Genomic DNA, 72,089 nt, shown 5'->3' on the forward strand with positions numbered 1-72,089 from the left:
GTTTCTGTGGAACCCTGCTGTGCGATGCAGCCCATACCATGACTGAAACAGAACTGCACCACCCAGGTAATTACTCTCATATCTTGCTTCTCTGGTCAGGATTCTGGTGGTCTGCTTTGTGCCCCTCACGGGCTTATTTCGGGACACATTAGCGCATTAATGTTTTCTAGGAAAAACTTATCATCCTCCAACTGGAAGACCCAAGAGTATATTGGTGTAAGTATTCTCCTACGGAAATATGTACGTGGAAGATGATAACCTCACTCTTCTCGGAAAAGCTCATTTTCTTTTCAAAATTTTCTTGGCGTGCATTCAAATTTAACCGTAAATGTTCTTTATGCATTTGTATGATTCAAGTAGTTTTAGGAGAATTTTTCAAGAAAATATTCTTCTAAAAAAATTCTAAATGTATCATTCTCATGTTTTCAGAGGACTGGTGAGCAGACGCAAATGAGGAGTGTGGATTTTGGCATCATGGATCTAAATTATGTTAATATCATAAATCGTAAATACCTAGAAGTAGGCTAGGAACATTGAAAGATTTCATTCCCTTTAAAGTATTTGTTGGTCTATGATATAATGCCGTTTTGCTGAAAACCCTAAAAATAACCGTAGAACATCGTTTAAAAGTTCTACAGGCATTGCAAAATGAAAGGAATACATTGATGAACTGACATTTCATGCAACAGTAACAATTTAAAAAAATTAAAATTGCACTGGTAACAATTAACTGACCACAAAAGTACGCCGGGATGGGCTGCTCTCGGGGAAAAGGGTCGAGGATTATCCCCACAAGGAAAGGTCATTAAGGGGAGGGAGCGACTACCTGGTCAGTCCCGAGCCGAAAAAAAAACTCCGTACGGGGCGAAAAAGAAAATCTCAAACCCTTCGTACAGCCAAAAGCAACTTCCCGCGAGGGAGCTCGGCGCGAAAAGGTTAATACACACAGTATTCCTACCAATAATGGTATTTAAGGACACAAAAGTTGATAAGACAAAAAATTATGATAACATCATGCATTACATATACTTGGGAACATTTAGAACACATAATATCATTACGACAGGGCCAAACAACTCCGAAATGCATATAACATCACCTAGAAGATGGTATACTTGCTATCACACCAAGAGAGTAATCCTGATTAATGAGAGACCACTTGCATGATTTTACTATAAGGTGGTGATTTGTAACTATGCATTTTTAATGAGAACCATAAACAACAAAACACACTAGAAAGTCGCGCAGTATTCTCCACCATAAATATGGATATGATCAAGAAGCCTACTTATAGGGTTCTTGGATATGATACACGAATAAGAAGTCAGTGACGACGGCATGAAAACAGAAGATTATCAACTAATATCTCCATATGAACACAAAAAAGACGGATTCGGCAGCACCTCAATATCTTTTTTTGCTAATAAGTCGGATACATTGAGTCCTCTTGTTTAAAGACAAAATTAACACAGGTATATAATTACGTTAACATGTTTACCCACGAAAACTACTTAAATCGACTTGAAGGAAGTACTGCACAAACGGAAATGTCTAATTATGAGAACACTATCTTCTATAACGCACACAAAAAACAGATTTTGGTCTTCTCCGGAATACACAAAGCTACATCAAACTCCCTTTCATTAAGTAATCGAACCGTCGCGTCGCTTCACATCATACCCATACATATAGGCAATATAGATTAGCTAATCACACCACGAAAATAATCTTTGTACGAGATTAATTGTATACTATATAATTGTATCACTATGAGGTTCTTACATGAAATTGTGCATTTTAAGAGCACCATCATCATACAAAACACACTACCAAATGCACATCACTCTCCGCCAAAAATATGGATATTATACACGAATACGAATTCAGAGGGAGGGCCTAACAGTAAAAAAAATTCCAATAATTTTCTCAACTTACTTGACAGGAAACAAAGGATCCAGCAGCAACTGTAAACCTATTTTGCAAATAAGCAGGATAACGTTTTAGCTTAAAGTCAACAACAACACATTCATGTAGGTACTTATATAGCTTAACCACTACCATCTTTACAAACAAAGAACTACTAACCTTGACTAAAAAGATTCCCGGAATCAAAATAAATCCAAAAGGAATGCTTAATAATGAGAGTACCACCTCTCAAAGCAAACAAAATAGGGAGTTTATTAATTTCCGTCATAAACACAATTTCCCAACATGCTCCCTCTCACGAACTAATCGATCGGCCACTCGACTCGACGATATCGACTCAAAAGTCGAATCGAAAACGCATCGACACAACGATATTAGAATTCCCATGGTGGTCATTTCAGAATGGATATACATTGCAGCCTCAAAACAAACTAAAGATAGCCATGGTGCTAACATCTGATATTACCAATATTATTATTGAATCTGCGGTTATTTCAACAATTATTAGTTTCATGAATTTCAAGGCCTTAGCTGGTTAGCTACCTGAAAGCAATACGACCTATGCATTTGATGGAGACTATGATCACAAAATCCCAGAATGAAACTACTTTCATTTGGATGATAAGTGAAACACTGAGGAATACTCAAGGCAAGGTCCATAAAAGTCAGCTATTAATAAATCACCTCAAATATATATCACGATGTAACAGCATGGATAGAGAATATTATCAACAATTTTCACCATAGACTTTATATTACTATATAAGTGAGTATTTACGATTTTCATTATCATTTGACACGGTCACATCATCCGTGAAATAACCATGTTAACGTAAGACCACGTATACAAGGTTGGTTTAGAATCGCGGTTTTATAGTTGCTTTTTCTTCTGCTGAGAGCATAACAAGGCCAAAGTTTGAAGACTACTTGCATCAAATGGTCACTTCATTTGAAATTCACGAATATTCCTTTGATTTACTGTAGATTATCAAATTTTTTGTTACGATTATGTATATAGAAGACAAGAAAGGAATTTAAGCCAAATTTCAGCTCCCATACATTACTTAACTCCCTTTTGTTGGCAAAACGATTCCAGAATTTATTTATTTTGAAGTTCAAAAATGTTTTTTTTTTCAAAATAGCCATGTCAGGACTCAAGCAATAAACCTCAATAATATATCAGTTTAAATTAATGCAAATGGAAGAATTCTTCATTTTTCGAAGGCCCATTGTATACGTAGACTTCTCATGGTGAGATACACACTTAAAGCCCTGAGTCTAAACTAATCTTTGCTTGATTGGGCTGTTATAAGCTAGGGTGTCAATGAGCATTTATGTATTTTATGTCTATCTGTTGTACTGTGATTTTTAGGTGATATTTAAAAGTGTGCTTTTTATAGCCCCTTTTTATGGTATACGTATCCCTATTTTATATCGGACAAGCTAAGCAAAGACTGGTTTAGATTCCAGGTTTGTAGCTGCAATTCTTCCCACTATCAAACCTTGTATACCATCGAAAAGTGATGAATTCTTACATTCTGAACGTAAACTGATATAATATTGAGTTTATTTGCATAGACTCCGAAATACCTATTTAGAAAACCCTTTCTGCGTACTAAAGAAATTTGGAAATTATGTTTGTCACTGAAACTGCCGATATGGCGCTTAAATTCCACTTTGACGCAAGCATCATATCACTAAGTGAAATTGTCATGTATTGTCCGGGAAAGAGGCTAATATTTAAAGGAGGATATTCAGCCTCTTGTAGATGTGTCTCTAGTGGTAAAAACCGCAACTAAGTATCCTTCTAAATAAGTAGGGGAGAGTGGGGCAAAACCGACCAGGCGGGTCAAACCCACCCCTTTAATATTTCCTAGTAGGTGATGATTTCCAGCGGCAAAACTATGAACTAGTTGAGGAGGCCGCCATTTCGAGCAGATCGAGCTTGGTTTCGTTGGCATGCTTGACGATGTTGGGGTTATGTAGAGTTCTAAAGTTTTAACCCGTTTATTTTACAACTTTAATGTCATAATTATTTTGATTTGAGAAGTGTAACCACAATCTGGTTTACCGAATGTGAGTACATGTGTTTATTTACTGTATTAACTTATATTTTAACGTACGAGTAGCTTAGCTAATGATTTTGGATAACCTCAAATTGCCATAATTGTTTTACTGTGTACCTAGGGGCAAAACCGATATTTCAACTTATCAGCTGTGCTTCACTATACCTAATAAAATAATAGAACCCAATTTATTAAGTCCTAGCTGTACCCATTGCAGCTTTGCCCGCATTATTGAGTTTTTAAACTGCGATATTACATTTCACCCAGACTAATCATGCCACCTCCACAAGAAAAGGAAAGAGTTAAAAAGATAGGGGGAAGAAAACCTAGAAATACAGCCATACTTACATCGTCACCTTATAAATTAGAGCTGGAGGAAGACGAGAAAAAAAGGAGGAAAAGAATATAAAAAAGAAAGAATGAGAGCTAAAAACAAAGGAACAGTGGCGAATAAAAATTAAAAAGGTCCTAAAAGAAAGCTTGCTTTCCAAGCTACAGCCCCCCAAATATACAAAGTGAAGTCGAAGAAAATGAAAACCAATGCTTTCGAAGATGAGGAAGAATGTGAAGAAGAGGAGGCGGCATGCATATCTTTTAATGAATTATATTCAAGATCTAAAGTGAGGGAGGGGTGGATTCAGTGTTTGAACTGTAAAGGATGGGCTCATTAGGCGTGCGCAAATTGTGAAGAAGAAGATGACAATTTCATATGTGACTTTTGTTCCTAAAATGTAAATCTAAACTCACACAGTGTTAATTTCTAATTATTCATTAACAAATATTGCTGTAAATTGTAAAAACAGTTTTGTGATATAAATTCCCAAAAATAGCATTATAAACTTTTTTAATGTAAAACATATGGGTGTCGGTTTTGCCCCTCTTGTGGGGCAAAACAGTCATTTTGTCAGTGTTGGAAAAAAAATTCATATAAATTTAAACTGTATCAGTAAAGAATAATGCATCAGTATTTTATTTCTTTAAATAGTAAACATTGCAATTACGCTAATTTTGTGTAAATATTTGTACCAGAAAGCCAAATTTCTCATGAAAAAGCTTAGCAGGTCGGTTTTGCCCCACTCTCCCCTACACTATTTTTTCCATATGTCTCATATTATAAAGTGGTGTTTACGTGTCAATGAGTAAGAGAATTGTTATGTATTTTGTGTTTAAGCTGTTGCAATGTAACTTATTTTTAAGTTGATTTATGAGTTGTTTGCTTTTTTAATTTTTTCGTTGAGCATTGCAATGTATTTTCATACATCATCGCAATGAATGTAGTTTACATGTGGGAATTTGAAATCTGTGTCAATGCTGATCAGTGACAATTGTTTATACGCAATTCCTTTCCGGACCTATATTTATCTCTGGTTGTAATCTATGGAGTTCTCTCTCCTTACCTATAAAAATTCCCCTTCCATAATCATTTTCAAATAGGGTAGTTTCCTTCATCAAAGAAAACGAAAGGCATTGATTGCGATTCGTTACCCACCATTGGTGTATTCATAATACAGAAATTATTTGGTTTTTGAAATACCGGTTTAGACGAATGGCAAGGGTAAAATTTTATCCTCATTTGAAAAAGGCCAGATTGGCGCCCATGCGATTCCACTCCACGTGACGTCACAGGGACCTAGTTTCTACACGACAGGATAGGAGTTATGCATCGTCTGAGGTTACCAATGCATGCATGAGGCACAGAGCTCAGGGAAACATGTCTTAATAATCACCTATCAAAACCGTCTGAGGTCGGGAAGTTTTCTTCATTTGATAAGGTATTAATAAACCTTTCTTAAGCCAAGCGCTACCAGCCAGCAAGGTGCTCAGCTACCCACTAGCATCCTGCATCCTACCAGCGCTCAGAGCCTCAATCAAGGTCACCTCACAAGGCGGGAGGGGGAACCAGAAATGCCATGCACGGACTTTTTCCCTTCATTCCTACTTATGCGTTGCGTTTTCGCGCGCTTGAAAATTTTCACTTTTCATTGAATCGCGAAAAATAGATATCGTCATTTAAAAATCTAAAAGCGTGAAATATGTACTCCAGGAGTAATAATCTTTCGATTTAGGCAATAAAAAATGATAGGAAACCACCCTATTTCCAGTAGGCCCTTATATCTATTTTATTTATTATTTATCATGTCTTTATATATAATCTAGAAAAAATGTCTAATTTTTCTCCATTACCCAATTTTTACTGTACTACTATCCAACTCTTTTTTTTTATTTTCTAGACAGAAATGGATGGATGCATTTGTTTTTGAAAAACCCATGGCATAAAGAAACTTCATGCCTTCATTCAAATTTGCCAATCGTTTAATGTTCTGTCTATAGGGGACCTAACCAATCTTAAGTAAGAATACACCATTTGCCATGCAATTCACAGTTTTTACATTTTATACACTTCTTCAAGCCATAAAATAATGATATTAGGCTGTGAATGAAAACATTTGTATTAAAAATGATTATAAAACTATACCTAACTACTAAATAGAGTTTTATTCTCTTACTTTATTTATAACAGGAGGTGTTCAATTTCCCTTCTGGAGCTTGTTGGAGAATAAATATTCTTAACTCTCTTGATGCATATGATTGGCACATGTTTTCTATGGGAGTGGTTGCCAGCTTCCCCTGTTCTACTATTATCTTATAACGGTCCTCCTCTCTGAGATTGAGATATGGATTAAAGGTAAGAGTATTATCAGTACTATTAGCAAAGAGACAACATAAAAGGGCCCAATTCCATTGCATACAAGGTTGACTGATGTTGTCATTTGAGGAGCATTGTAAACTGTTCACAGAAATGTCTGCAGCATGGAAATGACTGCTGAGTGTTCCATTCACTCATGATATTTGTAACAGAATAAACTCCAAATTACCTGTGCACAAATTTTGAGTTTTTGATGGACAGAATTTCAACAAATCTAACATGAAATTGTTTTCTACAGTAGAGCTTAATGCAACTTTAACATGTAATTAACCTAATGCAATTTTTTTCCTTCCTATAAGCAAATCAGGACATGCTCACAAAAACATTTCCATCATCAAGTTTTAGTTCCCATTACAAATGAAATACACATGAATTTTAATGAGGAGAAATTCCCTTGGACTGCTGCAAATTAAACCATTGCTGGCTGACAGTGCAGATCACAATGCATATTCCTAGAACAATTCTACCAAAGCTCATGGTACTAGGTGTTAAGCCTCCATTGTTTATCAAGGATGGCAACACGCGGGAGAAGAGACATTAATGAACCCGCAACCAGTTGAGAGCCTCATGAAATCCTTTTCTTCTTAAAAACGAAATCAATGTCACCCACAAATAATTCTTTCAACCTAATATTCGTAACTGTAACAGATATTCCCACAGAACACTGCAGATATTGTCCCAAAAAGTGCCATGGTAAGCGAGAGATGCATTATTTCAAACATTATAATTTAAATTCTGTGCACCATAGGATGAATTTACTGGATAAGGATTTCTTTCTGGGGGGGCACAAGCAAGGCCGTATCCAGGATTTTCTTTCTTTCTTTATCCTAATTTATACATAGATATCTTCCATAAAAAAAACTTGATGCTATTTTTATAATTAATTATTCAGCTTCTACATATAAGCTATTTGTAACACACATAAAAATTAATGTATGCAATTCGAATACTGCCACCATCATTAGAAAAACCAAATTCACTAAAATTCCTTCGTGTAACATCTAATTAACCAGAAGATGCAAAAAAGTCACTTCCAATACCTTGGGGAAGTTATTGGAAGTCATTGGATTTATAGTCAAAAGAAATGATATTAGACTGCAATTCTTAAGTTGTTTATATAAACTAAGACCTAAAAGATTATTACTTTTAATTGAGGCTTTGAAGGCTACTTGTTTACTCAACATAAGATCTTAAGATAAATTAATTACCACAATCGGAGGAATTCCTGCTATTGAAATCAATCCTGATATGAATATAATTGATTTATTGTTGTTCTGAGTTATTCAAATTGTAGATATATTGTTTAACTTCCAATACCTTGGATAAGGTATTGGAAGTGGTAATTGAATTGTTCAAGAACGGTTAAACATAAGTTGGTACCTTCAAAAGCAATGTAAAGCTGAATATCTGGGCAAATCGCACTTAGCCCATGTGCCATGTAATGTGGAAATATATTGCACATCGGCCATGGAACTCACTTACCCCAAGCACGGGGAAAGTGTGATCCCTTAAGAAGGCTTTAAGAAATAAATTATAAAATTACCACTTTACAGAGAGAGGAATGTAAATCCAAAACTCTTTTTTGGTTATCAATGCATACATTTTACAATGAATCTGAGAATTTTAACAAGCCTAGAAAAATTTCCTAAAGTAGTTTAAAGTTGCTGTATGCTATCTAGGGTCAGTCAGCAGGCTACCTTAGCCAGTTTTAATTGGTGATTGTTAAGACATGTTTCCCTGAGCTCTGTGCCTCATGCATGCATTTGTAACCTCAGCACTTACCACACCTTAATAGGGTGGTTTCCTATTATTTTTTTATTGCCTAAATCGAAAGATTATTACTCCTGGAGTACATATTTCACGCTTTTAGATTTTTAAATGATGATATCTATTTTTCGCGATTAAATGAAAAGTGAAAAATTTCATGCGCTGGAAAACGAGACGCATAAGTAGGAATGATGGGAAAAATTCGTGCGGCGCATCTCAGGTTCCCCCTCTCGCCTTTGAGGTGACCTTGATCGAGGCTCTGAGTGCTGATAGGACGCAGGATGCTAGCCGGTAGCTGAGTACCTTGCTGAATGGTAGCGCTTGGCTTAAAAAAGGTTTATTAATACCTTATCAATCGAAGAAAACTTTCCAACCTTAGCCAGTTTTAATAGGTGATTATTAAGATATGTTTCCCTGAGCTCTGTGCCTCATGCATGCATTGGTAACCTCAGACGATGAATAACTCCTATCCTCTCGTGTAGAAACTAGGTCCCTGTGACGTCACCTGGAATGGAATCGCCTGGGTGCCAATCTGGACTTTTTCAATAGAGGATAAAATTTGACCCTTGCCATTCGTCTAAACTGGTATTTGAAAAATCAAATAATTTGTGTATTATGAATACACTAATGGTGGGTAACGAATCGCAATCAATGCCTTTCGTTTTCTTTGATGAAGGAAACTACCCCATCATGTAAAAAATATTATTTACCATAAAATAATTTGAATAAAGGTTTTTGTAATCAAGCACATAAAAAATTTATAAACCACTGACATAGATAATTTTAGCAAATAATATTGTTATCAAATCACTCAAATATCATACAAATACAAAAAACCAAGTACTATATAATATTTTAACATAACAACCTACAAGTGCACTAAATAGCCATGGTGTGTTAAATCATTTTTCTTAATATGCTTTAGAAATTTTAATCTTTTTGTTGAAATATTTTATTGGATACTTTTTGAGTAGCTAAATTTACTTTTTAGTACTTGTATACTTATACATTTCTCTCATCTCTTAATATTTAATACGACGACGATGACGAAACTGGCAAATGAACTTTGAAAACGTCCGCAAATATGATTCTATAAATGGCCTAAACTTCAAGAGTTCAAATTTAAATCCAAACAGGAGGTTTTAAGTAAGAGAAAGATATCGAAAACACATACCAAAAAATTATTCGTATCTATTGATATCCTTAATTGGTAGGTCATAGTTGAATTCCAATAACCCACTAATTTTTTGATAGGATTGGATTTTAAACACATATTTGTACGAAGTCTGCAGTCCTCACCACTGAATAACCAAAATCGGAAACACTACGTGGGAAACTGTACTTATTTCACTATTCCATCGATCATTGGCGAGGTCCTTTAATATCATTTAATATTGCTAATGAACTAATTTAATGCCCCATTAACTTTTGTATCCTAAACAAAAACCCTGATAATAAATTTTGTATCCTATGCTTTATAATGAATTTTGCATGTACTAATTTGATGAAGACATATATCTTAATACCTTGCCCGTCGAGGCTTGGTCAAATACACCATTAAGTTACTTTTTCACGTTATTATCTTAATCTGTTGAACCAACAAATGCAAACATCTTACTAAAGTTTTCAATCTCGTCGATATGAACGCGAAACTATTAAGGCTTGCCTACACAGTAAACTAACACGAACAAGTTAATATCTACTTACTTGAATGATTTCACATTATTTGTAAGTTACACTACAATTCCAATTAAAAATAAGATGCACTCACCCTTAAGTAATTAATACATGAAAAATTTCTTAGTTCTGCGTCCGATTTATGACAAACATTTCTGAAGTCATTGAATTCGATGAGCTTTTCCAAGCACAGTGGACATAAAGAGCCAGGCAGGCCATCTCCCACAGCAACCTAAGGAATCAATGAAAACATATGCCATAGACTTTGGACCTATCATAGAAAATAAGTTCATACAACGGAATAAAAAAAGAACTAAGGACATAAATAAAATGTAACCCGTCACTTACTTTAATTCGACTTTATCATATAAGGCATCCTCGACAGTTATCTCGCTTGAAACAATTGAGGTAAATACATGGTAATAATAATCGTATTTCTTCATGCAGAGTCTGCACAGGGTACTCTCGGAATGATTTCATGAAGACTCCGAGAAATCATACTCGTGCTTTCACTGCATTAACTCATTCATTCTTTAAATCAGTTCATTCCAACAAATCATCCACGTATCACTCAGTGATTTCAAAATTCCTAATACATTAAGATCATTTCCATGACGTACACCAATGCAAAAACATTAGACTTATCAAAGAAAAGGGTGTAATAAGCTCACATTTAAATAGGACCTCAAAAAGAAATGACATAGCAGCAGGATAAACAGCAAATATTTTAAAAGAATTTCAAGCTTATTGACAAGAACCCTACATAAGGACGATTGTCTTTGTGCGCTCCGATCGTCATTTGCCCAAAATTAGTGTATTGCCGATATTTTTTGCAGCTGAATTATTCTGTTTTAAAATCAAAGAGTAGGTAAGAGGCAAAAAAATACATCGAGAACATATTCCTCAAAATTCTTCACGTTCATTTATGTGTGTTATGAGTTGGTCATTGGTAAATTCAAATGTATCACTTTTATGACTGAATGAATTGTAAACACTTAGTTATACCAAAATAAAAAGCGACTTCGGTCGTCACCATTCAGGTACCAACTGCATGTTAATTAATGCATCATCAGGATTCGGAAACACTATGAGGGAAATTGGACTTTTTTCACTGCTCCGTCGATCATTGGCGAGGTCCTGTCATAACATTCAATATTGTTAACGAACGAATGTAATGATACATTAAGTTTTGATCTCTAATAAGAAGTGCTTTTCAGTTATTTTTTCATGTAATAAATTGATGAAGTCACTAAGCATTAAGGCCTGTTTACAAGATGCATTAACAGGTATGAGTTAATGTACGTTTTCATGAATGATTTTTGTGGACCAGAACGGTAAATGTACGAATGCATGAACCAAATTAGAACAAGTTCTCTTTTCTGTGCATGCATTCGCACAAGTTGGGTGGTTACACGGTGTATTTTGGCGTTCATTCTCGTGTTCATACATTTAAACATTAACCCGTACGTGTTAATGTGCCGTGCAAACAAATGCATTGCCCGTCGTATACTTCGTTATCGTATACACAATTAATTACATTTCCAAGTTATTGCTATAATCTGTTGAAACCACAAGTACAAACATTTATTAAAAATTTCATTCCAGTCTATATGAACTTTAAACTATTAAGGCCGGGCTACACGTTAAGTTAACACGAACAAGTTAATATCTGGTTACGTGAATGAGTTCACGTTATTTGAAAGTTATACGAGGCTTCCAATGAAAAAAAATAAGATGCACTCACCCTGAGGTACTTTCTACACGAAAAATTTCTCAGTTCTCCGACCGATTTCTGACAAATATTTATGAAATCATTGAATTCGATGAGCCTTTTCAAGCACAGTGGGCTGGCAGGCAGGTCATCTCCAACAACAACCTACGAAAGGAATGAAACATATGCAAGAGATCAGACTTGCTGTGGAAAACATGCCCATAAAACGGAATAAAACAATAACTAAGGAGATCAGTAAAATGTAAACCCTCACTTACTTGTAAGTCAACAAAATCGCCTACGGCACCATTTACAGTTATCTGGCTTCCTGCAATTGAAAAGAATATGTTGTAACAATAATCATTTTTCTTCATGCAAAGTCTGCACGGAGTACCCTCAGAATTCCTTTCTGAAGACTCAAATTCCCAGTGATAATACTCATGTTTTCACAGCAATAACTCATTCTATCTGTAAAACCAGTTCACTCCTCAAACAAACCATCCACACAGCACTCAGTTATTTGCAAATTTCTAATACATTACGTTCATTTCTATGACTTACGCCAGCGCAAAAACTTCAGAATAATCAAGGAAAAGTGCATAAAAAGCTCACATTTACATTGGACCTAAAAAATAAATCGCTTTTCGACAGAAAAGACAGCAAATATTTTACACGTACACCATGCTCATTGACTTCCTAACTCTGACCATGGTAGCAAGATTTAGTTTACCTACCGGACTTCATTTGCATTTTACACCGCTACAGGATTGCACATGCAACAGGCCTAAAATCGAAAAAAGAAATATTTCCCACAATAAGTGATATATTATGCTACTCAATTACATTGTTTGAAAAAAAAAATATTTTTAACCTTTTTTAATTCTACATTTAAGAATTTTGAACTCTTTCTCATATTTAAAGGCTGTAGATGTACTGTGACCTGTGGACGCCGAAGTTGGGCTTAAACTTCGTTTCTTGCCAAGTCATTGATTAACTTTTAACCTAACATTTTTACACTACAATCAATCGAAAATTTGACGAATTTATAATGAAATGGTCCTTTATTTTTTGAAATAGAAATAAATTACTCTTCAAACACGAATGTTTGGCCTGCTCCATAGGTGCGCTCTTGGCGGATAAAATGGTAACTAGAAAACATCGGTTCTATACAGAGGTTGATTGTATAGTCATATAATAACAAGTTAACATTGTGGATTAATCTTGTCGTGGATGTTTGTCCGAAGAATTTACAGTCGTGTGATAAATTGTTGAAAATTTTCTCAATCCATGCTATTGAGTCGTGATATATCTTTCCATCGATTGATCATGTGTTGGCTCTTGTGTTCCTTTCGTTGAGCTTTCTAATGTATTTCATTTTCACTCATCATCTTAGTGAATGTAGTTTCCTTGTTAGATTATGTGATCTATGTCAATGCTGAGTAGATAATTTCTTTGACGATAAACCTGATTGAAAGAGCGAATGAGATTTTGAATCGACAACATGAGTCGCACCATCGGGATTTTCACTGAATCTTCAGATGGGAATCCAGAAATAGACCTTTGCAGACTTTGTAGGGAGAAGCATAATTGTTATTACAGCATATTCACTTCGAATGTAGCATGCAAAATAACTGTGAAGGATGCCCTACACGATTTAGTTGGTTTACAAGTAAGTAGCACATTAAATTTTATCGATTTTCTTTACAATGGTGCTTACTCCATTTTATGTTTTAATCCCAAACTCTATTGATGTGTAACTTGTTTATTAACATCTCAGGTTGCTGTGGGAGATGGACTGCCCACTACCATGTGTCCACTGTGTTTGAAGAAACTTACGGAATTCAGTGTTTTCAAAAAGATTTGCTTAGAATCAAACACCATTCTGAGAAAAAGTTTGCCGACAAGTTGCTTCAAGGTGAGTACTTATCGTAATTTCTTATTTGAAGACTGGTGTAGTTTAAGTATTACAGAGTTAAAGGTGAAACTCTTTGGTTTACGTCGACAGCAGTAGGAATCAACAAAGATGCATTTTGCGAAACGGTTTACGGAAAAGTGTAACAAGTCCAATTTCTCGTAAATGGTTTTTCCCTACCCGTCAATCCTAGGCAAGGTCCTATTAATGTTGCAGTTGGTGTTACAGTTGCGACGATTGAAGACATTTTGTCTTCTGGTAAAATTAAGTGTGTGCTAAACTACTAGGAAAGTAAAGCATTCAAATTCAATATTTATCAACTCAAAAAGGCAATCTACCCACTGTGCTATACCACGCTACCTTATTAAGTATATGATTAGGTAATCGGAGCATGTTAAAGTGAACAAAAAATCCCTGACGAATTGCTGCTAAAGATTGAAGTGTCAGAGACCCATAAATTGGTTTGTCAATGCGTTGTCAAATAAAGTCACATGTGCACGTAAACATATTATCTTTCTTTAGCTCCGAGTCTCTTCCTTACCTTTAACTATGACCTCATGAGGCTATGGTTATGTATAACTAAAAATATCTTTGCGAAGTTTCTGAAATTGATTGTTTATTTTCAAGTCATCTTGTATGAATAGATGGTGGTTACAATGAAGGCAAGATTGGCAAAGTATTAGAAATTTATTTAAGTGTGGAAAAATTAACACAGAAAACATTTTCGTCAAAAATGTAAAATTAGAAAGCAAATTAGGAATTTGGATGTGGTATATCTTTTCTGTATTTGTTAAGTTTATTTTTATTTAGTTTACTATTTTCCAATATTGGAATATAATTTTTATATTTGCATCAACTTTGATTATTTAAATCACAGCATATTTTGCTAGAACCATTTCTGTTAGTGCCCTTTTTAAAATTATTTGCATTTGTACTTATAAAAACATAATTGCTGTGTGATTGGTTTCGCATGTTTTAAGAATAATAATAACAGGGTAATTTAAAAAACCATTTCATGAAATAGTTTTGGAAGAGAAGATGATTTTGAGGTCTGTTTTCTTTCTGCATAAATATCACACCCTGTATTCTCTTCCAGAATTTATATTTGAGTATTAACAAGAGGTAAGAGAACATAACAAATACATTGAAAACATGCTCCACTTGTTTTTTTCCATGATTCTACTGTTGAGAAAAGAATAAATAGTTATTTTGGCCTTTTAACAGCTACTACTACAAAAATGATAGTTGCATAAGCAAATTGAGTGCAAGAATAAGAAACTTGATTAACTGCAAAAAAAATTAATCTTCAGTCTCTCATTTGATTTCTCATGATTTGAAAAAGTGGAAAAATGATACATCTGAATAATCTCCATTCTCTGTCGTGTATTTTGCTGTGAAGGGGCAGCTTCCATGGTCCCCAAGATATTTATAAAGGACCCTGTGAGAACTTGGAATGTCAGGGATCTTCCTGTTAATTTTTTTTTCAGGTTGCGCTGTAGCTTTTCCGTATTTGATAAACAGGCATGCAGAGACCAAGCTATTTTTATATAATAGCAGAGGCAATACGTGTAACATTCTTCTCCGTAATGCTTTGAGTATCCCATGTTTGTGTTTTAAAGAGATAAAGGTTTATCCCTGTTACTTTTTCCTCAGAGTTTTGAAGGAGGAGGGTCAGATGATGAGTCGGAGCCTTGTGTGGAGACTAAGGACTTTATTCAAGATGTCATTGAAAACACTTCAGAGTTCGCATGCTCAGCCCAAGTGACTGAAGTGTACATTCCTGTGCCAGACTGCTTATTGCCCAGGGACGATAAGTTGGTAAGTTATAATCTCACTCAAAGTGAAAACTGAGTCTAATCACCTTCAGTTTTACAAATTTCTCGGTTGTATGAGGAATGGGGGTGTGTCTGTTATAACTTTAAGTATTTTGTGGGAAGTCACTGGCGTAATGCAATCTTCAGATGTTCTTTCTAGTAGTGACACATGAGGTAGGAAGTGGAACCATGCAAATGTTTTTTCATGCGAGTCAATAGCAGTTGTACAGCATTGATAATCTGTTGACAGAAATGTCTCTTACCCCATGGAGTGTAATTTTAGATAACATTGTCAAATCTCTGTTCAAGCCATTAGTGGTGGCTCTAACAAGGCTGTCTCTTGATTGCCCTCTATTTGTTCAAGCCATCATCCTCCATTATTTCAACTGAGGAACCATCATAAACTATTGAGAATCCATTTTATAAGCCTAGGTGAAGAAATGATAAAGACAATTCAATGTACAGTGGAACCTCGATGTATCGTTCCCACTGTTGTGCCCTTACTGTAAGTGGCCAATACTCTCATTCTAACCATGTGATGTTGGTGGCATAGCGCTCCCCTCCCTATTTGGACATTGATGTTCTAGAGTTTTTTCTGTGAGTCGCAAGAATCTCATGAGTATTTTGGCCAGCTGGAGTGGTCTCAATTAAAAGAGGCCTTTTCATTATCAAACGAGGTTATTATTGTTTTGCGTTTATTGAGTGACGCCCATTATTCTCTTCTAGTTTCATGTGAAAGATGAGAGTGAAGACCCTCTGAGTGAAGGGAACTCTCCTGTTCTTGACACGTCACATCCAGCTGGAATCTCAAGTGATGCCTCAGATGCATTGGCCACTGATGACCTGGTGAGTGTACTTTTGCCAAGTGTAATTTAACTTTTCTATGACACAGTGTCATTCCTTCATGCATCATTAATTTATGCCTCTCAGCAGAAACGTATTGCATGTTGCCTTGCCTGTTCAGTCATGAACAACAACAGAAAAGCTTTCATGTTTGAATCATTTTAATTAAATTTAATGAACTCATTTGGTGTATTTTGCCAAACTGGTTGCTCAACTTTGCTCACTGAGCAAGTAAGCTATCTGTCATCTCGGCACTAAGCAGTCATTTGTTATGTGATCATACAAACACAGTTTCACTTCAGTTTACCATGGAGCGTAAGGGGGGATAGTAGGAATTGAGAGTTAAACTGAGAACTATTGACTTAGGTACAGTGAAACAGATTGACCGTGACATCATGATGTAGCTACTAGCGAGATTCAACTACATAACTCGCATTCCTTATGAGAGATTGATGTTCAGGGGAATGAAATTGTTGCATATTTGGATTTTATGATGAATGTGAAGAGTAATTCACTGTGGGGACGAGGGACATGTTAGACCTTCTTTATCATTTTCGAATTGAGTGTTGGACATCGGCAATGCAGGTTGATAGCCAAAAGATATCAATTTTTAGTGATGTTAACACTTTCAATGCTGACCATGTAAAACTCAAAATCATCATCCTGTGCAGCTTATGTTTTTCCCCCTCCTGTCAACTGCACAGCGGGATAGACCTGTGATGCAGGTTGCACAAGGTCGGCTTTTTCCCCGTGCAATGGTTTTCTTCATTTTTTCCGCACGATGTGTCCAAAAAAGTACAAGGAAAATGTATTTGTAATGTTGTAATTGTATTGCCATTGGTATTTTGCCACTGCCATAGAAATTTTGTGGTTCAGATGGATGTACACCCATGCCTCCTATAGCACAATTTTGATGTAGTGCAAGTTCGTTCCTTGGGGAAACATCGAAATGCAGTGTAGCCTAATCAAAAAACTTTATCACTCTCATGATAACACATGAACTTGCGCTCATTACACATAAAAGTGCTATCATTTTACGCATTTTAATGTTATTGCTTGCCTCAAATCTTCTTTGTTTAAATATTAATTGAAATCCATTGCTGTGCAATGGGTAAAAGCATTACTTGTCATTGGGTCTAGATAGTCGGCCTACCGAAGTAATTTATCTCCTCGCCTTAACAGAATGACAATAGTTAATTTAGGTCATTAATTATGCATGAGCTAGTGCAAATGAGTTGTTTTTAAGCAATACGGTATGAGATGTAATTTTTGCCATCATAGATTATCAGGCGATTTACTTCCAGGTAGAGGATCTATGCTAAAGCCTTCGTGGTCATCGGTATTCACGCGGGAGAAATGGAGTAGTGGCCGAGTTGTGTATGAATAGTATCAGCACATAAAGGGTGTGCTTTAGTTTCAAACACATTGGCATCATTCCCTCCCAGCAGTGGTAGGCCCTTTGTGTCACAGGAATACAATGCAGTAGTAGGTGGTTTTGATAGAGCCATACAGAGGGAAAACCAAGAGAACAATGGCCAAAAATAAGAATGGGTGTAGAAAAATCAATAAGTTATCAAGAAAAACCATTAACCTTGAAGAGAAAATGAAAGAGGTCCGTTGCTTTGAAAATAGAGGTCATCAAAGCAATATTGCATGGAAGTTTAAAATCACGATTATCTCTTTACTGTTGTGCAGCTCTAAATTTTGAAGCAACCATTTATAAATATGTTCCGTACTTAGCATCTGATGCATTGTTTCCTTACCTCTGTATTTGTATTCTCAGCTGTGAGTAGATCATTCTGTTTTGTAGAATGCTCCCTGTGCCTTCACTATTCCAATGTCTATTTCTTTCTTGCTTCATCCATCACTGGTTGCTAGACTTTCTGTGGCTTTTCAATGAACTGGTTACTCTGCTTTGTGTAGCTTAGCATATAAGTCTGTCTGTAAGGTTATGAAACATGAAAATCGCATATTATTGAAGCCATGGTAAGTAGTTGATTCATACTTTAAAGTGGTGACGTTATCATTTGCTTTTTATATTTTATCATGGATATATTCCTTTTCCACCTGAAACAACTTCACACGTTTAAAAGCACTGTCTTATACCTTTTGAGCAAATAAGTTGTAAATGGTTCAGTTATTTCCGGGAAAACTAATTATGTTCTACTTAAATTGTATTGCAAATTTTTATTTAGTTCAAGGATGTAAAGATACCTCAAGAAAACACCGCTTATAAGGAGGGATAGGAATTTTTTGTTGGTTTGAGAGGGAGAAAAGCACTACTTTGAAATTGGAAATTCGGTTCTTTCAAGTAGACATTTTGGTGTTTTCTCAAAAAATTACAAGTTCCAATGTATACTTATATAAGTTTTTATTTCAAACCTAGAAAAGGGTCAGTACCACAGTTTAACCAAATATATCTCGGTTACGAGACACTTCCCTTATAGCTGTGTTATGACTGCAGACAATCACCTCAGTGGCGGAACCGGGAAAGCTGATCTAAGTTGAAAAGTAAGCTATAATACCTGTCGGTAGTGAAATGGGGAATGTGACATGTATAAAAATTGCATGCTGTTTAGTGTGGTTAGTAAGCATTAATTGTTTCTTGTATGTAAATTTCAATCTAAATTACTTCTTTTACAAATTCCACTGGATCTAGAACAACATAAGTAACATTGTAGAGTCAAATCAAGCCACCAGGATAACTGAGAGTCAATGCCACTCAACATTTGGCATACTTACACTACATGATCTACTAGAATTTGTTTGTTTCAACATTCAAAGTATACTTCAATAAAAAGTTCTAGTTTCTCTTGAGCTAAACGATGACGCCTATCACTCAACACTCTTGTGTATGTAGAAAAGAACCGTTCACAGTCGACATTTACTCAAGAAATCCAAATCGATTTCAACACAGCTTCACTAAATGTTGGAAATGTTAGTGACATCCCTAGAAATACTGCTGTAACATCTACCTTTAGCTTTCCAGTTACAGGATTCGTCACAAAAGATTTCAGTTCTTTGTAGCATCACATCACATCAATATCTTCCAGTTTGGAGCACAAACTTATTCTCTTAATTTTCTGCTCAAGTTCTTCAGTGATAATCATTTGTACTATATTAGCTGGGTCAAATACATTGATATACTTACAAAACTGTGAGGTGGGATCATTAGCCTGTAACTCCAGTAGCTTGGTTACAGCATGGGAAGCTGCACTGGACAGGACTGCACTCATTTTGCCCCTACTGACTCTCCTTCCACAATCCTCTAGCAGTTTAATAACATTGCTTCCGTAACTCACTCATGCAACGATTTCAAGTGCGTGCTGAATTCCCCTTAGCTGCCCATCTAAAATAGTTACAGGGGGCTGTGAGTGTCCTTCCAGAAATGTGATCATTTCAACTATGTGTTTGCCATATACTGTGATAAACATAGCCTGTATTTGGATAGCTTACGAGTCTTCTTCTGAAATACTACTGAGAAAATCAACTCGAGCATTGTCACTTGTTATGTCCTCACTGAACATAAACCCTACAATATCCTTTGCTTGTGTTGCAAGATATGCCACTGATTCATACATGGAGCTCCACCTGGTTAAAAATGGCTGAGGAAATAGTGGCACTTGCTGGTTAGGGGTAGGCTGCATTCAAATATGTTTTCTATAAAGGTGCTTCCTTTTTCGTGTGTTAAGGAATGCCATCTTCACTTTGGATACTGCTCGATGCAAAATATGCAGATGTTTCCTAAGAGTATGCAGTACTAAATTAAATTCATGGGCCCAGGACTGAATTATCAGAACATTGTCTGACAACAAATCCTCCATTGTATGAAAACATTTTGTCATGTAGCCAGCAGAGTTGAACACTAATGCTGTTACATTATCGAGTGGTATTTTATACTTCTTCAGTTTGTCTAAAATTGCTCTTGAGCATGTTTTTGAATTAGCTGTTTCCAAAGTGCACACTTCACCAACTACAATGTCCAATGCAGTATCAAGAAGTTCAACAATTGTTAGCTAGATCACAAAAACATTTTCTTCTCTCGTGTCCATTGTTTTATCACAAAAAACTATCAGCTACTTGTCCTTCAGTTGAGTCTTCGTGTTGTATTTTAGATCAGGAATATATTTGTCCCTTAGTTGGCAAATGCAGGGAATTTCTCCAGCACCTGTAGCGAGGTAAAATTATCAACAGCGGTAAATAAAATGTTAGTTTTCCTATTGCTATGGAAAGGATTAGAATGCTTTGACTTAATTTACAAAAAGCTGCTGTACTCATATACTTGCACTCTACGAATCATTCAAAAATAATTAACAGTAGCGGGTGTAACTTTGTGGAAATCCATAATCCCAGGAATAAAAGGATCAACAACTTTGCTATTTCCACATGGTAATTTATTTAGACCAACCATGGTTTCGTCACAGTGACCTTGATAATTTTACACTGCAACGAAACCGTGGTCGGTCTCAATAAATTACCATGTGGAAATAGGAAAGTTGTTGATCCTTCTATTCCTGTCATTCAAAAATGATTTCATGTGCTCATTTTCCAATTTGTAGAGAAGAATGTCAGCTTTGAGAAAGTTTCGTACTATCCACTTTCCAAAATGATAATCAATTTGGTTTTTCATGACAGCAGTTGATGCAGATAGAGATTGATGTTTTTAACTTTAAAGAATATCCATACTTACCAAATTTTGCAGCAGTTAGATTCTTCGAAGATTTCCAACGTTTTTCAATCGAGTCTTTCCTTTCCCAAGCTACCTGACATTTGCAGAATTGGAACATTGCCATACTTTTATCGATACAATAAAATTCATCCTTTGGTTACTGAAATGCCCTGTCTCTTTTGCTTAATTTTTCATTCTGCATTACAATAACTCGTCAAAATAACTAGAATGTCTGAGATACCAGCAGCATTATTTTACAATTGCTGCTGAAAAATCAGTTATTTTACAGACATTGCTAAAAGGTAGAGATCCAAACAGCAGATATTCAGGCACGTGCAGTCCATGGGTGCATTCATCAGGCTAGTGCCGGGCTAGCGGACAGTTCTACTTGGAATTTACCACTGAAATCTGATTTTAATGCTCATGGAGTTACAACAGTTCTGGGGGCATGCTTCAGATTCCTCAACTAATATAATATTCCATTTGTGATGTTGTTAAGAAAAAATTGCATACATTGCTCTTCTGTTGTTCAACTCAGTGAGAAAATAGATAGTTATTCCCTCAGAGTAAGGATGGGAGATTGCCATATATTGCAGCAAATCGAAAACATGCGATGCCATCCTCCCGCGATGGTATCGCAACATTAGTTATGCTATGAGGAACTGAACTTGTCCACATACCTAAGGAATACTCCCACTTGTGTTAATTTTAATCGAATTGAAACCATTCCGTGTAATTTTATGCTTTTTCCTGTGCTTGAAATTACAGTTTCAAAATTTTCTCCAAAAAAAAATAAAAATTCGTATTTTGGGACACAATTTGCAACATTTCGTGAGTTCAAAAGTCATATCCCCAGTCACTCTGGGGTATATTGTAATGTCTTACCTCAACCAGGACACTTTGTGTCTAAATCCGCAAAATTCATGATGGCTAAATTTTCCCATCCCCACTCATCAGTTGTCCATGCAAAGTAAATGAACCTTCATATTTTCCCATTGAAGCTATGCAAGCTTTGTGCTATAAGGAGTTTATCTACAGATTTCTCTTTTTTGTTCACTCAGAATGGCCTTCTATTATATCATCTCTGAGTAAGTTTTATTTATTTGTCAAAATGTTTGATGTCTCTAAACTGAATTACAAACCAAAATATACACTAAATTTATCCTCCATTATAGACCCTATTTATTTTCCATAAATGTATGTTATTACCTATGAGCTATGGATTCTCATGCAAAGTTTTTTCATAAAATAAGTTACTGTTACGAATAAGATTTTATCTGGATTTCTGCATCTCCAGAAACGATTGCCCTGAGGCTTTTGCAGGGATTTTGCGATGAAAATAAGAAGTAATAAGAATGTAGTAAAGTGGTAGTTTTAACAAAATAATTATAAATATTATGAATTCCTGACATTAATTACCTTAAGGCAGCTTGCAGGTAATATAAAGAATATAATTTGAAAGTAACTTTAATTTTATTGGTATGAGAAATTCTTAAAAGTTTTATTTTAATATTTCTGTATCTCAATCATCAATGATGATAAACGATTTAAGTTTTTCCTGGTGAATACTTCTAACAAATATTTCTCGGGTTTGCATCCAGGTTTAAGCTTTTACGTCGGCTTACATAAAAGCTTTAACCTGGATGCAAACCCGAGAAATATTTGTTATCAATGATGATGATTGGGGTTTATGTTGTAGCCCAATACCTTAACTGCTTCCCAAGGCAAAAAGGTGGAAGCTCAGGGCAGGGGAGCCATGGTGGCAGACCTGGATTGGACGCTGGTCGGGGCAAAGGAGGAACCATCTCCAGATGAGAATGCCCAGGTATGTATGGAATTATTGTTATGGAATTTAATTAATTGTTGAAGGAGGTAGTGGGTAAAATTTTTTATCGTGGAAACTGCGAGGATATTGTGATTTTTACGCAGGTTTAAAGGTAATCTATTTGATTCAAAGTTACTAATTACTGAAATAAGTTTTCTCATCATAAAAAATCTGTTTTTTCCTTTTTATGTTGTTCATTTGTGTAGTAGATTTCTTGCCTTATACATTACTATATAAAATCCTGGGACCAATAAACTTAACCTTATTAGCCCTCCAGTGGGGACGTGGGGCTCCTTGGTGGCCCATAGTGTTTCATGTGTTAGCTGTTATTCACATGATGACATAAAATACCTGTGATTTTTCAGAAGCTACCCACTATTTTGCTGTCAAATTCCTTTCATAGATGCTTGTTAGTAACTGGTTAGCATTCAATAGCACACAAAAGAAAGTGGGAATGTAGTGGCCACGAGCAAACAGTGTTTGGCACGTTTATGCTACTTTTATTGGTACCTCAGCAAGTGGCCTACTTGTTTGCCGTAATCGCATGGGAGGGGGGTGAGATGCAAATGACCTAAAGCTGTATCTTGACAAGTGACCAAGCTCCACTTTTTTCCCTGTGGTGAATAACAGAAAGCCGTATTCCTGCAATGCCAGTGGTACTCTCTATTGGAAGTATAGTGACCCTCTCTACAAATTCCATTCATCTTACAAGGGGAGATAATGAAACCTGCTCTGCCTTTTCAATGCCGTATTTTTTATGGCCTTTGGAATGGTGAATACATCCCTGAACTAGTAGAGTTCTGTTGAATGGGCATTAGATTGGCTGTACTTAATTAATTTTCAAGGAGTACTTCTCACAACCCACGTATACTTCCATAATATCGCACTATTCAGTATACAGGTCAGTTGGGGTAGTGGTTAGTATTAAAGCCTTCCACTCAGGGGACCAGGGTTAGGGGCTTCGTCATGGCTATATATTTTGTTCTCTTCATTGTTCTCATACGGCATCAACTTTTTCATTAATTTTTAATTGCAACAAACATAGACATGAGACTTTTTTTATCATCATAATGGCGTTAAGGTATTTAAGCAGTGTCATTTCCAACGTGGAGAAGTGAAGGCTCGGCTTGCTACTCTCTTCAAAAACGTACCAAAAGATTAGTTGGGGCTATAACAGTGGCTTTTTTTTAAGAAATGACATTTGTTGGTGGGCCTCTTGTTATTACAACGGAAGGGCTACGGAAGATTTTGGGAAGCGGTGAGCACAAGACACATTTGGTGTAACTGTTGCTTTTAACCCTCTAGCGGGCACGACTGTTATTTCTACACAACCGGGTGAATGGCATACTTCGCCTATTTTATGAGGATATATGATAACACTCGATTTTTGTTAAAATTTATCTTTATTTTTAGAAATTAGTTAAATCTTTTACATTATGGGTGATACAGATATAAAGGTACACAGATGGTAAACGGCCGGTCACGCGGTGTAATTTATACGCCACATGTTATGGGTTCCTCTTGCTGTTCTTAAAAAATTATCTGCAATACTTCGAACTTTGAAAACTCGAAATATAGATGGTCAAAGTACATTTTAGGAATACACGAGACCATCCTATCCCAGAATGTACGCTCTATGTTGAAGTCCTTGGTTAATGAGGGTTGACGTATTTTATGGCAGCACGCCCGGTCCAGGGTCATCAACTTTCATTTCACTCTATTTATAAATTGAAGTTATATTTTGGAATGTTCTTTTTTAGCACATAGGTACTGTGTAAGTAAACTCCCATTGGAGTAAAGTGAATTACAAGTATTCAAAAAATATGGCATTTTATAATCGTTTTGTGTTCTTATTAATTATGTCTGAACACATGTTGTTGATCGCTGCGAGCTTGTAATTGCATGTGCTCTCCCAAGAGTGGTTTTCATTTTTTATGTGGACATTGATCAGTATAATCAATGAAAAAATTAACATTTTGGCACACACCAACCCTTGCTAGTGTAGTCCTCGTATCTCCATGTTTGAAATGACACTGCTTAAATACCTTAACGCCATTATGATGATAAAAAATAGTCTCATGTCTATGGTTGTTGCAAAGGAGTTGTTCACCAATTTTTTCTACTGTCTCAAATGAAAGTACACTTCTAGGGGTTACTGGCAGCAGTTTCAGCGCTTTTATATGAAAAAAATGTAACCCTTGAAAGGCTAAGCAGAAAGTGTAGAATACGAGGATCAGCTCAAATGCTCCAAAAGTGCACGATAGTTGCTGAAGGCATGCTGAAGTCACACACAGCGAACTTCTCGCGGAACCCGTTAACCCTTTGTACAAACCGGTGATCCTGCATCAGCGAAGAAATAATGAGGGTGAAAATGGAGGAAATTTGGAAGAAGGGGCATATATATTGCTTTCTATAGCTTTGTAAATCGACCACAATGAAAAATCCTGGAAAAATTTTTGATGCTGTGGCCCTAAGTTCTCATATTCGAAGGAACTGGTTTACTGCAGCAAGGCAAGATGACCAAAAATCAGTGGAAAACATAATATTATTGCTGCGGATATCATTTTAATGTTAGTGTTAAATGTATACCAAATTCCATAGTTACATATAAGATATATAATGTCAGTTAACATGATAAACAGTTTTACTTGTGGTCTTCCTAAATAAGTCAAACAGATTTTGATCGAAAACTGTTTTTATTGAAGTTATATGAAGGAAAATAATTTATAAAAGATTAAGAATAATGCTTATACTATTATTCAATGATTGCCGAAGTTAATTGATCCCAACTTAGTCTTTGATTTAGTACACCAGAGATTGCCATACAGTCGCTAAACATAATGTTTGTTTCTCGAGCACATATGCAGCTGGCAGTTTTGGAGTTGGTGGAAACAATAATATAATTGACTTTATAATGAAGATACTGCTAGAGGTACTTAGGAATACCTAATGATCCAATATACATCATTGATTTCCTCTTTGGAATATTTATGTTTGCCATCAGAGACATTTTCATCACTATCATCGAAATTAAAATCAAATTACAGCTTGGATAGATTAAAAGACCAATTCCAAATCAGTAAGACAAACCTTTGGTCTACTATCCACACAACCTACTCTTATTTCAAATTACTTTAAAAATTTAATAATTTTTCCGAAGCATAATAAATTTGATCTACCTTTTTCTTTTCAAGCCAATTACAGCTAAGTACAGAATATAATTGAATGTTTTGAAATTAAAATACTAAATACCTCTGATCCAATAAAACAAGCTTTGACATGGATTTAGTATAAAAAATGTTATACCATCAAATATTTAGTACCTTTTGATAAAAATGAATTTGTAAATTTTGTTTCCTTCTGGGAATGGTGGAAGAATTAATGACAAAATTTTTTTCCTGTAGTTTTTTCTTGTTTTGTGCTGAGAACAAACTCTTCTTTTCATATCGTTTATATATCATTCTCTTTTAAGTTGGATATAACAAACTGCTGAATCGCCATATTCTTCTCTAGCAGTGCTGAAATAGTTTTCAACCCCTAGACCCATAGCACGCCGATTTTGGACGGCCGTCCACATTCCAATAGTGAACAATGGAAGGCCATGGAAGCTTGCACACTGACCAACCGCACACTGGCACCGGTAAAAAGTTGGTTAGCTACTGACCATTGCCACTACGGGTCTCCGGCGCCGGCTCAACAACCAAGCAACTTATCTTTTGACCTGTAAATATCCGGGGTGTGTGCAAGCAGCGCTTCACCAGTAAAATATCGGCCGGTATATTACTGGCTATCCAAAATCGGTGCGTGTGCAAGAGGCCTTTCAGTAATCTTCATACGAATAAATATTGACAACAATTCGCAATTCTATGTTACGATGCGGAGGAATCTGAGAGGAACGTAACTGCTTATTTTACGATATGAGTTCCTTGCAGTCACCTTAGTTTTTTATAGGCTAGAAATTATCAAAAACCTTTAAAACTTAAAAAAAACGAGCATTGTGTGACAGGGATTGTTAATATAATATGAAATGTATCCCTCGTGAACCATTTCAGCGTTTACTAGGGTATAATTCAATTAAAAATGGAAGCCAGCCAAGGCCAAGTAAGTGGTAACGAAATTAAGTATTTGATACAAAATAAACTCATAAGTACAATTAACATATTTTAGTGTTATCCTAGATAATAAGCATTAACTCTTACTTTGCACGCTTGACTCGTTGAATTTCCAGAGCGCTAAAAATGTCATTATTAGATTTATTTTCTGCCTATTTAGATTTTTTCTTGCCTTGACCTCTATTTATTGAAAAACATTGAAAATGAAAAATGAGCATAGGGCACTTAGCTCATATTGGGCACAGTATTAGAATTAGCCCTCACTAAACCACAATCCGAAGGCATTTCTCACTATGGCATCCACAAATGCAAGCACAGCTTGGATAATGGGGTTCACTGAAAGTGGGCAGTCAGCAAAGTAGCTGTACACAAAAGAAAATTTAATGCACCCATTGCAGAAATGTATTCTCCAACATGAATTGTTAGCCAAAACTGACCGTTAGCATCTACTTAAATGGATAATTTCGTTTGAGGTTAACACCCCTATTAAAATTATTGAAAAAGGTGGCGACGTATGATCACAATGGAGACAACAAAATACATAGCCATGATGAAGCCCTGGTCCCCTGTGTGGTAGCCTTAAATGCTACCACTACCTGCTCCCGTCTGACTAAGAGGTGAGATATTATGGATCTATAGGCGGCTTGTGTTAAGTACCGCATGAAAATTAATTAATATAAGCCAAACTAAGGCCCATACAACAGAACCACTGCAATTTCAGAGATGTTTACCATTCCGAAGGCCATAAAAAATACGGCATTGAAAAAGTCATTGCAAGGTTCGTGGTCTCCCCTTGTTAGTTAGGCGTACGTACGAGTATTTACAGGCAGTCTTTTCCTACTTGATTCAAAGTTACTTATAACTGAAAAGAGTACATATTCTTATCTCAAAATAAGTCATTTTTTCCTCTTTATTTTGTGTTTAATTGTTGTAGTTTTCTTGCCTTATATTTTTCTTGCCTTGTATTTTTCTTTGTTAAATCTTGGTACCGATAATGCAAATATCAATATGATATTTATTTTACTATAAAATATCCTGCACCAATAAATCATGCCTCATGAAGACTTTTTTTACAACATGAAATCCTAGGACTGATAATTCATAGCTCATTAAGAAAATCAGGTCTCACATTTCAATCAAACTCTGTAGTGTTGTAGTTCATAGGGACCTGTCCACAAATATCCTCCCATGTTGGGTTATATAACTTATGGTTTTAAAAGTGGAATGCAGTTCAATATTTATATACCTAATATGTTCCCCTAGAAATGGTCTCCTTTCAAGTAGCAGTGGTAGTGTGGTGGTTATGGTGTTTGGCTACTATCTGGAGGTCCTAGGTTCCACATTAGCATGCAGCACTTTTTTAATAATTGGTTTCTACTTTTCACTTTACTAAGTTGTACAAAAGCCTGCTGTACATCATTATTTCCATGATTTTCACTGAAGAATTTAGTTTTCTGTGTGGAAATCATTTTCTGCAATATAGCAGCATCAGATTTTATCCCATTTTTCACACGGATGCCTAGTTTCCATAACATTATTTCAGTCTATTCATTGCCAAAGACACATTAATTATGAAATGGTATCACATGAACTAAATTACATACATTGCAGAGTTATCTAATGAAGATAATATTACAATGCAGGCGGAACATAAATCAAAGACAGTTTACATGTTGAAAAAAATGGAATAATATTTAATTCCCTGAAGTGTCGAAAATATTTTTATTTTGTAAGGAAAAAATTTCTGTGGAATTCCAAATTTTGATTTAATGTGGTGTATAAAAAAGTTTAAATCAATCCTTTCAAAAAAAATCCTGAATCTCTTTTCGTGCATGATTAATATCTTGATGATTACTTCCAGCCTACTTTAAGTGAGGATGGGGACCCATTTGAGAGTTCAGCTATTGCCCATGAGTCTGCATTTGGTGAGTACTCCTACGGGTTGCAAATAACTCTATACTTGGAGGGATTGATGTTAATGTGGAGGATATACAAGTAAATGCTTTTATTTAGCCAACTTTTACTGTGACTAGAGCAATTATTGAAAATTTGACAGTGTCCCATAAGTCCACAATGGAAGCCATGGATGAGTGCTTTTAAGGGCCTCAAATAGTTGCATACAAGTAAGGCTTAGGTCACTTTCAGATGGCACAGTGCAGTGCTTTAATATAATCTAATGTCCCTACCGATGCCTTCATACCAGTCAAATCATGCGGTGTTCTCCACTGCGCCCATTTCTAACCGGCCAGGCACTGCAGCATCAACAGCGTCAACTGGTCTTGAAACTCAGACTGCTTTCAGATGAGAAAACTCTGGATTTCCTTGTGCCATGCGGAGAATGTAGGAATGTGGAAAGTGGTCTCTTCTGAAATCGGCCTTATTGTGACTGATTTTGAAGGATGAAGAACCTGAATTAGTCATCCATACATATTTCCTGTTATCTTTATTTTAAGTGGTAATTATATAGGGGGGACTGTTATATTTTCTTACTTTTTTGTAGTCGTGTGTATCGTTTTTAATGGTCTTCCCTAACAAAATATTTTTGTTTCACTGAAATTGTTGGGTATGTAACTGACCAATGGCTAAGAATTTTTTCTTCATTTTCTCTATTCGGCATTTTTGACAGTTAAAGATTCATATCAGATGAATAAAAAGAATTCTGCCTTGCTTCAACCAAGCTTGGAGACTAGTTTATTGAAAGAAAAAAAATTACTCGTAGTACCACACCTTTTTTCCAGAAATGCCGGTGAAAAGCGGTGCGAATCCTCAAAATTATAAACCCAAAAAGCCAGAATGGAGCATTTTGTTTGAGAATTGAGTATGAAAAGTAAATTTCAGGGCTCATTGAAAATGTAAACATGGAATTTGGTCAAATGAGGGCAAAAATTAGCTTTGCATTTGGACCATTTTAAATTCGTGGGAAAATTAGCGAAAATCTTTTAAATGAGTGCATTCCTATTCACCCTTTTGTCCCTGGGATTAGCAATGGTGCTTTGTTAGGTTTTACTAATAATTAACCCTAAAGATTCTTGGAGGAGAAAATACGGTTGACATAATATTAAATTTAGAGGTATGCTCCAGAAATGAAATCAGTATGGCTAAGAAACAGCCGAATTCTTGATATCAATCAAATAATTCTACATTCAATCTGCATGATAACCTGGAAGGCGTGTGGTAGGGGGAGTTAGGACTTACGCTGTTCTTACATAAAAAGGATATGCTCTATGGGGATTAGGACTAGCGTTTATTAAAATCCCTTACGGCTCGGGGGAAAACGAATTCCAGTATCTACCCGTTCCGCAAAACAGCTCTTTTAATTTATCGCTTCTATCGGACCTGGAAATATAGTGGGGCTCTAATATTTTGTCCTCCGTGTCGCTTTTAAAGAAATCCATTCTCAACTGTTCAAGAAATCTAAGCCTAGCACGCAGCCTTCGAGTATCCAGTGGCTCCCAGTCCAATTCACATAACATCTGGGTAATGCTTTCTGTTCAAAGGTAGCGGTTTTTGACGAACCACACAGCCTTCCTTGGTATTTTTTTCAGTTCGCTGATGAAGTCTTTCTTCACCGGATCCCATACGGTCGTTGCATTATCGAGTTGCGGTCGGATGAGTGCAAAATAGCACCGTTCTTTTACTTTCTCATCTGAAAATCTTCCCACAATACACTTGACAAATCATAATTTCTTCAGGGCTATGCCGCAAGTATTTCTTATGTGTGTTCCTCACAACAGGTTCAAGGTTATCGTTACTCCCACGTACTTCACTTCGCATGTTGCCACTATGTTAATAACATTGACTGCATAAACATGGTTATAGATGTACGAATTCAGCAAGAAATGTACCGTCATGTATTTTCTCAGATTAAGTTCAAGTCCCCTCTCTTGGCTCCGCAAATGAACGTTGTTTCAGTCCAATAGAATTTCATTGTCAGAGTGATCACTTATTTCGCGATACATGACAGGGTCGTCAGCAAATAAACATGTTATACTGCTAATGGGGGAGCAGAGTTCATCAATGTATATAATGAACAACAGGGAGGAAAAATATATATTTCCCTTAGCCAAAATAATTGCTGAAAGAAAAAGGCCTACATTAGGGTGGTGCGAAAAAACTCAAGTTACAAATTCAGTATCGTAATAGTGCGGAAAAGTTGCGATACGTTAGTACAAGAAAAACAAAAAAAGAATTATTAAAATCAGACGTCATCTTCCGATCCCGCAAAGCACCTGAAAAAATGACAAAAATGAAAATAATTGTTTTTTTTTGTTGTAAAAAAAATTAAATAAACTTTATATTTTTTAACACTATAGCTAAAAATGATTACAAATAGTGTAGATTATTAGTAATAGATACATATACATGGCTTTAAACAGTTATATCCGATCGCACAAGATCATTAAAAATGTATAAAAATTGCAAATTAGCCGATTTTTCAGAGTTATGTAATAATTACTTATGACAAATTTTAGTGAAGTTTTAGTTAATCCAGTAGATCAAAAGGAGACAATATAGCTGACCACTAGACTTGAAAGGCAAAATTGTGCTTTAAAAAGGCAGCATGTTAGCCCTGTTGAAATCGAGAGTGAAGATGTTGAGGTTTTAAATGACGCCACGCAAAATTTAACAATCAAGGAGCAATTTGATGACTTTGAAGATTAAATGTCTAGTACATCCAAGAAAAATTTGTCACCACGGCAAATGAGGGTAAAATTACAAACTACAGCTTTGCATTGTGATTGTGACCGTGCAGCTGCTGTTATAGAATCAAGTGCACTTGAAGACATTGGTGTTATAACTGAAGGAGATACTTCAAGTTCATTGAATGATGTGATATAAGAAGGGAAAGGAGAAATACTAAAAGCGATTTACAGTAAATCCAGACGGGTAAAATTACAAACTACAGCTTTGCATTGTGATTGCAAATTGATTTAGGTGAACTACACGGGTAATACTTGGAGGGAAGGATAGACGATACCCTAGTAATAGAAATTATTGATTCGAAGGAGTACCGCTGGACAGTTAAAGAGGAACACCATTCCCTAATAAAAGAACCGTCCTCTGTGTATGTAAGTCATGTTTATCCAAGCTTCGGGTCTGCTAAAGACATTTGGCCTTCATATTATCTCATTTCTCTGATCAAGGAGTATCGTTGAAGTACTTAGATTTAGTTTGCTGTGATGGCACAGCACCAACATTGGATATAAAGGTGGCACTATAAGAGAGATCGAAGAACACATTGGACATCCTCTGGAGTGGGCAGTTTGTTTACTTCATTTCATTTAATTACTTTTCCGCCATGCTTTTCAGTATTTGGATGGTGAATTAACTGGCCAAAAATCTTTAAGTGGGAATTATAAAACTGAATGATTATGGAAAGCTTCCAATACTGCATTTCCAAACAATTGAATATGAAATTCTACAAGTGGATGGATAAATTTTGAGCAAGGGCCAAAGATACCTTATTATCATAAGTCAAGCAATTATTTGTGGTGACTTTCCAAATGACTTAGCAAACCGTGATCCAGGACCATTTTCACATGCTAGATGGCTTACCTATCCAAATCGAGTTCTCCGGCTTTACGAAGTACCGAATTACCGAAAACCCCTCAGATGCTTTTAAAGACGTATTTACTTTTATTTTAAACCTTACATGCCTGTTCGTGTGTACAGAGCAACAGAAACCTCTTGATTCTTGACTTAAGACTAAAATAAAGTAGTTTTCCCGGTTATTGAACGGAACTCTTACTTTGCTCACCCAGAGAACGTATTGATGGCGATGTTTTTTTTATTATAGAAGGCACATTAGAGAGCAAGGGCTAAAAAGAGTATTAAAAGCCACAGACTTAACCAAAAGGCAAACCCATCGGAAACTTAATTACTCCTACCATGGAATTCAAAGCAACTGAATATATGGAATTGATTGACCGGAATATTGTAAAAATACCTACTCCACCTCTTCCTCGGAGAATGATCAATTAAGAAATAGCTTCCTTCATTGAATCAGGCGATAAAACAGATTGGGATTTTAAATCTTCCCATGTCACACGCAAGCAGTGGAGTCGTGAGTGAAATTGGTGACAGAGGCATCCCTTAAGCTTTGTGGTTATCTATCCAGAGATGGATTTATTAGGGCTATATTCAAATCAAGGTCCATTTTGTCAGACTTCACCACCAAATCGTAGTATAAAGTAGCGTTCAAAAACTAAAAGCTAAAAGTAAGGCCACCTCCCCCCGGAGAGTTCTGGGATGCTTAAATAGTATTAAATCATATCTTAATAAAGAAAGAGCTGCATAATCAAACATGTATATTAGACTAAAATATTACCTCAAGTAATTATTACACAACTCTGAAAAATCGGCTAATTTGCAATTTTTATACATTTTTAATGATTTTTCGCGATCGGATATATTTGTTTAAAGCCATGAATATGTATATATTACTAAAAACCTATACTATTTGTAATCATTTTTAGCAATAGCGTTAAAAAATATAAAGTTTATTTAATTTTTTGTACAACCAAAAAAAAACTTTTTTTTTCATTTTTGTCATTTTTTCAGGTGTTTTGCGGGATCGGAAGATGATGTCCGATTTTAATAATTCTTTTTTTGTTTTTCTTGTACTAACGTATCGCAACTTTTCCGCGCTATTACGACACTGAATTTACAACTTGACTTTTTTCGCACCACCCTAGCCTACATACGTTGGTGCAAAAAAAAGAAATAAAGAGGTGAATTCTGAGAGAAATTTCCCCTTGCAAAAGCAAAGCAGGGAATTGATCTCTCTTTAGTTCCCAGAAGAATTGAAGATAATGTCATACTGACCCAAAATAATAAATTAGTCCTTATTCTTTATAAAATGCTTTATGATTCTGCCATTGATGCTGAAAGGGATGGCCAAAATAAATCTGATATGCTTACATCTTACAACAACTAAAATTGACGTTGATCTAGTGGACGTCCAATTCTGTGCAAAAACTATACTGCAGGATGTAATACAAGATGGCAGCCTGTGGTAATTTTTTTTACTAATTATTGAAAATTTCTGCTTTGATTGCCCTTGGCATTTTAAAGGTTCTTTAAATATCTTCTCAAGTTATGAGAAGTGGTTTTCCGCAGAAGATAGCTTGGGAAATGATTAAACTGCATATAATGAAAAAGAGTGGAAATGCTACTATCCCAAAACAAATAAAAGCTCAGCCTTGCGTGCAATACTTGGAATATCTGCCCCCGGTGCCCCTGCCAACCATTGCTTATGTGATGACAGTTGGATATATTTCACACAAGGGAGTTTCTCTTGGCAGTTTGTTCATTGCTTTTATCTTTTAATTTTTAATTACCTATATAAAAACTAATCCAGGAAAAATTCAAAATAATTTTTCTAGATACCCATCTGTAGTACCACATAATATATTGTGATTTCCATTGTTAGGAACCTTTTTAATATAGAAAATATTCACCAATCAGTAAATATTCGATTTAAAAGAAAAATATTTTTCTCTTTTTTAAGGACCAATTCTGAAAGGGGTATAATTTTATTCTTTTTCTGCAATTGGAAGTCATATGTGTGATGCGTATGTGTGTGCTTAATTATTTGTAAACGTAGCATTTTAACCCATGATTTCGTCTTTGTTCTATTACACCCCTGTTGCCCTCGTCATTTTTATGCTGTGTTCTTTTCCCCTCCATTCATTTATATCGAGTCTCTAAGTTCAAGTCCAACTTGGGCAGCTATTGTTCCACCTGACTTGTGCATTTTCCATCCATTCAATGGATTTTAAGTAGAAGATGTTGTAGTCTTGAATTTTATGTTTGACTGTGTTAGTTGCTGTTTGAAATTTTCTTCTAGGGGTCCCGGCTGCTGAAGAAATGCCCGAGCTAACAACATCAACTTCATATCTGCTTGCAGAAGGAAATCTAAGGAATCATTCAATTGATGAATGCATTGACCCCACACCTTTGGCGACACAGATTGATTCTAAGGCTGGAACATCCCATGGAGAGATAGAGAAAAATCTGATAGATGAGGAATTGGAAAAATGTGGTGATTCTGAAACTTATGAGATATCAAGTTGCTCAATTCTTAATGACAGACAATGCAATAACAAAGACATTGAATCACTTAAAAGCAGCAGAGGTGGAGCCGCAATGGCTGTTGTAGGGGAGAAAAGTGGTTGTGATGCACCAAATACCTCGCATAGCCTTAGGTTTATGAGAATAAGTAGAAATGACAGAAGTGGCTGTGAGACCATCGTGGGAGGTAACAACGAGGTACTTAATTGCTTCATCGAAAATCCATGGAACAGTTACAGTTCAAACGAAGATTCATATAATTGCTTCAACTGCAGAGATGTGTTCAACAACAAAAAGGAGCTAATGAAACACATGAAAATTCATTTTGTTGCTCGTAATTTTGATGCCGCAGCAGAATCATCAATCGTAGATGTGTCTCCGGGAGCACTTCCATCAAGCGGACACAGCAGTTCTTGCGAGCCTACCATCTCAAAGGCTTTAAGTGGGCAGGAGAGGAAAATGCTAGAGCCTAAACCAAAAGAAAATGTGCTCATCAAGGAAACCAGTGGAGGAAAAGGGGACGAGAAAAATATAAGACGATTGACGAGAAGTTTCACTGTAGTAGAGAAATCAACTTCACAAAGTTTATCTTCAAAATCATCTAGCATTAGAAATGTGCGCAATCACGTGGGTCCGAGAGAGGAAGATAGAGTGTATTCATGCAGTGCCGGCAGTAAGTCCTTCACTCAGAAGAGGGACCTCACCGTACACAAACTTACACACACAGGAGGGAAAACGTATTCTTGTAGCACTTGCAGCAAATCTTTCACTCATAGAATTCATTTCAAGAGTCACGTGCTGACACACGCAGTAGAAACGCCTTTTGTATGTAAGGTGTGCAGAAAGTCCTTCTCTAGGAAAAACACTCTCTACGCGCACGTACGTACTCACTCAGGAGAAAGGCCTTATTCATGCAAAGTGTGTGAAAAGTCTTTCTCGAGTAATAGCCACTTAGTTAGACATGTACGCACGCACACGGGAGAGAAACCGTTTTCTTGCAACGAGTGTGGAAAGTCTTTCTGGAATAAGAGCGACTTAGTTGGACATGTATATACGCACACGGCAGAGAAACCCCACTCGTGCAGAATCTGCAAGAAATCTTTCACTCGGAAGGGTACTCTCAAACGTCACATGCGAACACACACGGCAGAGAAACTGTTTTCTTGCGACGAGTGTGAAAAGTCTTTCTCGGATAAGAGTAACTTAGTTCGACATGTACGCACGCACACGGGGGATAAACCGTATTCTTGCGACGTGTGTGAAATGTCTTTCTCAGATAAGAGCCACTTAAATGCACATGTACGTAGGCACGCGGGAGAGAAACCGTTTTCTTGCGACGAGTGTGAAAAGTCTTTCGCGGATAAGAGCCACTTAGTTAGACATATTCGTATTCACACGGGGGATAAACCGTATTCTTGTAGCATTTGCCGCAAGTGTTTCACTGAGAAGGGTAATCTCAAGAGTCACATGCGACAACACTCGGGAGAGAAGCCTTTTATCTGCCAACTGTGCAGCAAGGCCTTCGCTAGGAACAGTCAGCTCACCTTACATATTCAAAGACACTCGGGAGAGAAGCCTTATTCTTGTAGAATCTGCTGCAAGCATTTCACAAAGAGATGTTCTCTCGAAGATCACAAGCGTTTGCTTACGAAAGAGAGAGGCCCTAAATCATGACACGTGTGTGAAAAGTCTTTCTTGGAAAAGAACCACTTAGTGACACATTTTCGTATACACTCGAGAGAGAAGCCTTAGTCGTGCAGTGTGCGAAAATTCTTTTCACAGAAGAAGCAATGTGGTGGGACACATGAAAACGCACGCAGAAGAGAGACCTTTTCACGCCGAATCCACAAAAATAATCTTTCACACAGAGTCGTTCACTTCAGAGTCACATGCGAAACAACACGTAGGAGAAACCCTACTCGTGCGGCGAATTTGAATGTCCCTCTCGACAAAGACTCTCTTAGTACATTTGTACCAAAAAACGAGAGTTGCTTTATTTCTGCAACATCTGCAGCTAGTCTGTTACGCCATGATGCGACCTGGTAACCCATTAGTATACGCACAGCAGATAAACCTTGTCAATGTAACATTTGTTGGAAGTGTTTTGCAGTGAGTGGTTACCTTGACAGGTATACATACATGCTCACACGTGTGAGTGGCCTTGTTTATGCATATTCCGCATCATGTCCATCACTGCAAACAGTGGCCCTGACTACCACATGTGTAAACGTACAATTGTGATGTATTATTATTATCGCGTATTTTGCACCAAGTCTTTCACTGTTAGTTCCAATCCCAACCTCCACACGCGCTCCAAATTGAAAGACTATTCATGTTGTGTATGTTGCGTGGTTTCACTCTGATAAGTCACGTTTACGCATGCAACATTTTCTTGCGGACAGGATAATTTAAATAAATGTTACAAATGTTCCAATTAAACCTCATGCAAAGCTGCACGGAGTAATCGTTAATTTTCGCCTGCACAAAGAGAAATGAATGATGATATTGTGTCAATAGGGATGATGGGCTATCTAATTGTTTCTATGAAATGCGTGCCCAGTAATGTGTATCTGGATTTTCGAAATGAATATTGAAAGAGAGTAGTTGCAGAAAAGGGCACGCCAAGGCTATCAGATTAGGATGAAGCAGCCTACACTACACATTTTGTTTAAACACGTCCACAGTATTCACTCCAATGTTTCTGGCTTTAAGTCCAGTCTTAATTGTCATCTTCTAATTGGTTCTGAATTTTCTTAGAATTGATCATGTGTTCCTTGAATATTCTTTGTTAAAATAATTATTCTTTTGTCCATATTTTGTAAATAATGTGATATTAGTGCACAATAAAACGCTTATGGCCGAGTTTGTTAATTCAATGAATTCAGCATGTTATTTATTTTCATTGTTAAAAGATATGAAATTTTATTCCTATTTCTCTGTTTTCACTCGCGGCTGAGCGATTCGTCACGATTTGTCGAAATGCACCGTCAACAGCAACGATAATAGTGGGCCATTAACCTTAGAATGTTGAAGTTGCGAGAAAAGGCAGCAATGGCGGTGGAAGATTTACAAACATTGGCAGAGTGAATGGGGATGATATCGGAGGGTGGGAGAGTAAGCAGAGGGTGGGGAGTGGATGCTAGGTGGAGCTGAGCGCACTTGCAGGGTTTGGTAATGAGAAAATGATTCAGAGGACACGTCGGACGTAGCCAAAAGTAGTACTACGGAGTCAGCGAGCAAGATATTAATTTGTGTACAAACTTTGGCCGTTTCTGGTGGAAACGCATAGTGGACAGATAAACATGTATTCAAGATTACATATAAAAAAGATTAACAGTATCCTGACATTATATTATCGCCGAGGAATGCTATAAGTTCCTCCTACAAAGCTAGGTTCACATTTTTATATTTAGAATTTATGATACTTTGTATGCAAATGTGATTTAAAAATTTATATGTGAAAAATAAAGAAAAAGTCTAGTCGACTTTCACATTCCAATATCTTTCTAGAATGAAGAAATGCATTTTAGGTTAACTAGAGGATTCCCTTTTCTCCACTCGTAAAGATTGTATGATGTTACCTTTGAGGGTAATCTTGCATCATTGTCGCATCCAGAGGTGCCATTGGGTGTTTATATTTATTTATTGCCAAGGAAAAAATCTTTTTTATGGATAGTTGCTAACAATATGCTTGCTTGTTCAATCGTTAAGTAAATTTAAATTTATTTTAAAATTAAATATACTATATAAAAATAAAAATGTTTGGTTAAATATAAAAGCAGCCATTGTTAGATTAGCAACGAGAATTGACTCCCGTGCACGGCGCCCGATATACCAAACGGCAAGCTGTCAATGTTGGTAATATAGATAAAAAATAGTAAAGAACAGCTTGAGAAGATATGAAAGAATAGGATCATACTTAAGGACAAAAACTAGATGAAAGTTATCAACATATTGAGAAAAAACTTAAATAATAACAAAAATAATTTAATTGCCCTGTGGGGCGACTGAAAATTCTTTGAATGCCATCTCTTAAGGCCGTTAAACACGGTACACGGAATTGCGTAGGTAAGAGCTGCATTGATTTCTAAACTGGCGTGTAATTGCTTGAATGCATGAACGAAATTAGAACGGGCTATTTTTCCGTCTCGCATCCACGCATTCTCGCATGTGTTCTAGCATTTCACCGCTTTACACGACGCATTTTTGATTGTGCCTTCACACGTACGTCAGACTGCGCAATTCCGTCTACCGTGTAAAACGGCCTTTACATAAATCCTTCTCAAGTCGATACATTCAAGTAGTCAAATAAAATATTAGCAGAGCGGTAAAGACAGATATCCATGTCAACTTAATTTAGTATTACTATGTAAAGCATGTTTATGGATAGTCGAGCTAGTATAAGCCCATCCCTATGCAAGGTAGGCCTACTAAATAATACACAAAGCCTTTGGAAATGCCGTGATTTGGCGATGGATTTGGATAATAAAATTATAGACGCACGTCCGATGAGGCGGACGCTATGCACTAATGGGTTAACCCTTAGGGAGCGGAAACTTTTTTAAACGGTCTGCATGGTGAGTCCGAGGAAAACGTTTTTCTACGGATGGCCAGCATTTCTTATCATTGGTAGCCTTTCCTTGAGATTTAATTGCCGTCCTTTCGGCGGTGCATTGAACTCGGCCAAACCTAGTGGCAGAGAGCACAAAGGCGTCTTTCGAGGACTTAGCACCCTCACCACGGGGAGCGCTGCCCGGATTATCCCTTCTCCGAGAGAGAACGAGCTCCCTGCTTTCCGCGGCGCATTCACGATGAAAACAATTCCAACGAATCCTTGCATTTCCTAGGAATTTATTTATCTTGCTGTTGTACATTAGCCGGGGAAACTTATGTTAACGCATTGGTATCTATTTTTTATACTTTTTGTGGCGGGTTATCAGTCTCTGAGTAATTACGAAGGACAAATTATATCCATGGTCTGTCGTGAGGGGGTAGGGTGAGCAGTCCCGGATTTTGCGGGTGCACTACCTGCTAGATTGATATTGGGCGTGATTCGCGATGGCGGATGAACGAAATTGTCCATTTTGGTGGGCCTTTGGTGCGTTTCCATTCTGCATTTCAAGGATATATGTATCCGAGACATCGGAAAAAGGTGCGAGGGTTCTGGCAAAACACGGCATAGTGACACTTTTGTGACTTTGTCGTGTTCTGCAAGAATCCTGTGGCAAGGAGACAGACGACCCCATATGAAAGGCCAAGTGCCATTCAGATATAAAGGCGAATACACCGAGTCGAGTGCTCTTGCGGAGACTCGTGCATGTACCAAACATCATGAGCCTTGAAATGCAGAATGAAAGATCACCAAAGAGCTACCAAGAATAGATTATTTCGTTTATCCGCCATCGCCGAGCATGTATGGGGAAGGCCAATGCACAACGTGTACTTCGGAAACTCATCACCTGACAGGAGCAATAATTTCCCCGGCTGATTAAAGAGGCTATCGAAATAGCCAAAATACCAAGCTTCTACAGGGAGGACAGCTACTCGCTCTCCAACGCCTCGAAGAAACTTCCCCAAGTCAACCAATTGCCACAGCTTGCCGCGCCTGCGCTGTCGGTTCGCTGCCTGTTTATTACTTTTGTTTTCCTGCTGACATTTAACGTGCAAAATCTACGTCAATGTATTACTAACATTCTATGGAAGACAACAGTACATATCAATTTTCAATTGACTTTTCTTGAATTGAATTGACAATTTCCTGGTTTGGAAGTTAGCAGAGGTTTGCGTTGTATACAACACATCCGTTAATTTTAGTGGTATATACAGCTTGTTTTCGGCTAACTACTAGTGATATATGTGGCTTCTTCATCTCAAGATTGTAGTTATAGGAACGAAAACTACGGTAATGCCAAGCGCTCATTTTAGGGGAAACTTGATTTTTCGCGCATAAAACGGGTACTTTTGGGGGAAAAAATTAGGAACAGGAGATACATTAAAGTCGAAGATTTTTTTAACTACATGTTACAACACAAAAATGTATTCTCTTTCGTATGCTTTTTGTTGCATTGAAGTTGATTGCTTCGTTTAGACGCTAGAGCTCCTCAAACTCGGGTGTCTTGCTTTTTTATAGACAGTACATGAGCTGAAAATGATGCAAGACTCTTTGAGAATAATGGTAATAGAATACACGTATCAGGAGATCACATTATCTCCAGATCACCCCGTGATTAGGGAGAGGAAAATTCTCGAGCTCCTGAAGGAGAATGAAGAATGTAACCCGAGGATGTGCAAGTGGAGCATGCTATCCCCGGAAACGGTAACGAGGAGGCTGATGAAGATACATAATTCGAATCAATTGATGCAAGAGGACCGCATTCTTTCCAACACAAATGAGACCTCCACTTCTATAGAAAAGGGGGAAAACTTGAATGAAGTACAAGAGCAAACATGAGCAAAAAATGGCTGTTCTCGAGCGATTGCAACTTCTCTAATCAAAGTTGAAAATAAGTCTGTTGCTTTACCCATCCCTGCCTGATTGTGATAGTGACTCTATTGAAAACTTGGATTTATCATTTTAAGACAGTGTATGAAGAAATTCCTGAGAATATTCAGAGTATTGGCATATTTTTAGTAAAAAACATAGTACCTGGGTGTAATGTGCAATCCATCCATACATAGGCGGATCCAGGGGGGGGCACGGGGGCTCATGCTCCCCCCCAGACCCTTAAAATATGCTAGATTTTTAATACGGTCCAATTATCACTACGTTCGTTTTGTATAACGAGGTATCCTTTTGCCCCCCCCCTGAACAAAATCCTGGATACGGCCTTGCTTTTGCCCCCTCCCAGAAAGAAATCCTGGATCCGCCCCTGCATCCAGACATTGTCCTAGTGTTATGTTGCCATATAAAGAAGGTCAGTTTTTATTAATACCATATTTTAATATAGAAAAATTAATTAGTTCGACAAATAAATCTACAACAGAGAGATGCTGATGAAATGTTGTGTCCTAGAAAATAAAGGTGATGGACTCTCAGAAAAGATTATTTTTTTCCACTGTTGACCACTAACCTTATCTTGTCCAATAGCATTGGTTATTCAAATGTTATTGTTTTCGAACCCTACCCTATTTGAGCATAAAAATTACGTGTGGAACCATTTGGATGATAGTGCAGCAGTGGGAGCAGCAGGTGAGTTCTCTATAGGATTAGCTGATAATTCTTACGATGGAGGGTTTGCTGTAACTGCACATGCCTCCCCCTAGATCTGCCTATGATGAGAAGTTTCGAATCCACACGAAGTTTTATTTTCGGCTAATGCTTCAAGCCAATATTTTTATTAACCTTGCCACACCGCGCATACAGAAATCATCTTTGGATTTAATATGTTATCGTTTCCAAACCCAATCCTGAAACTTGGATAAATCGAACATCAAGTTACCAGTTAAAAACTTTGAATTATCTAAACATTCTATTACAAGAGGTCATTCATAAAAAATCCAACAAATAAAATTCTTCTTTCCAATAAAAACTCACTCACTTTTTGCCCTATGCTTCCTTGAAAAAACAGTGGGCACACAGTTTTGGACTCCCAAAATATTCTGATTGAGAAGGGCTATGCTTCTGGATGGAAGCCGCACTCAATGAACATCACTTGTCCATGACACCATCATCTTCCTCAACACCCTTAAACAAATGAGGTGCATTTATTCCCATGGAAACTCTGTCACCACCCTAATTCCAGGTATCCTAGGGAGGATTATAATTATGAATTATAATTCCTCAAGATTTTATAAAATAATGTTGTTATTGTAAAAATAACTGCAGAAATGGAGTGAGAATGTCAAAAAAAAACATTTGTGGTGCAATTTTCAAAACAATCCTTCAAAAATCTTATTTTTCGTTCTACTTTGTCGTAATCCGGACCACTGTGCGCCGTTTCTATTACGAGGTTGGGACAGGGAAGGGTACGTTTCCAGAAAAAAAGGATCAGGTGTTGAGGAGGTACGTGTGTGTGTGTGTAGCTGCACAAAGGGAATATCTATATTTCATTGAGGAAAAATGTGGAAAACAGAGGAAAATGATCGCGTTGAATTCTTTTTAAAGGAGTAATTTCTCGCTGTCCTAAAATTTCCGAAATAGTCCTCAGAAATAACGTCTCACGTGAAAAAACTCACTTTCACATGTTTATATATTTACATTATAAACCCTTCGAAGAGTTTCATTGTCCGAGCTAACCCATAAAAGCTCTGAATCAGTCGCAAAATATTTGTTATACGAAATTGATGATAAAATTACAGATAATGTACTTCGAAAGAACATAATATTGCTTGATGTTAGAAGTCATCAAATCCGGGAAAGGGGTTTGAATTTTCACGCATAAAATTACTTATCTGTTTGCGTATCATTTTCTTTTACATTTGTAGCAGCAAATACTGTTTCATAACCTTTTATTCGTTGTTTAAAGGAAGGACCAAAGATTCAATATTGTGTTGTAGTTTGAATGCGTGCACCGCAATCACAATGCAATTATTTGTGCAAATGACAATAAAATGCGTCTTCTTGAAAACAATATATTGCCAGCTATGGTTTCTCAGGGAAACATTTTTGCTTTCCAACTGCTTTGGAACCCTTTTGAAACACCAAAATCTCTCATGTAAATGCTGTAGAACTAAATTTCCACTCATTTACACCAAAAATTGACAGTATGATGACGTTTTTAACTCATTTGTAATCACATTTTTAACTCTTTTTTGCAAAGAGTATTCGTAAAGCACCGCTTTCTAAACGTTTGGAACTCCTTTTGAACGATTCGGCAGGGTTTGCAGACGTCATCATTCGTATTTTAACTGCTGTGTACTGAGAAGATTCATGTGCAACTGCTTTCCATAGGTTTGCAACTCTTGTTTAATGACTCCATGTGATTTTTAGACGTCTTTATTTGTCTTTCAACTGCCTTCCACGCGCCAACACAACATGGGCAGGTTCGGTTCGTTTGGCCAAGGAAGCGAATATTCTTTAATATATGCAATAGAAATGCATAAGCGGCTAAAGAAATAGCAAGCCAGTTAATAGAAACAGAACTCTCAAATATTCACACGAATGAGGTTAAATAATAATTATTCTATTTTCCTTGTAGCTTAAATCGTATTTTTTGGGCAGTTTTGAAATGCGACAAGGTTATCTTTACTACGTGCCCAGAATCTTGGTTGCGTAGATTAAGGTATTCAACAGCAACTTCATTGCACATGTCGTTAATAATGGTATTTTTTGGCGTTTCCATGTTGAATTTATTATTGTAAAAACATAAATGCTTTTGAAGAATATTTCGCACCCAAATGTTGAATTTTACGGTACTTTTTGCAAATTTTTGTCAGTGGCCTTTAATATTTTCGAAAAAGTAGTATTTTGACCGTCGGTAGTAGACCGGTCGAGAATATTTTATTCCCCATCCCTGGGCAATGGTTTATGCCCATCTTTTGTTCCGTATTTCAGGACTTTATTTTCGCAAAAAATGAATCCCTCCTTCGAAAATCTGTTTCAATGTCGCGGAGTTGAGACAAGTTCAGATACCTGGACAGGAATTTTTCGCATGTTGCATCGGATTTTTTGGTATTTAAGCTGACGGTTTTCAAGAAAAAATATCCAAAAATGGAGAAATTTCACTCAGAAATGAACACTGAATGATCCACGCCAACGAAGTAAGACCGGAGTTAGGCTCTCGATGTGGACCTCCTTGACCACCAAATCAACTTTCCCCCTACCTCCGTATGAGTACGTATTCTGCATTTTACTACTAAAATGGGTAAGCTATTGCGCATGCCGACGGTCGCGTGACGTCAACCGGATTTCATTTCCAACGTGTATCTTGGGAAATCTAGTGGATCTTGTGGCGAACAACTTTGTTTATAGGAAATTCACCCAAGGAACTGCAATGTATTTTTGCTCGGTTTCTTGCTGAGCCAATAGCTATCGCAAATGCAAAGGAAGCGTGAAGTTTTATCGTTTTCTCAAAGAGTTGGAGAGGAGAATTTCGGATCGACGCTTGCCGGAGACAGCACTTAGTGAACGCAGAAACAGGTAAAATATCAATGCCGATGGTTAAAAAACTATCATAAAAACTTTCGTTTTCATGATGAAAATAGTTTAACTTTAACCAATATTCCGTTTTCAAGTTAAGTTATTGTAAAATTAGCATGAAAGGAACATAGTATGGTGTTCAGTCATAACGTGCACTGCGTGAGGCATGTGCCGAAGAAATAAATTTGCATCTCCCGTAGTATTGTAACTATTGCAGCATTTAATGTGACCATTCAGAGGAATGATGAAAAATAGGAAGAATACATTTTTCGTGCAGCTAACGCTTGAGGTAGGATTCCACAAAAGATAATTACTTTAAGTTCATTTCCGGCAATTACATTACATTTAGCTAAACGCGCAAGTGATTCATTTGTTTGAATTCAGAAATTTCATAAAATGAAATATTTGCCTGTGATATTTTTCCAGATTTATTGAAATGTCCTTCAAAACCGACTGTTGCCTTTAAAACGCTTTTGTGCTTCTTTGGTGATTATCTGTTGTGCAAGTGTAGTTTCTATGGTTTAGGAATTAACTACTATTTCCATATCTTTGACACTTAATTTTTATTTTATGCCTCGACAGTATTACATAATGTATGTTAAAGAGTTCTTTCTTCTCAGTACCTTTATTAAAGCTTCATTTGTGACCACATGTAAAGACAAATTTCATCAATATTTTTCCTATATAATTCTGCATTGTTTCACAATTCATTTTTCATTGATAAACGAATATGAATAGTATTTATCGCGGTGGTGACTTTAAAAATTACTGTTTTTCAGCAATTTAAAGGGAAATTTCAATTTTACTTTGACACTACTCCGAAAAATGGACGGTGATAATAGCTAAAACCACATTTTTTGTATAATTGTTTTAATTTACTGTAATGACTTCTATGGTTACGTATTTTTTCCTAGGTTTCTTACTAATTAAACTACAAATAAGATATCTTTCATTTGAATCTTATAATTTAACTATTTTTTTGACTATCCTAATGTGGGATTTCGTGTATTGATTTATAGTCTGGGAGTGACAATAGTTCAGCTCAATATCCAGCGGTATCTTTCTGAATCCTTGAGGTATAGGCGTAAATAAAAAGCATTAAGTAGTCGGAAAGAAATAGCGCGGGATTAACCATAGACCAACGTTCATAGGGAATATTGGCATGGAATCTGGTTTTAGTAAAGGAAACATTACCATATGATTTGCTCAATTTTTAGAAATACACCGAAAAATATCGAGCACATAGGGTCGCAATTATTCACTCCTTGAGATGATCATCCGATTTTTTTTCAAGCCGAGAATGATGGAAGAATTCTTGAACTGATACGTAATTAAAAGAGTATGAAATAGAGACTTATCCGCAAGCAGATGTTGATTACATTTGAGACGCTGGTATGACGTATCCCTTAAGCAATCAGTCGAAGTTTCGATTTAGTTATTGTTTGGCATGAAGTCATTGAGGATGTTATTCAAGCCAATCTTCCAAATTCCCATCGCTGTGCAAGTACTCCAACTCTCGTGGCAAAACTCATTTTCAGCGTCCAAAGATAAATGGAGAGGCATTGAGGTCGTGAATTCGGATATATCTCCGTTTGCGATACCTTACCTCCCCACCTCATAGACTCTGCCTTCATCTGTCTTCTGTAACTAACGAGGAAAAGCCTCCAAGCACACACATGGTGCAGGAGCCGCTTTATGGAAATGATGGACAATTATCCTTTGCAAGCGGATGTATTAAAGTAGATGAGTTAACTCAAAGACAAACGGGAAATAGATTTACACGCCGCACGTATTTGAGATGACATAATTTCCTCCACATTTTTTCGACATCATTTCAAAAAATTCTGGAACTGGGAACTGAAGAAATCAACCCCATAATAATTAACTATCCCGACTCATAGTACACATTTCTTATTCTCCTTCTTAGTCGTATTGTATTATCGTATTTTGAATGCCTTTTTTCTCATCACACCATGACTTAGCACATATTTTAGCTAATTTATGATTTAATTACGCGAGCCGTATGCATTTCTAGCTCACCTTGACATTTTTTAAAGACGGCATATTTTAGCATTTACAAACCATAAATTTCAAACACATTTGCCGTTCAGCATATATTTGGATGTAACGATCTATGATTTATAGAAGCTCTCTCCAACTGCGCAATTCTTTACTAATTATGTGATCAGTCTACTCATATTTTACAGTCTTGAATTAAACTAAACTAGAACTAAAATCAACGGGAAGTGTTGTCCACAAAATAATTATTTTAGGCATTTGCAAGTGCGAATTTGTGTTCTCATTTAGTTACTTCAAAAAATTATTAACTCAATTAACTGCTTTCTGATGACATTCTGTTTGACCCCAACTAGTCACGTTAGAATATTTGGGATATTTTCCAAAGATTACGTTCTACTAATATACTAAAACTGTTCGGTAAATATGTCGAATGTAGAGGAACAAATAGTTCGTATATAAACAAACAATACTTATAGTTTTGAACTGAAACACATACCAACTGCGTTTAAGTCTGAGTTCTGAGTCCTTGAGGTGTGAGCATAAAAGTGCCATAATTTATTCGTAAAGAAAAGTTATCGCGGGATCAATCAAATATCAAGGAAACTTTCACAGAAAATTGTATTACAGCAGCTTGTTTAAGTATGCGAAAAATTAGCATGACAGCTGGTTCAAGAAACGAAAAAGTTATAATACGACTCCGTCAACTTCATTGTACACCGAAAAATATCATTTTATGGGGCGATAAAAACTTGCTATGATCTTGACACAGCAGTATTAATGTTTAATAGTTATTTCATCAATTTCCCCATACTCTATAATTGTGTGATAAGAATGAAAGTACACAGGAAGTGCAATCCTAAAAAAATTATTTAAGTTAGTTGTAAATGAAAATTTGTGGTTTGATTTAGTTAGATTCAAGAATTATAAACAACCATAAGCTTCAGCGTAATCACATAATATTGCCAAGTCGCGTCTGAAAATTTGGAATGAACATTTGCGAAAATTTGCAATTTGCCAATATACTAAAACGTGCGGTAAATCTGTTTACTGGAACAAGTTTTTCGAATGTCTACGAAGAATATTTACAGTTTTGAACTCAAATTGATTGCACATGTCTCTGGTCCGTGTTTAGAATTAAAATACTCTTGTTTTAAGCTGACGCTGTCACGCATTGCGAAATAAATGATCGTTTTGACATATTATCATTGGATTTAAACAACGGTCATGTGTGCAGCCAAGACTCGGGACTCTAACTTAATCGGAGTGAATACACGACGGTACATTTCTTGCGGAGATCGTCCAAATCTATGTTTATGCTGTGGATACTATACGCATAAAGTCAACAGACAACGCCAAGTACCTGGGAGTATTGATAACTACGAATCTATCGTGGGGAACGTAAATATGGAATATTTGTGGCATAGCCCTGAAGAAGTTATTCAACCGTATTATGAGAACATTTTCAGATGAGAAATCAAAAGCTCGAAGCAATTTCGCCCTCTTCCGACACTACCGTGAATATTCAACGAAAGCATATTGGATTCGGTTCATGAAGACTTAATGTGCGAACTAGATAAAATACAGACGAAAAATTCCGAGAATTGAATCCGTGAATGAAATAAAATACGTACAAAATCTGTGCGAATCGTCAAAAAGTTCTACGCGTGTACGGACAGCGTTACCCAGATGTTATGAGAATTAGGCTAGGAGCAACTGGAGACTGAGTCTGCGAGCTAGGCTTACTTCGATTGGTTGAGTAATTGTATATAGATATCTCTAAGAGTGACAAGGAGAACATCATTTATCAGCCCCAGAATATTACCAGATCAGACAGAAACGGTAAATTAAGAGACATACTTTGCCTAACGGAGAGATAGATACAGGAAACCGTTTTTCTTCTGAACCATAAATGATTGTAATGAATGCTAGTCGTAATCTTGTTTTAACATTCGCTTTTTATGGGTAGACGGCTGATGTCCTAACATCCCCTGCCACGCGCTTTTTAGGCGGCTTGCGGGGTAGTATGTAAATGTAGATTACCCTGTCGATTTCTGAAACAACAATGCCTGTTCGCTGTCCGTTTGAAGTCTGTTGATAGCCTGTTGGAGATTAATGAACAGAGTATAAACAGCCAACGAACAATCTCGGGTCACTCACAAGTAGGAACAGCTTACGAACAGCCTACCAACAGTTTGTACTCTGTTTGCAGCTTGTTCCTTAACAGGCAGGCAACAAGCATTTCGGGAACAATAGTGAACAAGCTTTTAACAGGCAGGGGCCGGTTGGTAGTATGTTTCACCGAACAGGGAATGAACAGACAACAGTGAACAAACACTAAACACCCTATCGATTTACGTAAAAATGTACGATCTCAGTACTTGCTCAAAAACTTAAGAGACACAATAAATTATTAAATAAACACACTCAAGAACAAATATCACTTCGACTTTCACTATCACTGAATGGATGCACGAATTACTTAATTTGTCACTGCGGGCATTTAGCACAGGTTAAATAATAATCAAATAAATAACTGTTTTCTCCGCATCCAACAACTTCACCACAACACAGTCGACCATGTGCTCGTAAACTGTCCGGATAACGGTATCGGTTATTGGCGTCATTGTTTGCGTTTGCTATCTTCTATAGGTAGGTAGCAGCACCACGCTATCTTTCCGTCCTTGTTGAGAACCTGTTCACTAGCTGTTCACTGTTTTCTGTTCGTACCCTGTACCGTGAAACGGACTATGAACCGGCCCTTGCCTGTTGACTGTCCGTTCACTGTTGTCTGTTCGTTCCCAGTCCGCTGAAACCACAGAGTACATACTCTTTGGCTGAAACATACGGCCCCAGCCTGTAATTGGCGAAGTAAAGTATTTAACGTGCGTAAGCCGAGCAGATAGCTAATATAATTTGCGTGCTCACTTCAATAACCGTCATCCGTGGTTGATGGTAATCGTGATAATGAATTCAACCGTATATAATTACTGTTTAAGTAGATGATATTTTCTTTGGATTCAATCAAACTTCCTTGTACTCAATTAAATTTGGATTAATCCAAATTGTTGTCCAAATTCCGAAACTTAAAACAATTGTTCGTACGTTGTTCATAATCTGTTCTCAAAATCTCCATAAGGTTCCAAACTAACAGCGAACAGGCATCATTTTTACGTAAATCGATAGGGTGTTTAGTGTTTGTTCACTGTTGTCTGTTCATTCCCTGTTCGGTGAAACATACTACCAACCGGCCCCTGCCTGTTAAAAGCTTGTTCACTATTGTTCCCGAAATGCTTGTTGCCTGCCTGTTAAGGAACAAGCTGCAAACAGAGTACAAACTGTTGGTAGGCTGTTCGTAAGTTGTTCCTACTTGTGAGTGACCCGAGATTGTTCGTTGGCTGTTTATACTCTGTTCACTAATCTCCAACAGGCTATCAACAGACTTCAAACGGACAGCGAACAGGCATTGTTGTTTCAGAAATCGACAGGGTAAGAACCGACAAACATTGTCAGAGGACTGTCTTTCTTGTAGGTTTGTTTGTGAGAAGTGAAATCATCGTGTTCATAAATATTCTTTAAAGGCGTGTTTCTCTTTTAAAATCACACGTATTATATATTGACATAGTGCAGAATCCGAATTGTATTAATTTAAGGAAGTACATATTTCTTAGATGAAGGCATGTGAAATATTTTGTTGGTGTAGTGGTTGTTCTGTTAATGATGACAAAGTTTGATGTTCTACAACTATTCAAGATTTTTATAACTAATGGAATATGTGGAAAAGCACAATAAAAGTTTTTCTTACAGTCATTCAAATGAATTTCAACTTTTAATTCTATTTTAACATAAATTATCTCTTGTCTATTATGCCCAACTTAGCAACAGCGAACAGTTAAGAAACAAAATATGCGCATAGGGAGAGAACAGACAAATAACCGTCTTCTCACATTCTCACAGACAAGGAACAGACAAGGCGTTCCAATTTACATTCTACGAACAGTCGCCTGCCTGTTCTCTCTTGGTCAAGGTACAGGGAACTAACAGCCGAAGAAAACAGGCAATGAACTGACAGCGCACAGTCCCCTACCTGTTCATTGTCTGTGGTCCAACAGGTAAGGAACAGAGAATGCCGCTTTCTTAACAGGGAGGGAACAGACAAGTAACCCTTTACTCACAGACAAGGAACAGACAAGGCGTTCCAATTTACATTCAACGAACAGTCGCCTGCCTGTTCTCTCTTGGTCAGGGAACAGGGAACGAACAGCCAACTGACAGAGAGGTTCCAGGGATGAGGGTTTTTGTTTGGATGGAATTGGCAGGATTGAAGCGCAATAGATTTCAATTGCGAAAAGTAAGGAGTCTGAAGTGCACGGAGCTCTTTTACTTCGATTGTGTATTATCGTGAATGATGGTGAATAGCGGATGAATTAAATAATTGCGACCTGGCGAGCTCGTAAATTGGGGCAATATTTTTTATTTTTCTGTGTATTTTCTTCTTTTTCTGCCTTTTTGAAAATTTTCTTACTCTCTTTTCATCTATTTATTTCCTTGAAATTTGCAAAAAAAACTTGCAGTGAAACATGCAGTGGCTAACATACCATTGACAAGAAAAAATTACATTGTAGCTGTATAACAGTTAATTTTTTTAGCAATATTAGACAGAAGCAGCTCAGTGGACCTAGCAACACAAGGTCTCGTCTGAAAAATATTAAATTAGCATTTTCTGCTTTAGTTGTAATAAATGAAGAAAACCACTCTCACATCTGTACAATCTACTTTTCTTTAGCCAGAAAGAGGATCCTTCGAGGATAAGTGTATTATTTGTTCGGGCCGAAACAGCCTTATGTTTTTCTTTTCTTTTAAGTTGAATTACCCTCCTTTCCTCTTTCTTCCCACCTGCCTTGGTTTTTGTTTCTTTTGTTCCTCTTCGCCTACAGAGGACTCTAGAAGCCCACGAAGAATTTCGTGCATGCCTGGCACCAGGGCATTCCTTCGCCTGTGTCAAGGCGAAGAGGAAGGCATCGTTGTCTTGCCAAATCTCGAACGAGGAACAAGTCGTCGACGGACGCATGTGGTGCAGAGTTCGGCGGGAGCCAAGGTAAGGCGGGATTCCCTTATATAAAATGAGAACGGCTAATTAATAGGAAAAACTAAACTTATTATGTTTTTCTCTTTCCTTGATGCATTATACAGCAGTGGCGTGAGGTCTCTCAGATTACTAATCGAATTCTGTCGGATATGTACAGTAATAAATAATGTTCTATCCGTAGCATACAAAAATATGGGGATGAGGAAATTTATTAAAATTTAAAATAGCAATTTTAAAAGTATTCACATTGAAAAAAACAGCGGTCTATGTGACCGCCAGCCTCCGCCCATGGGTTTAAACTCTGTGAATCAAAATCAAAAATATTCGGCTCATAAGAACTGACTGATGTAGGCCTCCGATTGAGATAGCCAAGAGTGCTCGCAAGGTATTTTGCGCACATTAAGGCTGCAATATGATAATTTCTCGATGAATAGAAAAATCATGATTCCGAAAGACAGTTTTGGAAGAAATGTCTAGGTCTGTAAACTTTGGAATCAGCATGAGGTATACTGTGGCAAAAAAAAATATTTTAAAGATATAAAACAAGAAATATTTTCCAGCCATTCTTAGCATATATTACGTTCAAACTCTGTTGATCAATTGTATTATATTAAATCTTGCCTTGATTTAAAGCAAGGCAGTCACGCAATAATGAACAATCAAGCTAAAACATATATTAAATGCATTCACAAGTAGGTACTTACCTAGGAAGTAAAGCAGTCTACTTGTAATATATATTATATCCTCCTTTGCCTTTCCTATTCCCAATAGAGAAAAGGCAACACTAAAACGTAATATAAATTACTTCGGTTACTGACATGAGAAAAGTATTGTTCTATTATAAAGCAAACCTCGCTCTAACTGAAATCTCTATCCAATATGATGGAAAATACTTCTCAGATAACATAAGATGAGGAAAAAAATGGCGAATCCGTCAGATGTAATTCACACTGAAGCTGCTCGTCCTTCGGCTTAGGAAGGGGCCTCTATACCCACAGAGCTTACGGGCTTACCTTATCTTTTTTGCCATAAAAAGGGGGTTTAGAGATCCACAATTTACGATAATGCCTGCCATCGCTAGGGAAAAACTAATTGCGATTCTCTCAACTGAGTATAATGGATAACAAGGAAGAATATAACTACTTACGGTTTTAACTTGGGTTTATTTGCTATCCTAAACCGGTTCATGGGGATATGGGATCACGAAATGATGATAAAGATAATAGATTTTCATCTGACTACACAAGGGCTGTCTCTGCCTCCCAATAATGTCAGGGAAGGCGTGGCGTAAGAAATGCAATGGTAGGCAAAAGGAGACCTCCACGAAACGAATCTAACACCTATAGGATCAAGGAGGCTTCTCAGTTCGGCGTTGCGTCTACGCCACGGCTCGCGAGCCAATCAGAATCCGTCTTTGAAAATTGATGACGTCATATTGCCAGCTCGATGCATTGTCGCAGAAAAATCTGTACATGAAAAAATAGCCTTATTAGTGTTAACATTAATTAAAGGTAAGACACACATCTGTCTGCATACTATATATTTTATAAAAGGTCTTTATAAATGAACTTATGTGGATGGGCGCGTGATTTAGTCCACGGATATGAGGAAATTAAACCACGGTTTAATCCGTTATTACCTGATAACTAAAGTTGGAAATGAAGTCATGCTTTGGCTGTGGCTGGACTCGTCATCTACAGCAAGACATCAAATTGTAACTGTGTAATGAGATATACTGAAGAGTAATAAGTAATAGTGTATCAAATAGCTTTGCCGTGCAATCTCTGTTAGCTGAAATTGATAAAAAAGGAAAGCCTACTCTTTTATCCATTAGAACTACTTTCTATAAATGATTCAAAGCTGAATATTTCATGAATGTGTACGTGACTGAAGACACGATCGTAAAGAAATAAAACAGTTTTTTTCCGTTATCATCAGATGGCTCAATTTGCCATCAATGTTATCTCTGTGATCCATTTCAATTTCTTTGCACGTTTGGTGGGTTACAGAGGTAAGTTGTCACGTACCCAGAATTCCATCGAGAGAAGACGATCGCGAATTTCCGAGAAAGATCAAAAGCTGTTTGAGTGGGAGATAAGAGGTGGACAGCAGGAGAATACAAATAAGATAAGAGATAAACACGATGGAGATAAGCAGAGCGACGGCACATTCTTGAAAGATTAATTCTTGTGAAAGGGGGTCTCCAACACTCCAAGGCAGTGGTGAAGCGACGGTGGAAGGTCGGGGGAGGGTCCGGAACCCCCCTAAATATGAGAACATAATTACTCTCCTTCACAAAAGGAAAAATATTAGGTGGTAGTGTATGAGGTGCGTGGGCAGTTCAGAGAAGGCGTGGCGGCGGACAGGTGATGCCGCAGCACCTGGATGGTATGTAGGGAGGGGAAGCAGTGGGAAAATGGGTCAAGGAATTTTGAGACCCTTCCATGACTCGTGCGTTTGAAAGAAAGAGAACTTCCGAGACGAGATTTTTGTTTGACACAGATTTAATTTGATCCCAAAATTCTTGATATACACAGAAACACATAGGATTCACACTTCTAATGTCAGCGTAAATTAATTAACGAAACTTATCAGAATAATGCGAACAATAGGGTACAAACGAAATAAAAATTGAAATATTTTCTTTCCATTTAGTTCGTAATTGAACGTCATACAAGCTTTCCATGCACTCGTAAATCTCCATTGAATAAGTACTCATTAATTGAACATTATATGTATTTGACGACAGGAATATTAAAAGAAATACAAAAAAAGTACTCTCCCTTTTCTTACGATACTACGCAAAATCATACACACGTTTGCAGTCACATATTACACAAAGAAGGAAAAGGGCAATGAAACAACAAAATATAAACGGAAAGAACTTTTAAGAATTGTGGTTCAAAATGGCGAGTTTTACGGCTTCCTGAGGGATATTTGATTAATCCTAACACTATTCTATAAGTAATACTGATCCAAAAAAGTAAAATGGATTGAACTTAAAAATTTCTCTTAGCTCGGGGGGGGGGGGGGGGGTTATCCCCCAAACCCCCCCCCCCTCGCTGCGCCGCTGATTGCCATAGTGGTATCATTTTATTTATTACTTATTTAGTTTTAATTTGAGTTTGTCTCCACTTGAATTATCACCAAATATCGAACAATAAGTCTTGGGCGGCAGTGGTTCATGTTATCTTATTTAGAAAAGAAATGAATCTGAGACACTGATTGAATGGAAAACTTTCTCCCACAGGGTAAATACGATCCCGAATAAGTCATTTTTCAAGTTGGCAACTCCAAAAATCAAGGAGGAATCATCTTCTGTGGATAATGATTTCATAATTGAAGCGAAAATCCTCTGCACTCTTTGGAGGCAGTAGATGGAGCTGTAAATACACTGACAAGAGGCCAGAGGGCACAGGCTGAACGCCAGGAAAGCGTTTACCCTTCAGCAACCAATGGGTGAGTCTGGATGTTTAACCCTCATATGGATTTACAAAATTAGTTACGTCGTTGGATTTACGGCGCCGCAGCGGCGCCGCGTCATTTTTTGCTATTATCTTTCAAAGTTAGCCTGAATTTACAAATTTTCTGATTGATAATGGTAAATACATCTATCATCTTTATTTCTTACCGTGTTTTGCTAGATTTAAACCCTTATTGTTGAAGTTATAACAAAAAAACTTGAACGCTGCATTCCTTTCCATTTCTTGCCGTAATGGTCTTTATTTCAGTTCTCTTTGTTCGTTATTTTCGAGTGAAAGTTTTTATTTCGTGTGTAATTGTTGTTTGAAATATTTTTCTGAAATGCAGAGCTTGACAAACTCCGTTTTTTAATGTTTATATTGTTTATAATTTTATGCATCTAAATACTAAAAATGATGACCGAATAAAATTCGTTTATGACTATATGACATAATTTTGCTTCACTACGTCCACCCATATGTTATATCTTCGCAGTGTATATAGAACGATTAGTGATTAAACGTTAATAATAGAACAGCTGCAGGTTAAGTGAGAAGAGACGAGTGTTACTTTCGTGGTTTTTACAAGATTCTGGCGATCAAGACAAATCTTACGAATATTCTGGGAGCTTATTCCCTGCAATTAAAAAAATCAAGGCTTATGGGTTTTGAAATATAAATAATATGGGATGATAAGCGACTTTTCAAAGAACCCAACGCTTCTTTGGAGTTGGAGCTAGAAGAGTCGGTACTCTTTTCCTACCACGGAAGCCTATTCCCCCACTGGGGCGTGTAGCCCACAGGGAAAGGCTTCCTTAGATATGGACGGGTAAATGTTTTGCGTGGGAGTGCATCAGATTAGGTTTTACTCCTCTATTGGTGGGAAATCCAAAAAAAATAAATTCTTAGAAGTATGCGCTATTGGTGGTAGGGGAGGAGGAACAGCTTCCTTTTTTCTTTCGTCCAGCTCTGCGTGAGAAAGTGATGAAAGAATGCTCTGGGGTGACAAAAATACCCTCACTTTGGAAGGACTTCCCTTACATTTTCTTTCCGTTTCCTTTCTTAGCGTTTCACTGACCCAAACATTGAGACTGTCCATACCTTCCCACTAAGCTCCCTTATTCGTCATTCACCACCTTCTTCCCCCCGCCCACAAAACGTGATTGAACTTCTCTCCACCCTAATGACCCACCCGAGCTGGACCTTCTTGGAATGAAGGGAGGGCCACCGCGGGGCGTTTTCACAAGGCTTTTGTTCCCTGTCCCTCATGCAGCTTTGGAAGGATGAAGAAAAAGCAGGCTTTTGTATCTAATTGCCTCCTTGCACTCCCAACCTTTTTCGCGATAAAGATTTTCTACTCCTACCTGTCCTAACGATCTGGGTATTCCCCGATCCTTGGCAGTCGACACACTACCACCCCTTTACCCCAAAACAACCTCTTGGCATTCCTTCTCCTTTCTCCTCCTCACTCACCCCTTTACGTTAGTAACACCCCCAGTGCATAAAACATCTGTGCATTTCAGTACACAAAGAAACGAGAAATATGTTCACAAATTTTCACCTCACGGTAAATTGTCTTTTCACCTATTCATAACGAAACGATTTTTACCATGTAAAGTCTAAACCCATCGTCAGGAAGGAGAAATTATTTTCTATCACACAATTAGTTGGGTAGTTATCTTGATTTCACCCCAATGGTAAACTGTCACGTCATCAGTAACTATATAAATGCCAGCAATTTTGTATAGACTATCGTAGCTGCAAAGGGTTTTTTTTTCGAATGAAAGGTACAAGACATATAACAATAACTGTGCGATGTGTTCTCCACAGTAGTCGGTGAAACTTCTGAATCTCCTGGCAAGTTACATTTACTCATTCAGCGAGAAATGTTCACACAACGGTGAGAAAGCATTATTGTACGAATTCGGATAATGCATTGTGTTAAATTTTTCTTAGAATTGCTGCTTTGAGTAATTCTAAACAGAGTCACTCTAGGGTTTACCCTAAGGTGACTATCACCACAGCAGGTACGTGGACGCGGAGCGGACAAGGTGCCCAAGCAAAACTAAGTCGGAGGCCCATGAAAAAACAACTTTGACTAGCCATGAGTTTTTATGTAAAAAGATGTTTTGTCAATGAACATCAAAACGAGGCAAATATTTTGATTCTTAGCTAAAATAGAAAGCAAAATTGGTATGGTAATATTTTCCTTTTGTTTAACAATTTAATTTTGTTTATGATGTTTGGAAATATAAATAATATGATTATAAATATGTTATAGCATTTCATACGATACGTAAATGCTTTGACATTAACATTGAGAGTGCAGTCAACGACGTAGTAACGAGGAAATACTGAGCGCCGCAGAGGCGCCGAAAATCCAACGACGTAACTTTTTCCATTAGAGGCCAATAAAATGTAACCTATCAACACTATGCTAACAACATGTGTAGACGAAGAAAGCAAAAAAAATAGACTACTGAAAATTTCAAAATGATTCATTGGAATGGAAAAATTTTACACCACTCTTAAAACCTCGAGCGCCGCTAAGGCGCACCAAATCCATATGAGGGTTAAAATCCCGCTTTTATAAATAAAAATTGCCTCGAAATAATATTAAAGAAGTAGTATGCATTTTCTCGTACAGAAGTATGTATTCTTGCGCTCGAAGACCTGGAAGAAGTGGTTCCAATGCTTCCAGACCCGAATCCAGAAGAGCAGGAGCCGCAGAGCCAAGACTGATGCACCCCCTCAACTGCTGATGCGTCAGAGACAAACAGCCAGGATGACTGGTACGTAGTAATATGGCGTTGTGTTGTCAAATCTTGGCAATTCACAACGTAAGCCCTGACACGTGGCACTCCTTTCGTCTGTCCCGACTAGGTTAGGGAAAAACAACACAAAATAAGAATAATTACCACCACGAGAAACAATTGTATCAAAAATATTACATCTTATGTTAATTATCAACTATTATATGATAGTGAAAAAATTTAACGTAACAAGTATTTCGAATGTAGCCATCAACAGCTAATAATCTCAAAAGCGAACTTCAATCAATACAAAAACAAAGTACGAAAGGCGTGTCTGTCTGCACCAAGAGTAAAATGAGATCCACCGATGGAGTTCGAGCGATGATTCTGCGTCTAAGGCTTATATCTACATCTACATAATGTCCCGCAAGCCGCCTAAAAGGCGTGTGGCAGGGGATGTTAGAACACCAGCTGTATACACATAAAAAATGAAGAAAAAAAAAGAACGAAGTTGGGACTAGCGTATATTAAAGTCCTTTATGGTTCGGGGAAAAAAAGAATTCCCATATCTATCTGTTCGGCAAAATATCTCTCTTAATTTATCGCTTCTATAGGATTTGGAAATATAGAGTGGCTCTAATATTATGTTTTCTGTGTCGCTCTTACAGATATTCATTCTCAATTGCTCAAGCAGTCTAAGCCTAGCGTGCAGCCTCCGAGTCACAAGCGGCTCCCAGCCTAGTTCGCTTAACATCTGAGTAACGCAGTCTGTACGCCCGTAGCGGTTTTTGACGACTTGCGCAGCCTTCCTTTGCATTTTATTCAGATCTCGTATTAAGTCTTTCTGCACATTATCCCATACGCTCGTTACATAATGAAGGTGCGGTCGGACGAGTGCGAGATAGACCTTTCTTTTACTTTCACATCCGAAAATATTCCCACAATGCGCTTGACAAATCCTAACTTCTTCAGGGGTATTCCGAAAATATTCCTTAAATGTGTTCCCCACGAGAGGTTCGAGATTATCGTAACTCCCGATATGCGAGAGTGAGTTCGGAACGAGACACAATGCGAGAGTAGATGGGAAAATAGACCGAAGGAGGGAGACTTTTTCGAGGCTGAGGGAAACCCCCATAAATTCCGGTCGGCCCTGACAGTCCAATTTTCCCTGGAAGCGCCCGTGTTGACAGGAAAACTCTGGAACAGTTCTCGTTGTCCAAGCAGGGGTAAAGGCGTAGCGCCGGGTTTCCTCTCCTCTATCTTCTGGATGGAGACAAAGCCAAGTGGTGTGATCAACAGGTCAGGCCAGCCAATGTAGTCAAGGAGTGGAAAGACATGGTAGGATGAGGTATTGGAGGGAGAGAGAGTTTTAATAGGTGAAAAGTGGAGGACTTCTCGCTCCAGGCTGCAATTTATGCCTCAGCTCCAACTTCCCCTGGATATCCAGAGGTAGATAGCAGGTATTCATCTGCCATACTTACTATATAAGTCTTGATCTCCTGGTATGGCTAGTTCAGATGGCAGGTTCGGAGAGCGGAGTTTGGAAACAGAGTTCCAAGACTGAGAGCCTCCTAGTCTTTGAGTCGAACACCTTTGTGCAAAAACCCATTGGGCGAAAACTGTTCGAAAAAAAATTTGCGCATAAGTTTGGCATGGTACTACTAAAACAGGTAAGCCATTCCGGCGAACGAAAACGAGACCGGTCTGCGCATGACGTCATCTGGGAGTCATACGGCGGCGCCACTTCAAAATCTGCCGTGAAGCATACGCGAATCTCTCTAAAACTTACCCATAAAACAGTCATATTGGCGTTTGGAATAACCTAATAACAATGGAAATTACCATAAGTTTGTCTTTCTGAGTAATATACGGCAATCTTACGAGTTTAAAGTTAACTTTTATGTTTTCGCCAAATATGTGGGAAGAGGTAATCGTTGAACGTCGCCATTATCGAAAGGATTATCTGTCGTAATTATATCAACCATTAAATGACAGCAATTAAAGTCTATGAAAATGAGCCTTTCTTCGACCAATTTCAGATTCAATTTATATACTCTCACAGCAAAAATCATGAAATTTCATCAAGATTTCGGCATTTAATGGTTTACAGATACATATAATATTGTTTCTGAGATTCTGAAGAATTTTAAAAACAGTTTTATTTCTGAAACTGAAGTAGCTCTCTTATCAAAAGCTACCATAAATAGCAGAAATGTAAGTTTAAGAAAAACTCGAATCAATAAGGGTTATTTCGCAAACAGTGCGAGAGGACTGTCAATTAGTTGTATTAGTTTCTGTTAAGGAAACACAATTTAATAAAAAATGAAGAACATTTTATAAAAATTTGAATGGTATAAAAACTCCTAGGTACGTTAACTTAGTAATTAATTAATTTCTGCTTCCATTGCAAGTTAAATTTATTCACAATACTGACTTAAATGTTGGCTAGAAAGTCTCCTCGGCGTGGACTAGATGTCATTTGTATAATTTACGCATATGTTGGATTTTGGAATCATCCATCCGTTTGTGCAACCACCATTAACACAAGTTTTGATAAGAGGTGGCAGTTGTATTTTCAGCCAAGGTGATTACTCATTCTTATGTACATACAAGGACACTAAATGGAAGTAGTGAACGGCTATGTGTGTACGATCAGAAACATTTATTGGGCAAAAACATACCTCATTGAATTAGGTTTTAGTTTGCTGTGCTGTTAATTCAAATTTGAAACAGACTTCCAGGCATTACTCTGTCATGGATCTCTACGATTGGGGTGACTATTTAAGGTGATAAATATATCTGAGGGTATTCTAAATACTGACAACACAGGAACATTGAAATGTTTGCTTCCTTACTGAATATCTAATTCAGCAACTTTACATATTTTTTTAATGTATCTGTAATTCATACAAAATATTCATTAAAGAATATAGTAACCCTTTGAATGCACAGAGGAAGTCTTCAAAGGCACATTTAAATAATTGAATAAGTTCTTTCTCTGAATCTCAGAAGTGGTACATCTGAGATTTTTTCTAAATTGTCATCAAGGAGACTCACTCAGGGGTCGGAGAGAAGGAAATGCCTTTGCCGAGGTTGAAAAGCCTTCCAAATTACCAACTACCCCCTCCCCACCCTGCAGTATAAAAATGAACTTTGGCTTATTTGGCAGTCTAGCTTGAAAATCATGTAGAACACGTCGAAACCAGCCGAAAGTATTAGGTGATTTGATTTTATCATTTTTGTGGTTGTCTACAAGGCTGAGAGGCCAAGGAGGCAAGCAGACTCATGTGCTTACCCAGGGAGGGGCGGCTGCTCCCCCCCTATTAGGGAAAATAGGGGGGAGCAGCCGCCAGTAGTCCGTAGCAAAAGTTTTGAACAAATTACCTTTTGATGAAAAGTAATATGAGCCTAGAATATGGAACTAAAATGAAAAACAATTTTTTTCAAGCAAATGATTTTAAAAACTAATAAAGCCCTGTAATAATTCTCTAAAAAGTTTGGTTTTGTTAGCCTTATCTGTGCTAAATTGTCACAACTTGAAAGACCACGGCTTTCCCACCCCCTCTCTAGGTACTGGGTATGCCCTGGTATTGACTAACAACACGTGTTAACTCTGGAACTCCAGAATTAATTTGAAGAAAGAATAAGGAATGGGAAGAATGTAATGATTATTATGTTGGACAAATAAGGCTCCTTTATATTATATTCTAAAATTGCTGTGCTCAGGTTAGGTCAAAGACACACAAAAGCTAAATATACTAACATGACATTAAAAATATTGTGTCATCAAAAGTACAAATCACATTATTTCATTCATTAAAGAACAATTTTCAAATACAAAGATTAAGAAATTTTTTACAACATAGATCACCCATTACTTTTGGGTAGCATATTTCTTGGACTACACACTCAATTTTTTCAATTTTTTCTTAAATTGCCGACCATTAATGTCATCCTTCAAAAGACAGTTCATCGATTTTACTCGAATGTATGTCCTAGTCCTTATGAAGCATGTAATGACTTCTTCTGGCCATTTTGGGTCCACATCTTTCATCACTAATTTTGTCAGTTTGTAAAATATATTTCTTTCTTTTGAAAGATACTCTCCATGGAAATCAATGAACATTTTGTTAATCGAATTTATTAAAGCCATAAATTCATCCGTGGGATGGACCAAATTCCCTCTGGTGATTCTCATTGTCCATGAATTACCTGATGACACCAGGTTTCTGGTCACATCTCCTAACCAGGGGTACTGCAATCGAAATCGTGAGGCAATGTATCCAGCAACATAGACTAACCCATCAAAATCTAGCATGTCTGATGGTAAATCCTGGAGCATGAAGTCATTATCTTTGCCCTCATCAACCTCATCCAAAGGATTTAGAGGAAGCAGGTCTTGTAACACCTCTGCAGTTATGCACAACTCATTTTGCAGATTGGCTCTATTTTCCTCACTCCCAAAATCAATTAAAACCTCATCTTTGCTACTGGGGACAGTGTTGGCATTAACAGCCATCACAGCTGCAGAATGTTTCCCCATAACATATGCCCTCAGTCTATGGGAAAATTCAATGGGATTAGGGTGGTCATAGATGCTTCCTATTCCCCTAATATATGAGAAAAAACATTCCAGTATGTCCTGATTCAATTTCGCTGTTAAGATAAATAATGAATCATGACTTTTAGATAAGTACTTGTACACATTTTTTAATGACTTGATAGTAATCAATATCCCACACTGAAAAGGTTGAAGGGATTTAGCACCAATTACACGCATATCCTTTATGAAGGTCTCCACCTGATCTAACACCTGGGTTTGGGCTTCTATATTAGTTCCATACGCATTCCGAGGACCACATTTACCGCATAAAACTGAAGCATTGAAAATATCAAAAAAGTCATTCATTAATTTAACCACATTTGCTACATCGGTTACACCAGTCATGAGACCTTTGTCCTGGCAGTGTAATAGGGCACAAGAAACTTGGTTGGACAGCAACTGTGTGGCTAATTTCACTTTCTGGCGTGCAAGGGTAGAAGGGTACAGATGCTCTTTAGTTATTTTTGGAATTATATTCAATTCTCCCTTTTAAGACACCAACTTGCTTAGGCATTCAGCAGATATAACTTTCCCATTTTCCATGACAAAGCCACTGTCAATGAAATGGTTTCTGAATAATTTGATGAAATGAGGCACATCAGAAAAAACATAAACCTCTCTTGCTGGGTCTGCTGGATTTACGTATGAGGTCCTGTCCACAGTCACATCAAGTTTCCTCCATAATGCTCTATTGGATGGCCGCAAGTCACTCACCTGAGCTATCACTCTATAACCATTGTCTTCCAACGAAGTAATAATTAAAAATAAGAGTTCCTTGGACATAGGACAATCAAAGTCATAAAAAATTGGTTGTTTCCACTTGCTAAACAACCCTCTAGCCATTACCACTTGCACATAGTCATGGGAGCCAAGAACTTGCTCATGTTTTCTGTCGACACAAAGTGTGCTTTGAATCTTCATCTCATCAAAAGAGATTACGGTGTATTTCTCGAGATCTGATAGATGCTGACTCTTGATTTTCATTATAGACAAAATATTCTGCTGTATACCACATGTGAAGTCATACCTTCCTACCCAAGACTTTAGTGTGGACAAACATGGAAGAGGATACCTAAGGTGTTCCCTCGAATAGCGATATGCTTTTTTGCTTATATACTGTAAAGATATTGCTGCAGAAATGTCTGTGTTAGACCACACAATCCTTTTCCCTGGGTTAAGAATGCATTTGATTTGGCCAGGTGTGAAATAATTAGACAATAAAACCTCAGCAATCCCTCCCTTAGAGTCCATAGGGTCAGAATTTGATTGAAGATGGCTTAGTTTGGCTTCCAGTTCCTGGATTTTCTGCTTTAGTAAGTTATTTTCCTCCTCCAATTGGGCTGCTCTTGTTTTCCAGTGAACAAGTTCTCCATTCAACTCACTTGTGCAACTAAAATAGAATGAAAAAAATCAAAATTATAGAAATGTCATGCTATAGTTCATTCATACGAGGCCAATCCCACTGATACTTACTCATTATCCATTGGGTCATCATCACAAGTAGATACCATGAGTTCAGAGTTACTGCTGTCTACAGATTCTTCATTCCTGAATCAGTAATGGTAATGATAAGAATATTGATAGCAAAAAATATATTAATTGTAAAAAATATACCTACATATAAAGATAGATATTGAGTTTTAAATAACAGCTTTCAATTTGGGCATGCAGCCAAGCCCAGCATCCTAGGGTAGTACATGGGAAAATCTAAGCCTTTGAACATTAAAAGATTTAGCACTTTAGACAGTCAATAGTGGGGTATGACATAGTAATCCATATCCCTTCCACATTTCTATTTCTTCTCTAAAGAGTTATGATTCCCATTACATATTACTCTGATGCACATATTTATATAAACCATACAGTGTAGTAATAGCCTAATTAATGTCAATTTTCTAATTAGTGAGAGTCACAAATAATATTAATCACCCTATTCTGCGAATAATAATTAGATCATTTCAGCCATTAGTAATTGATCCATGGCCTTATGAATCCATGCCATGAATCTGATGCCAGGAGAGTGAGAGAAAATTAATGTTACACATTAAATCTGTATGAAGTAAAGGCTTTAACTTTTGAATCCCATGCCTAGAACAATCTCTGAGTAATTACTCCAAGAAGCTTGTTGAGGGTGGAAGGTATGCGTGAATCCCATTTCAGCTTTGAGTGCAGCGGAAATGCAAGCCGTTTGTGACAGTGTTAATTATTTATTTGTGGAGAGTAAATGCAGTCCCTCGGGCTTCATCATCATTTAAGCCTATCCAACCCCATTAGCAAACAATCACTTCAGACAAGTTGGAATTAGATACAGTTCTTGCAGCCAATTTTACATAAATTTATGGACTAAAATTTTGTCACCAGCATGCAATAATGCAATATGGAACATTCATCAAGTGTTCATTTATCATGTAATTGGCACAGCAGCTTTCCTAGTACTGATCTTCGAGGGACATCAAATCCAAGTTCAAGACATGAGGATGGATTTAAGTTAATGCATTGAACTTAAGACAGATATTTAAGCTATGCAGTCCAAAGTTAGTATTGATTTCTAATTTTAACGTACTGCAACTTCTGGATCGTAATTAGGGAGTACTAATTAAATGCTTCACTGACAATACAGGCACTTTTGGCAATGGAGGATTTCGTATCAAAAGAATGGAACAAGGCCTTATTTTTAGGGGAAACAGGTATCAAAGGAAAGCATAAATGTTTAAATGAAGCCAAAGAAAATACAAATTATCATCAGCACTAGTGTACAGCACATGAGAGAATTAATTTCAAGTTGTTGATCTCTTCGACAATAATGAGTCTCACAAGAGCAGAATAGGTCTAGTGATAATAACAATAAAGTTGTTGATCTCCACAACAATAATGGGTCTAACAAGAGTGGAATCCTTCAAATAGGGGTATCTGATTTATTGTCATAGATGTTCAATGTGTAAAATAATTCCAACCCAGTTAGTCCATGACACTGAGGTCAACAACATGCATCATATGCTGGGATGGGAAGCTATGGTGCAGGATAAGGACATTAACAAAGAGAACATGTTTGATCTAAATAATTTGGAGATTTAATTATTATGGCTGATTACCATTAAAACAACAGCAATTATGTTAGTAGCAGTCCACCTGCTCTTGGCACATGTGATATTATTGGGCATATCCAGCGTGGGGCAGAGGGGCAGCTCCCCCCCCCCTGTTTCTCGCTGCCCCCACGAAAGCAAAAACCTCAATAGCCTTTAAGCAAAATTAATACTGAATTGAAAAAAAAAGCATTCAGCAAATTTTCTTAAACCCACGAAAAATTATTTGTACATATTACTATGTATAAGATATGTAATAAAAATAAATTTATCGTTTCAAGGAAATAATCTCATAAACTAATGTCACAACTTGGTTTGCCCATACAATAGCCAAAACATTAAGGAATAAGCTAAGGTAGGCACATCTTATTCAAATATTTAGTAGGGGCACAAAAACTTGAATTAGATAGATTTTTCCCTTCCACCTCAATTTCAATCTAATGACAGTTTCATCAATATTTAACCTATTTATCTGATTCACATGACTTAGGAACTTCTTTTTCCAAATGCAAACAGAAACGGCGCCACTTCTGTTGGCTATACACCAAAAACAACTTCTAAAACCATCCCAGAATATATGCATTCAACAAATTACAATATCATCAATTTTCAAAAAGCCAGTCCTGACATGAGTACTCCAGCTAATTCATTTGTACTGGTGCAGGGACTTACCGGCAATAATTTTCATCTGCAAGCAAATCATCAACCAGCTTCCTTTTAGATCGGCTGGTAGACCTTTCCTTTCTTTTACTGCAAATGTCTTCATCCTGTGCCACACCGGGCAATAGAATGGTAGGTATAGCATCTTCTTTCAGTTTTTTGCAGGATTTTGGAGAATAATTCAGTAGCTGTTGAATCAGAGGTTTAGCGTATTAATCCTCCTCAAAATGATCAGAACAGATTCGACCTATTTCAACGAAAAATATGCATAAGTATGAGTGAGCTGGAGGCGAAAAATAAAATTCAAACGAACATAAAATTGAACAAAACACTGGAAAAAATTAAGCTTCAATAAAGGTACTGAGAATAAAAAAACTTAAAGTTATGATCTTTTGAGGAATCCCACCTCAAGCATTAGCTGCGCAAAAGATGCATTCTTCATATTTGCTATGAATGCTCTGAATAGTTACATTAAATACTGCAATAGTTACAATACTACGGGAGATACAAATGTATCTCTTCGGTACATGCATCATCCGGTCCACGTTATGACTGAACACCATACTATGCTTCTTGTTCCGAATTTTACAATTACTACACTTGAAAACAAAATATTGGTAAAAATAAAACTATTTTTATTATGAAAACAAAAGGTATTTTGTCGTTTTTTCACCATCTGCATTGATATCTTACCTGTTTCTGCGTTCACTAAATCCTGTCTCCGGCAAGCGTTGATCCAAACTCTCCTTCTCTCCAAATCTTTGGGAAAACGAAAAAACTTCACACTTCCTTTGCATTTGCGATAGCTATTGCTGCAGCCAAAAACCGAGCAAAAAGACATCGCAGTTCCTAGGGTGCAATTTCCTATAAACAAAAGTTGTTCGCCACGAAATCCAGCAGTCTTCTCAAGATGCACGTTGGAAATGAAATCCGGTTGACGTCACGACTGACGTCACGCGACCACCGGCATGCGCAATGGCTTACCTATTTTAGTAGTACCATGTAAGTTTGGCAGACATTTGGAGGATTTCGGAGGAATTTCAGTTCCAGAAATTTCGGAGGAGATAAACTGAAAAACGTCACGTCCTCCTTCACCGGCTATCCCTCATTTTCTTAATTTGAGGTTTGCGGTGTTAAAAATTACTCCATTACTTAATTCATGAGGCGGGTGAACAACATGGTGTTCACCACAGGAAATGTGTAAAACTCACATCAATGGAAAACAATTTATAATTAATAAAGCTAAAAAATATTATTTAAATAAATAAAAAAAGCTTGATTGTTTCTGGCTTTACTTTGTGGAAATCCATTCTTAATAATAAAACGTTATTGTACTTTTCCACACGATTTTAATTAATACGACCGGTTTCGTCGCAGAGGCGACATCATCAGGTACAGAAACCGTTATAATAACAGTTATTTTGTTCTTGTTTATCTGGTTGCTATTACCATAGAGTAAGTATATTCTAGAGGGCTCACGGCATAGGAGGAAATCGTATCGACTGTTTTAATTCTCAAACAGCCGATAGATGGCCCCTGGAGTGACGAGCTAGGGGCGAGAGAGTCAGGTTTCAAGTTTCCCAGCTTCTCCCCTTTCCTTCCCGCCCTCCCCTCTTCCTCTCTCCCGAACTCTGCCTCACAGTCTCCCTCGCATAGATGAAAGGGAAGACGCTGGCTAAGAGAAGGTTGGGCAATAGGCTGGGTCCTATAGGGGATTTTTTTCTCGCCTGGTGAGCTGCGTCTTCCACGAATCTTCCCTATGCTTGGCTTTCCTCATTCCAACTGAAAACAGTTTTACAACATGCAGCTGTAAATAAGTGTTTAAACTGTTTCATGCACCTCAAAGATTGCTCTCCGAAAGTCAAGCAGGAGAGAAAGGGAATTTTCGGTGGGTCCCGGGCCCTATAAATATAAATGCGGAGAAACATTTATGATAATAGGAATTGTTGGTTTGGAGATTCTTATTTCATAAATAAAGGACATATAAAACGTAAAAGTAATCGAACAACAACATGCGAATAAATATACAAAAGATTTCACATTTATTTAAATACAAGCTGGTAGCAATTTTCCACAACATTTTAATGCGTACGATGCGTTTCGGCTCACAGACCCATCATCTGGTACTATTCATTTATTTATTTATTTCATCCAAGTTTATTTTTGTGTCCATAATATATATTTTTATTAATTAAAATGCTCATTTGCAAACTTTGTTGTAATCCACACAGTATGCATTAAAAACCCAACCGGTTTCCTTCTTTTCAGGGCTTTAGCGTTATCGTAAACCTCTAGATAAAGACCTGAAAATATCGTAACCGGTTCAGTTTTTTCATTAGTACTTTATTGCATACTAAATGGTTTAGTTTTGAATTTATAATGTCACCATACCGCAAACTGAATTCATAAAATATTATTTCAAATATATTTATACGTTCGTGATCGTCTATTTCATCGCCTGGTGTGGTCTTAAATGTAAAAATGAGCAAAAATTGGTCTCGATAGGCGATGGAAACTCTCAACTAGGAAATACGTAATAATGAGTTGATCTTTAATAAGAATGAAGCGATATTTAGAATAGCAATACAAGGAGGGATGTTTTGGAAATAATAAAAGATTTACTTAAGGTATCGAGACCGAATTCTACAGGTTATCTTTGTGTCGGGCATGCAATCCGAGCGAGCGAGCAGCTGGAGAAATGACAAATATGAAATGACGATTATTCCTGTGAAACACTACAGCTGCCCGTTTCTATCACTATTATTATAGGATAAGGACCTTATTTTAGCAACTGCCAGATTGGGAGAGGAAAAATGTGATTTAAATGCACGTTTACAGCACTATTCATAACATCTTCTCAACCACAATATCAATCTAATTATTAATAATATTTTCACCGCGGGAATAAACTGCCTTACGTTTGTATCCTGCCGTTGTATTCTGCCCTCAACCTTGCTGTTAAGGGACATGCAAATATCCTCACTCATCGTAAATTATTATCGATAATATACGGGAACATCGGCGACCAACTCCTTCTCCATCATGTTTAGCATGCTTATTCCAACGCTTTCATACCCCCTTTCAAGCCAAGGCCAAGTTCAGCATTCCTTCTGTTTTCTTTTTTTCGCCTCTTTAATGTTCAAGAGGCCTGTTTAGACAATTTCGCCTGCTAAAAAAGAAAGAATCCTTCACTTCCATAAGCTTCCAAATTTGTTTGCATAAATATCGTCTTTTTCCTTTTCGTCCAAATTATATGCATCGTGGGACACCCCTGTCCAGTTGCATCAAAATATTTGCAATTTACATCAAATATTTTGGACAAAAATTTTGATGCAAATTTGACCGTGGGACACCGGCTTAACCTATGTGGCCTCTGTGTCAGCGCTTGGCGATGCTTTTTTGTCAAGGGCCCTGTGAATGGTAGGTTTCATCCTATTGGATGAAAATTTAGAACCTGCCCTATACATTTTGAAACAACGGAGTTTTGTACAAATGATAGTACGAAAAGCCAGTTGGATGAAATTTTGACCGTGGAACAGGGTGCGCGTTAGTTTCATCAAATTTTGATGCAAATATTTTGATGCAAATTTGACCGTGGGATATCGCACACTGGGCGGAATTTGGAAAAATCCGGACAAAATTACAAAATGACTTTTTTTGAGTTATAATAAACTTGAAACTTCGCAGGTATACTCAAAACTGATTGAAATTTAAGGATATGCACTTCATTTGACAAAGATCCTACCCGATTCTGAGATACACAGGCTTATACGTGAGCAACGTTCCATAAAAAACGCCCGTCTTCAATTTTCTCTGAAAATCTTCCAAAGTAAGTAGAAGGTGAAGTTGTAGGTGGATTCATGCAGAATAAAAAACCACATAATCTGTCGGCATGGTGTTCTTTCTTTAATTTTCCGTAATCTTTAAGAATATCATCGATAAATTCTTACCGTGCAGTTACAAAATGGCGGATACTGTTTTGCAACAAAGTTCTACATTGCGGTAGAGTTTCAAATGATTTTTCGGCAAAGTCACGCGAAGTAACTTATATGAGATCATTGTTTGAAGATTTTTTGAGGTATTTATGCAGTTATCTTGGGAATAAGTTTGCGACGCCGAAAATTACATAGATTTATCGATCGCGCGGCAGGGTTCGTATGCGCGCGTCGGGAGTTGGATTAGCCGCGACGCAGTTAGGTTATTGAAATTGTATGGGTTTTAACGCACAGCATTCACCGTTTTTATGTTTTTCTTCAAGACACCGGTTCTCAAATGGTCTATGGTGAAAACAGTGCAGGTATTTTAGCCGAGGTGAGTGCACGTTTCATTGAATTTCATTTCGTTTTCTTTGGATACGATTGAAGACATAAGTCCCCAACAATGGAGAAAAATGAGGATTACACCTCGGGAAAATCATTGATAGATGACATTTCAGCCACTCAGGGGAAGTATCTCCGGAAAGGCTCGTCAACAGGTCGGTTGCAGTTCGAAGTTTGGACTTAAAACTTTATATTGCATGAGCTCTGCCTTCTCTTCGGGTTTCCACCGCGTCCGTTGCCTTTTGGCGAGAACAGTTTCGACAAAAGCCAACGAACGCGGTGGAAACCTGAAGAGAATGCAGAGATAATCTGATCAACGCCGCGAAAATCTTCGAACCAACCTTATGTTGCATGATTATAACAAATCCTGTATTAGTGTTGAAAATCTGTATTTAAATGAATAACTTGTTATCAAGGACAAAAAAATAGGTTTTGGATTGTTAAATTTTGTACGAAAAGCAATCAATATCTAATATACCTAGAATCAAATGTTTTATAACAATTAATGAATGGATAACTCAAGATTCTAACGCGATAACATATTTTAGCCTACGGATTAGGATTCCCCATGAGGCCTACGAAGCAAATTTTGCTTGCAGTTTCGATTCACAAAACTGCATAATAGGAGGTGTAATTCCGAAAAAGGGGAGGGCGGATAGTTTTGAATCGCCATATTTTTCTAGTGCCGCAACAACTTACAATCGGAATATGCCAAAAATACTCCATTCGATATTGCTAAATGATTCATTGATAAATGCTCACCGCGTAAAATGTATTTTTACATATTTAGTTTTTCGGCCCCTGGGAGAAGGGATTCATTCATATAATGAGGCAAGAATTTAAGCAATGAGTGAACCTGGGCCCAATTGCAGCCGCTATTTGTTTTACTTTTAAGAACCTCAACTAAATGCTAACGCTTAAAACA

General features: G+C 37.1%; 2 protein-coding genes across 3 annotated transcripts; one reads left to right on the forward strand and one right to left on the reverse strand.

The window, feature by feature from the left end:
- Positions 1–6,509: 6,509 nt before the first annotated feature.
- Positions 6,510–12,554, reverse strand: LOC124170339. 2 transcript variants are annotated; one of them, XM_046549067.1, is made up of 5 exons: positions 12,416–12,543; positions 12,133–12,182; positions 11,888–12,019; positions 10,238–10,375; positions 6,510–6,654 (listed from the first exon to the last, which is right to left on the reverse strand). In XM_046549067.1, the coding sequence occupies exons 1-5, from the start codon at positions 12,453–12,455 to the stop codon at positions 6,637–6,639; spliced, it is 378 nt and encodes a 125-aa protein (XP_046405023.1). In that variant the 5' UTR covers positions 12,456–12,543; the 3' UTR covers positions 6,510–6,636. The 2 variants fall into 2 exon arrangements, 1 of the variants encoding a protein (XP_046405023.1); XR_006867435.1 differs by having other exon boundaries at positions 6,512–6,654; positions 12,467–12,554.
- Positions 12,555–13,680: 1,126 nt separating this feature from the next.
- LOC124170327 (oocyte zinc finger protein XlCOF6-like) lies at positions 13,681–37,973 on the forward strand. Its single transcript, XM_046549046.1, has 6 exons — positions 13,681–13,769; positions 15,420–15,584; positions 16,307–16,426; positions 22,792–22,917; positions 28,891–28,954; positions 34,879–37,973. The coding sequence occupies exons 4-6, from the start codon at positions 22,849–22,851 to the stop codon at positions 36,774–36,776; spliced, it is 2,031 nt and encodes a 676-aa protein (XP_046405002.1). The 5' UTR covers positions 13,681–13,769; positions 15,420–15,584; positions 16,307–16,426; positions 22,792–22,848; the 3' UTR covers positions 36,777–37,973.
- Positions 37,974–72,089: the final 34,116 nt, after the last annotated feature.

The sequence above is a fragment of the Ischnura elegans genome, chromosome 13, assembly GCF_921293095.1.
Source record: "Ischnura elegans chromosome 13, ioIscEleg1.1, whole genome shotgun sequence".
Taxonomy (NCBI): Eukaryota; Metazoa; Arthropoda; class Insecta; order Odonata; family Coenagrionidae; genus Ischnura; species Ischnura elegans.

What these genes read in the sequence shown, in the direction of transcription:
- LOC124170327 (XM_046549046.1), top strand. Translation starts at nt 22,849, where the DNA reads ATGGTGGCAGACCTGGATTGGACGCTGGTCGGGGCAAAGGAGGAACCA. An exon ending in CTCCAGATGAGAATGCCCAG is followed by an intron (nt 22,918 to 28,890) that starts GTATGTATGGAA and finishes GATTACTTCCAG; the next exon opens with CCTACTTTAAGTGAGGATGG. An exon ending in TGCCCATGAGTCTGCATTTG is followed by an intron (nt 28,955 to 34,878) that starts GTGAGTACTCCT and finishes ATTTTCTTCTAG; the next exon opens with GGGTCCCGGCTGCTGAAGAA.
- LOC124170339 (XM_046549067.1), bottom strand. Translation starts at nt 12,455, where the DNA reads ATGCACTTTTCCTTGATTATTCTGAAGTTTTTGCGCTGGC. An exon ending in TCTGAAGTTTTTGCGCTGGC is followed by an intron (nt 12,183 to 12,415) that starts GTAAGTCATAGA and finishes TTTCAATTGCAG; the next exon opens with GAAGCCAGATAACTGTAAAT. An exon ending in CGTGTAGAAAGTACCTCAGG is followed by an intron (nt 10,376 to 11,887) that starts GTGAGTGCATCT and finishes TTGATTCCTTAG; the next exon opens with GTTGCTGTGGGAGATGGCCT.